This window comes from Gossypium raimondii, chromosome 10 (assembly GCF_025698545.1).
Source record: "Gossypium raimondii isolate GPD5lz chromosome 10, ASM2569854v1, whole genome shotgun sequence".
NCBI classification, from domain to species: Eukaryota; Viridiplantae; Streptophyta; class Magnoliopsida; order Malvales; family Malvaceae; genus Gossypium; species Gossypium raimondii.
In genome coordinates this window covers 4208499-4278148 of record NC_068574.1, presented here as the reverse complement: position 1 = coordinate 4278148, position 69650 = coordinate 4208499, and the positions used below count along the sequence as shown (strand labels likewise).

The 69650-nt window shown below is 32.5% G+C and overlaps 11 protein-coding genes across 14 annotated transcripts in view; 6 read left to right on the top strand and 5 right to left on the bottom strand.

The window, feature by feature from the left end:
- LOC105776277 (triacylglycerol lipase OBL1) overlaps positions 1-614 on the top strand; it is a 2672-nt gene extending 2058 nt beyond the window's left edge. Inside the window, exon 5 of the mRNA XM_012598845.2 lies at positions 82-614. Within this exon, the coding sequence (XP_012454299.1) occupies positions 82-315 (234 nt within the window). The 3' untranslated portion in view covers positions 316-614. The remainder of the gene's footprint in view (positions 1-81) is intronic.
- A 27-nt stretch (positions 615-641) lies between these two features.
- On the bottom strand, positions 642-6429 carry LOC105776275 (ATPase 10, plasma membrane-type). Its single transcript, XM_052621648.1, has 21 exons — positions 6269-6429; positions 6000-6076; positions 5762-5881; positions 5466-5564; positions 5246-5383; positions 5023-5161; positions 4563-4945; positions 4314-4433; positions 4096-4215; positions 3874-3996; positions 3518-3622; positions 3200-3344; positions 2869-3030; positions 2482-2720; positions 2361-2393; positions 2186-2267; positions 1932-2092; positions 1668-1841; positions 1398-1580; positions 1144-1313; positions 642-1067 (listed from the first exon to the last, which is right to left on the bottom strand). The coding sequence occupies exons 2-21, from the start codon at positions 6063-6065 to the stop codon at positions 971-973; spliced, it is 2859 nt and encodes a 952-aa protein (XP_052477608.1). The 5' UTR covers positions 6066-6076; positions 6269-6429; the 3' UTR covers positions 642-970.
- A 9529-nt stretch (positions 6430-15958) lies between these two features.
- On the top strand, positions 15959-17073 carry LOC105776278 (small polypeptide DEVIL 19). Its single transcript, XM_012598846.2, has one exon. The coding sequence runs from the start codon at positions 16461-16463 to the stop codon at positions 16635-16637; it is 177 nt and encodes a 58-aa protein (XP_012454300.1). The 5' UTR covers positions 15959-16460; the 3' UTR covers positions 16638-17073.
- Positions 17074-17921: 848 nt separating this feature from the next.
- LOC105776276 (4-coumarate:CoA ligase 1) lies at positions 17922-21332 on the bottom strand. Its single transcript, XM_012598844.2, has 4 exons — positions 20233-21332; positions 18721-18919; positions 18419-18632; positions 17922-18335 (listed from the first exon to the last, which is right to left on the bottom strand). Exons 1-4 carry the CDS (start codon positions 21229-21231, stop codon positions 18116-18118), a joined length of 1632 nt encoding a protein of 543 aa, XP_012454298.1. The 5' UTR covers positions 21232-21332; the 3' UTR covers positions 17922-18115.
- A 13194-nt stretch (positions 21333-34526) lies between these two features.
- Positions 34527-36225, top strand: LOC105778008 (uncharacterized). Its single transcript, XM_012601555.2, has 2 exons — positions 34527-35056; positions 35659-36225. Exons 1-2 carry the CDS (start codon positions 34975-34977, stop codon positions 35859-35861), a joined length of 285 nt encoding a protein of 94 aa, XP_012457009.1. The 5' UTR covers positions 34527-34974; the 3' UTR covers positions 35862-36225.
- A 1067-nt stretch (positions 36226-37292) lies between these two features.
- Positions 37293-40545, bottom strand: LOC105778507 (putative glucose-6-phosphate 1-epimerase). Of its 3 annotated transcripts, none has more exons than XM_052621532.1 (7): positions 40064-40545; positions 39490-39523; positions 39226-39394; positions 38933-39073; positions 38215-38317; positions 38018-38117; positions 37293-37832 (listed from the first exon to the last, which is right to left on the bottom strand). In XM_052621532.1, exons 1-7 carry the CDS (start codon positions 40172-40174, stop codon positions 37600-37602), a joined length of 891 nt encoding a protein of 296 aa, XP_052477492.1. In that variant the 5' UTR covers positions 40175-40545; the 3' UTR covers positions 37293-37599. The 3 variants fall into 3 exon arrangements, with proteins under 3 accessions (XP_052477492.1, XP_052477491.1, XP_052477493.1); XM_052621531.1 differs by having other exon boundaries at positions 39226-39386; positions 39467-39523; positions 40064-40543; XM_052621533.1 differs by having other exon boundaries at positions 39467-39523; positions 40064-40125.
- A 2899-nt stretch (positions 40546-43444) lies between these two features.
- Positions 43445-44470, bottom strand: LOC105778690 (fasciclin-like arabinogalactan protein 14). The gene has a single exon (XM_012602444.2). The coding sequence runs from the start codon at positions 44468-44470 to the stop codon at positions 43445-43447; it is 1026 nt and encodes a 341-aa protein (XP_012457898.1).
- A 735-nt stretch (positions 44471-45205) lies between these two features.
- On the bottom strand, positions 45206-51444 carry LOC105778689 (uncharacterized). Of its 2 annotated transcripts, none has more exons than XM_012602439.2 (22): positions 51314-51444; positions 50825-51000; positions 50278-50532; positions 49809-49933; positions 49511-49555; positions 49342-49423; positions 49181-49249; positions 48924-49094; positions 48757-48822; positions 48326-48394; positions 48118-48237; positions 47891-47964; positions 47485-47715; positions 47096-47205; positions 46859-46950; positions 46729-46785; positions 46282-46404; positions 46148-46196; positions 45999-46060; positions 45749-45810; positions 45596-45647; positions 45206-45516 (listed from the first exon to the last, which is right to left on the bottom strand). In XM_012602439.2, the coding sequence occupies exons 2-22, from the start codon at positions 50981-50983 to the stop codon at positions 45511-45513; spliced, it is 2079 nt and encodes a 692-aa protein (XP_012457893.1). In that variant the 5' UTR covers positions 50984-51000; positions 51314-51444; the 3' UTR covers positions 45206-45510. The 2 variants fall into 2 exon arrangements, with proteins under 2 accessions (XP_012457893.1, XP_012457897.1); XM_012602443.2 differs by having other exon boundaries at positions 46744-46785.
- A 3083-nt stretch (positions 51445-54527) lies between these two features.
- LOC105777732 (ubiquitin receptor RAD23b) lies at positions 54528-58777 on the top strand. Its single transcript, XM_012601127.2, has 11 exons — positions 54528-54859; positions 54995-55156; positions 55723-55761; positions 55857-55945; positions 56904-57081; positions 57166-57300; positions 57411-57476; positions 57566-57613; positions 57998-58107; positions 58186-58264; positions 58367-58777. The coding sequence occupies exons 1-11, from the start codon at positions 54794-54796 to the stop codon at positions 58481-58483; spliced, it is 1089 nt and encodes a 362-aa protein (XP_012456581.1). The 5' UTR covers positions 54528-54793; the 3' UTR covers positions 58484-58777.
- A 4338-nt stretch (positions 58778-63115) lies between these two features.
- LOC105777634 (uncharacterized) lies at positions 63116-64467 on the top strand. The gene is made up of 2 exons (XM_012600987.2): positions 63116-63292; positions 64074-64467. The coding sequence occupies exon 2, from the start codon at positions 64113-64115 to the stop codon at positions 64395-64397; it is 285 nt and encodes a 94-aa protein (XP_012456441.1). The 5' UTR covers positions 63116-63292; positions 64074-64112; the 3' UTR covers positions 64398-64467.
- Positions 64468-65175: 708 nt separating this feature from the next.
- Positions 65176-65739, top strand: LOC105777633 (histone H4). Its single transcript, XM_012600986.2, has one exon. The coding sequence runs from the start codon at positions 65241-65243 to the stop codon at positions 65550-65552; it is 312 nt and encodes a 103-aa protein (XP_012456440.1). The 5' UTR covers positions 65176-65240; the 3' UTR covers positions 65553-65739.
- The last annotated feature ends 3911 nt before the right edge of the window (positions 65740-69650 follow it).

The window sequence follows — 69650 nt, the reverse complement described above, 5'->3', positions numbered from 1 at the left end:
TAGCATTAAACCTAGACAATTCTTCATGTTCTTCATCATATTGAGTTGATTTTCTTCTTTTATTCGTTCTCATTTTTAAAGAAAATGGATGAGGAGCCAAATAAGAATTACTTTGGGATAACACACATGATCCCAGAACATCTCATTGCGATTTGGGAGTTGATAAGAAGCTTGACAATGGGATACACTCATGGGCCCGAGTACAAAGAAGGATGGTTCTCCATATTTCTTAGGGTACTTGGATTGTCAATGCCTGGTATAGCAGCACATTGCTCGGTAAATTATGTCAACTCTGTGAGACTCGGAAAGTCGTGAGTTATTCATATGTCCTCCCACTAAGAATCTTTTCTTGCCAATGATTTTAGTGATATGCCTGCAGCTGGTCCCGCCATTGTGTTTGCCTTGAAATTTTCTCTTGTTTGCAATTCAGTCTGTAAGCTTTTCTCCCCATGTATTACTACTAGCATTCTACTCGTCAGTTCCTATCAGTACTATCCTTGTCAACAGTGAATTTGTTGCAGAAAAGTTTTCGATGTTCTTTGTTGATGTAAAAAGGTTTAAGCCACAACTCGAATTCTCAATAATGGAAGCAGTAGTTTATGGATCATGAAGAATTCAAGAAAACTTGTCAAAGAAAGAAAAGAATCAACTGTGCCAAGTAGTTTATTATGTTGGGATTTGACCAATTATTACAAAAATTTATGCAAATGAAAAGAAGAATATTGAAATCTCAAGACAGACAGTCCTCTTCTGTGTAGAAAAAAAACTAGCAATACATACTATGAGATATGGCAGGAGTTGTTCACTTAAAGAAGACCTGTTGGATATATGCATTGCTGACCTTTGATTCCACTTTTAGTTACTCTTGGACAACAAATGATGGATATCTTTCCAGGGTTTATGTGAGCAACCGCTGCCGGATTTATCTTCACACCAGAATACCGACAAATATGATATTCACGTTTGTTGTTTAGACTGTGTGAGCTGATTTGATCGCGTTTAGGTCCAAATTCTTTAGCCTCATAACTGATTCTACATGACCTCTTAAAGTGTGTAGCTCCCCAAGTCTGCATTAAAGGATCGTTTCAGCAAAGCTCATTTCATAAATGATCATTGCTAAGTTGTTAGCTGATAACTAATTACCTGGCTATTTCAGCACGCCGCCTAGCCTGATCGGCTATCAAAGAAGTTCTCGATCTTCTTCCATTGAAATCCAAGTCTGCAGCCATCAAGCCCTGTAGGCTCCTCTGAGAAAGAATCCATTGGGCTGCCCGGTCATCTTTCCCGTAGTCTTTCTTCGAAGTAAACGCAGTCTGTTGCACAGGGATGCCATGAAAAGCCTCTTCAAGGAAAGGTTTAAACCCTATTAAGTATGAAACTAGGAAGAGTACACTGACCTTTCTGTCGAATAGGAGGTTCCAGGCTTCTCCACTCAATGCGTATCGAACTGTGAACTTGATGATATCTAGGGGAACATAGAAAACTAAACTGTATAACCATATAACACCAGCCCATCCCCATCCAATGCCACTGATATCAGCAAAGCTCATATGTGCATATACTGCAATTAAGGTAGCCACCTGTAGATTGAGAAAGGGATATAAAACTTAGCCTGATTTGCCATTGATTCTTATTCTTAAACAGAGTTTTTTATCTGAGAACCTCACCAGTTGAGCAACCACGAATGCACACATCAAGAGAACACCAGGCCTTTCAACGAATGACCAACTTCGACTCCGAGTAACAAAGATGAGAGCCTGACTAATGATGCTGACTTGCAAATATACTGCAGAGGAAATTTGCTCGGTGTTGTCGGATATAGACCTTACGTTGAAGTGAGTCTGCAGAAAAAATAATATTTAGGGAACATAATTATTTTCCCCAAATAAGCTGTTGGGGAGAGAAAGAGGTTACAAGTATTATGGAAGTACCTCAAAGAAATCAGTATCAATTACAATCCAGTAAAACAGGACAGTAACCAAAGCAAGATAGGTTCCAATGACAACGCCGGTTGCAAATATCTCATTAAGCTTCCAACTGTCTGGGGTCGGAGATGGCTTGACTCGGTCTTTGGAAATGGTCATGATAGTTCCTGATTAAGAATCCAAGGTAAACTTTTCGGCACTAATATGACTTTCTTGACTAGACATCCTAAGGAATGGTTGTCATAGATCGAAAAACTTACCATCATTAAGGATTGCAATTATCAAAACCATGAAAGGTGGGAAATCATATTCCCATATCAGAGCTAGAAGCACAAAACCAAGCTGCAATAGTATGGTTATTTATGGAAAAAAACAGATCAGTAGAAGTCCATGAAAGTGATGAAAAGTGTAGGAAATGTGAGAATTTTAACTTACAACAATACGAATGGTTATGGAAACAGCATATATCTGCAAATTTGAGCAGGCTAGTTAGTGTTACATCAATTAGCAACTACTGGCTACTGTTCTTTTTCAGGAATAAATATCGATGCTTTACCGTATAGTTTTTCATCCTTTGGAATATAGCTCTGCTTGTCAACACAGCACTGATTATCACACTTAAGCCAGGCTCAGTCAAGACTATATCTGCAGCACTCCTTGCAGCATCTGTAGCATCTGCCACTGCTATTCCAATGTCTGCTTTCTTCAAAGCAGGTGCATCGTTCACCCCATCTCCGGTCATTCCCACAACATGCTTCTTTTCTTGTAAAATCTTTACGATTTCATACTTGTGTTCTTAAAGATGTATAAAAGTGTAGGCCGAGCCAGAGAATGAAATCACAAAAATTAGGAAAGATGGAACACATACATGTCAAAACGAATTCATCCATTCTTACGCTACTAATCTATCTATTTATGAATCTGTTTCTTAAAAGATCCATACCAGGGAATACGCCAGCAAAGCCATCTGCCTTCTCAATGAGTTCATCCGCTGGAAGAGCTTCACTCTCATCCTTTTCACGACCCAACAATGATGAAGAAGGATACATGTTTGTCCCCATACCAAGTCTTCTTCCTGTCTCCTTCGCGATGGCCAACTGGTCACCTATATTATTATGTATAGTACATATCAGTATTTTTCTGCAACAATGCTGCTTCTGGGAAGCATATTGAGTTAGTCCATGAGTTCAGCCTTCGCCTAATTAATCAAGTGGCTAGTGTAAAGAGATCCTAGATATTTGATTATTTCAACCTAGCGAGTACTTCATATTTACCTGTAATCATCTTTACATCAACTCCAAGGTTTAAGGCCCTACGGATGGTCTCGGCACTATCATGTCTTGGAGGATCAAATAAAGGCAACAGCCCACAAAATGTCCAGGGACCTCCAGGGCTCTCCTTGGTTCTTTCTGGAACTTCCTGAGAAGATGATCATGCAAGTTCATGAACATGTTAGAAAGGAACTCGAATGATCAGTGGAAACTCAAATCATCATCATATTTTTCCATTTCCGTAGTCATATCATTGATGACATGTAGTTTCTGCAACCAACTTATCTTCTTAACCACAACACATCCCGAAAGATAACATACCTGAAAAGCAACTCCAAGAGACCGCAAGCCCCTCTCAGCAAATTTGTCGATTATAGCATGCACTCTTCCAGCAATCTCATCTTTCTCTAAGCAAAGGTTTAGTATCTGATATACAGAAGATGAAGAAGAATAAGAAGAGAGATTAGTTGCACCAGATAACTATAAAGACAACTCAAAGTGGTTAATGTAGCAAATAAGGGCCAAGCATTTGCACGATTGATCAGCATTCATATGTTAGATATAAGAAACAAGGATAATTTTGTTACATAGTATTTCAAAGTGATTATGATTAAGCAAATTTTAGAAACCAATTCATCATGGAATGTTGGGTCTGTTCTCTTCAAGGAGATGGATACCTGTTCGGGAGCTCCTTTGCTAGCACGGTACCAATTACCATCAGAGTCAATGTATGTAATTGCGGTACGTTTGTCGACTGGGTTGAATGGAAGAAAGTGAACCTCTTTGATGTTTGCACGAGCCTGAATATGCAATGTTTCTTTCATTATTTGACATGAACATCTAAAAGAATCAAATGAAAAAGAGAACCTTGAAATTGAACATTTTTGTTGTTGTATTACCTCCTTCGGGTCTGCAAGCATGTTAATGATGGCTGCATCAATAGCATCCTGATTTTCGAGTCTGGAGGCTCTTGCTGCTAGCAGAACAACCAAGTCTTTGTCCATATTTTTGCTAAAAACCTTAAGAAAAAGGTGAACATGGCTATTTAACCTTTATCTGAAAATTGAGTCACTGCAAGAACTAGGAGTTTCAAATTTTTGAAGTCCAGCTATTGTACCTCAACAAGGTTCCGATCAACGGTTAGACGATTCAAGGTCAGAGTTCCAGTTTTGTCACTGCATAGAACATCCATTCCAGCCATTTCTTCAATTGCAGTCATCCTTTTAGTAATGGCACCCTCAAAAAACAAACCAAACAATAGATTTGTAAATAACGTAGAATAAGTATTTCAGTTTGTCATTGTGCTGTTTTGGATGTTTTAGCTTATTTTTACTGGAAAATGATGTGCATTGAATAAGAGTTGTACCTGTTGAGACAGTCGATGAGAACCGATTGCGAGAGTAACAGATAATACAGTTGGCATAGCTATAGGAATTCCTCCAATCAAGAGAACTAAAAGGTTGTTAATTCCATCTCTGTATGAACGGAGCTGTATTGGGAACATGACGATGATTTCGAGAACCATCCCCACAGCAATGGAGCAGATGCAGAAATTCCCGATGGAAGTAAGGACCTGCTGAAAGTGTCCAACAACTTCAGTGGAGTCGACTAAGTGTGCCGCTTTTCCGAAGAAAGAGTGAACTCCAGTAGCTATAACCACAGCCTCAATCTCACCATGCTTACATGTTGAACCAGAAAACACTTCATCTCCTGTTCTCTTGGTGACCGGAAGGGATTCACCCGTAAGAGCTGACTGCAACACAAGAATTTTTACATGATATATCTTCAGTTATTTAATTGACTTTTATCACTATCAAGTAGAGCACTTGCCTGATCAATTTTAAGTGGATCGCCTTCAAGAAGGCGAGCATCTGCAGGGATGATATCTCCAAGTTTTATGCTAATTATATCTCCTGGTACTAAAATAGCAGCATCTCTCTCTTGCCACTGACCATCTCTGAGAACCTGCATAAAAGAAAAATGATTATGAAAATTTAGACATTATTGTATTTGCAAAGGCATTAAAGAAACTTGAAGAGAGTTGCAGACCTTTGTTTTAGGAGCCAGACGAGCCATGAGTGCGGCTGCAGCGTTTCCAGCATTGTTTTCCTCAATGAAACTGATTGTTGAATTGATAATCAGAAGGCATATAATCCCTACAAAGTCCTGCCAGTCAGGACCCTCACCCTGAAACAAAACAAACCGCAGAAAGCTATCAGGGTGACCATTCAAGCTTTGAAAAGTATATGGGGAAAGATATATAACTTACTCCACCATTGGCAAGGACAATGGCCATCACTGCTGCAGCTTCCATAACCCATGATAATGGGTTCCACATAAAGCTTAGAAACTTCAAAAATTTGTTTTCCTGGATTATGATAAAAAAGCTAGCATTGTCACAGTGCTTCAAACCAAACCAGATAAACTACAGCTAGCTTAGCTAATAGGCTGCAAGGTCTTACTCTATTGCAATTTTATAACTAGAACTACAGATAAATAATGATGATTTAACTGAAAATTTGAAACTATATATATATATATATATCCGAAATTACGGGTGCTTACGGGCTTCTCCTCAAGCTTATTCTGACCAAAAATATGGACTCGAACTTCAGCATCTTCAGATGTAAGTCCTGCACGGGATGTTCTCAGTTGCTCGAAAACTTCCTCTAGCGGTAAGCGTTCCTTTCGAAAACAGAGTACATAATATATATATCTGATTTAGTATCATGTAAATTCTGAATTCCAGAAATACTGGAAATCTGCATTATCTACTCTAGTAGTAAAAGAACATTAAACTCACCAAATCGATCCCCTCCCGGTTGAAATTCTCGGGATCCAGCAACGGTTTGTCGAGCTCCTCGCTCATGATGATTCCAGCTGTTTAAACAACATACACATCATGAATAATGTCACACTGCATTGATTAGGTTCTATAACTGCTAAGTATGACCGGACAGCATATCATATAGAACAGAACAGTAGGACAACCATTTGATTAGTTCTAACTGAAGGGGAAAAAAGCACAGTATGCTAAAACCAAACAGCACTGGAACCAGTTTAACAGCTTACTTTTTATGGAAAAGTGAAGAGCAGTAAAGCCTGCAAAGTGAAGCTTCCTCTCCTCTGTTTTAGTGGAGCTAGCAGAGTTTGTATAGTATGAAGAAAGCTAAGGCAAACAAGTGAAGTGAGAGATAATAAAGGGACAATAATAACCAATGTTTTGTTTTCCGTTGACCGGTTGTTGGGACCTGGCTGGTATATCACCTGGCCCTAAACCTTGGCGCCACCGTCACCATTTTTGGGCTATCAACTACCTTTCAAACCTTGCTGTTCTAGACCTAACAGTCACTATGACCCGAACCCAAAATTTTTAGGCTTTAACGTGCTTGCATGTTAATCATATGTGTGGCGGTTGCATATTTCACATACCATATTGTATTAATTAATAGTAGAGGAGGGGTAGGTGATGTGTTGGCAAGTGCTTATTTTGCGTGTTGTAATGCTACATTTTGACATTTTTATTTCCCTATCTTCCACGTTAATAATTTTTTTAAAGACTTATTTATTTTGTATAATAATAATGCTTGACATTGAGATTAGTGGCGGAGCCCGATAATTTTAGTTGGAGGCTGGAATTAAATTATATATTTTTACTGTTTTAATAGTCTATACATTTATAATATTTAAAAGATTATATTAAATTTTTATTAGTTTTGGAGGCTAAAATGTAATTTTATCGCTACTAATTTAAAATTTTATAAATTATAAAGAGCTTAAATGAAAAACTTTATCACTACTAATTTTATTATTTTCGGAGACTCTACCAACGCCTCTTAGCCCCGCCATTGATTCACAGTGTTTTGAAACTGAGATAAGATGTTAGATTTCTGTTTTTATTATGATATACTTTTTTTTTTAAGTTGTAAATTTATGACAAACTTTAAAATAACATTACGACGTATAAAAAATTTGGAAAAAGAAAAAAAAAATAAAACTACATAAATTAGGTTGGAACCAAAAAAGTAGATGTGGGCAGGTCCATATTTACACTTTTGTGTGTGTGTGTGTTTTGCTTTTATTTATTTATTGCTGGTAGGTCGAAATTTATACTGTCAAATGCATGTGAAATTAAAAAATAAAAATAGAAGGAAATAACTAAAAGGAAAGATTTAAACATGTTAAATATCCTTATTATACTCTTTTGAGTCATTAAATTCTTATATTTTTATTTAATAATTTGATTCTTGAATTCAATTTTATTGTTAATATTATTATTATCTCTATTTTTGATACAATACTTAAGATTATTTATGCTCCCCCTCAACCCTTAAATCTTCCAAGACTGACAACAATAGTAATGTCAATTGAACTAAGACTTGATCGACAATTTAATCCTTACTCTTTAAAATTACATAAAAATTAAAAAAGACGATAAAAAATTTATCAAAATTACAAATAAAAATAAAATATTATAAGATATTAAAAATATAGAAAATTGTAAAAAAAAAAGTACATTAAATTATAAAAAAAAAATTAAGACTCGTGAGCCGGGAAAAGTAGGCCTCTTCTGTTATATTTGGTTTGGAGCACCCACCTCGGGCCTCAATCTCAGCCCCATTCTTTTCTCTGGAACATTGAAGCTCAAATCTTTTCAGCTTTGAATTGATTGTTGGACTCATGTATGAAAACAAAAATTCCAACAACATTAAAAGGAATGTACACTTTTCTTTTCTGAAAATGCGTCTGTTTGATTCATGACAATACTTTTTTTTAAATAGATTAATTTTTTATGTTTAATATTTGAATTTGTGTAAAACAATTTCAATTATTTGACAAATTTTATTTTCTTTTTGAAACAAACAGAACATGATCATTTTCATACCTAAATGAAATTCTTAACATTATTTAATTTAGAAAACCAAATAAAAATAAATTCATAAAATTTTCATAATTATTAAGAAAAATTGAATTTTTGTTTTAGTTTTTGTGATAAGTAGAACATTATGAACGTGCAGGCATTTGATGTTCATAACTTTTGATCTCTCAAATGTCTTCTATGGTATTTTCTTTAGTGAAGGAAAAATAAATATTTTAGCAATATTCATTAGTAATTTCCAAAGACATTAACAACGCAATTTTATAAATATCTGTAAATTTTTAATGATTAATATCAATGTTTTTCATCTAAATAATTTATGATTAAATTATTTGAATTTATTTTAAATAAAATCATATTAACTCTCACTAACCAAACTTTTAAATGATATATATATTTTTAATTAATTTTATTTTTGATAAAATAAAATCAACATTGCGACTACATAATAAAATCGACTGAGACAACATAGAATCATTATACTCAATCAAAATTAGGGCCAGTTCTTCATTGCTTTTGAAAAGTACTTTTAAAAAGTGCGGTGGAAAAGTACTTTTGAAAAATTTTAGTGTTTGGTATTGCTGTAAAAAAGTGCTTTTAAGAAATAAAATGTCTATTTTAGACATGATATTATAAAGTAACAAATATGTATTTAAATAATGTTCAAATTAGTTAATATTATGATATTTTAACAAAATTATAAAAAATAATTTATTATAACTTATTGTTAATATTTTAATATATAATACTAATTTTAAATATTTTAAGTAATTAATATTATCTATTTATTAAATTTAATTAGAATATATAAACTACATTTAAATATTTAAATATAATAATTAAATATTTTTAATTAGATATTGACACAATTGTATTATTTTAAAATTATTTTTATTTTTAATTAATGTTTTAACACATTTTATTATTTTATTTTAAAATGTATTTGAATATATAACTCATATTAGATATTAACATAACATAGAAAATATTAACCTAACAAATTAAAATATTACATATATTTAGATTAAAGTTTTAAAAAAGGGATAATATTTATATACCAAATATAAATACTAAAAATTTTGGGAGAAGACAAAGGTTAAAAATGTAAAAATATAAAAAAAAATTTCTGAAATGATGTCTGTTCTTTATTGCTTTTCAGGAAAAATCACTTTTACATGCAAAAGCTCATCTGAAAAGCAATAAAGAACACAGCCTTAGATTTCTCGCTAAAGGTGGTGGCTCCTCAATCAATTGTAATCTCCTGAAACCTGTAGCAATACACTTGGCCAAGTGATCAACAACCTTATTATGAGTTTTTGGAATATGAGGAATACGAACCTTCCAATTCTGATTCAGCAACCGATAAATTAGGTGAAGTTCCTTCATATTACTATCGGCAGCTCCACCAGCCAAGATCGTCTCCACCAGTAGGGCATTCTCACATTCCAATTCTAACTGTCTAAACCCCTTATCCCATGATAATTAAACCTCAAGTATCACCCTTGCTTCAACCTTGAAGACAGTATTCACCCCTAGCCTCATTGGGAATCCACATAACTAAGTTTCATTCTCATCTCGAATATCTAGAGCATTCCAATGCGAAGTTGTCACCTGAGGACTATTATCACAGTTGGTAGAAATCATCCTCAAGAGTTACTCATCCAACTTATGCTTGTGACCACTATCTCCTGAACACTATTATGGCTACTAAAGAATACATACCTATTCTGATTCTTTCGTAACAACCAACAAATAATAGGAAAAAGAGTTTGCCAATCAATCCATTACTTCCATAATTCGTTAAATTTTGCATATTCCACGTAAGCTAATTTCCCAACAATAAGGAAAAGAAATTCACCTTAATCAAAATTTTTAATGATGTTAATGATTGAAACTAAAATATAACATTAATAATATTAATAATAATAAAGACCTTAAGTAAAACAGTCCATTAAACAAGGTTTTTATCCGTGAAAAGTCCTAAAATATTTTATAATAGTTTTAATGATTTTTAGAATTTCTTACTAATATTTATACTTTTTATTATTTTTAATAATTTTGTTTAAATTTTATAACTTTTATGTACTTTAATGACGAAATTAATAAAACCCTAAATTTTGAGGACTAACATAAAGAATGAATGGAGAGATCAAGATTTTAAATAAAAATTACTTGCACTCAATGTACTAAATTTGAAATATAAGGATTCAATTTTAAATTTTAAAATTACAGAGACCTCTAATATATTTAAAAAAACATGTAAAATAAAAAAAAAGGATTAATATACTATTCAGCACTTGAGTTTGGTTTCAATGTTCAATTTCGTACCTTTTTTTTTTTATCTCAATTTGATACTACTTGAGTTTGGCTTCAATATTTAATTTAGTACCTTCATTTTTTTGTTTGATGCTTGAGGTTTTTTTGTTGTCCCGATTAAGTATTTGAGTTTGGCTTCAATGATTAATTTGATATTGGAATTTTTTTTTGTCTCAATTATCTTTCTTTTCTAGAGCACACGTGTCAAAAATTCAATAGACCACAAGATGTCATTTGGTTTAGGTTTTAAATTGAACATTAAAGCCAAATTAAGCTACCAAATTATGACAAAAAAATTTAAATACTAAATTAAAGATTAAAATCAAACTCATACCAGATAATATATTAATTCAAATAAAAACCGTCCCTCACTAATTATGTATCGGCAATTGTTTTCACCTTTTGTTTTAATTTTATTTTGGGTAAACTACTTAGTTGATTATCCAACTTTTAGGGCGCTTTCATTTTGGGTGACCAAAATGAAATCCTTACAATTTCATCACTCAACTTTTAGGGCGTTTTCATTTTAGCCATTCAACCATTAAATTTTTGACGACATTTAACTTGTACACGCTGCATCATATTCACACTTTCATTCTGGTCACCCAACTTTTAGGTCGCTTTCATTTTAGTCACAAAAAAGTTATCCGTTTTTTAAGTATTAATTGGGGTAAAAAAATTAAGGATTAAAGTGAAAAAGTAGTTGAAACTAAAATAATACATTAAAAATTTCAAATTGTACTTGTTTATCACATTTCCCAAAATTTAATTTTTTTCAATATTTAAAATTTAAATTTCAAAACATAAAAATCAATTAAATAAATTATTGAAAATTTTTATCCTTAAAATTTTAAAATTTTAAACATAATGTTAATCGATTTTTCTTGTAATATTGAAATTAATTAAATTAATCTCTCTAAATTTTATTTTTTTTGTTTCCATATTATTCTTAATGAAGTCAACTTGATAGCTCATATTTCATGCACTATGGAACTTAAGTTTCTCTCGATTATATAATCTCGAATCTTTCATACTAAGTTAAAAGCAAAGAAGAATCATTGTAGTTAATTAACTTAATTGCTTGTTCTTCGTTTGGGTAAAGAAGTGATAAACTTCGGGGTTTGTTTGGCATGGAAGATAAAATTAATTGATTTAATTAATTGTAAGATTTTTCTTTACTTTTAGCTAAGATGAAATACTCGATATTATATAATTAAAAGAAAATTGAGTTTCACGTACAATTAGTAAATATGATTTATTTTAGTTAATTTTAATTTGGAAACATAAAATACAAATTTAATATTTAAAACGAGACTAAATTAATTAATTTTAATTTTATACCAATAAATCAGATGGCACGGTTAAGGGATAAAAAATTTCAATAACTTATTAAGGGATAAAATCAAGTACTTGATTTTTATGTTTTAAAATTTAAAATTTCAATATTGAAAAAATATATTTAGAACTTTGGGCAAGGGATAAGGAAGTACAATTTTAAAATTTTCAAAGCATTATTTTAGTTTATACCACTTTTTCACTTTAATCATTAATATTTTTTATTAAAAAATATATAAAATGAAAGCAACCTAAAAGTTGGGCGACCAAAATGAAAGTGTGAACATGATACGATGTGTATAAGTTAATTGCTGTTAGAGATTTAACAATTAGGTGATTAAAATGAAAGCGCCTTAAAAGTTAAGTGATAAAATTGCAAGGATTTCATTTTTAGATGATCGAACTGAAAGTACCCTAAAAATTGGGTGACCAACTAGGCAGTTCACCCTTTTATTTTTTACAAAAGAAATAGTACTACTACTGTGTATAGGCCTGATAGGTGATAAGTTAGTACACTTTGGATCTAAAGTTGGAGGCCATTGGCCCATTTTTACCAGCCAGTGGGCTCCTTATAGATCAGATGCAATAACAATTCATGATGAGTGGTGTATCCGAAATTTCAATTCTAACTCAAATTCAAAATATTCCGATATTTAAATATTAATTAGAATGTTTTGAAATTTTCAATTTAATTTTAAAAAATCAATAAAAGAATTTAATAAATTCAAATCAGAATATAATTTCAACAAAAAAATTTTCCGAATCAGAAATTATTAGAATCCTACTAGTAGGACACTTGTCAATCTCCGATTTTATTCAGTAAAGTCTACAAACTCTACTAGTAGTGTATCAAATAATGTCTCTTTGAATAATATCTACATTATATTTTATTTTATTAGTTTATTTAAATATTTAAAATAACTAATTATATAATTTATAAAAAAATAATTTTATCCAATAAAAGAAAAACAAATGAGAGTAAACGTGGGGTTCATTTGACATTTAATCCCTTGAACTTTGAATTTTTCTTGTTTCATTTGAATGCCAAATGGATATTTCCTTAGACGTCGATTTTTTTCATCAATATAAGCAAAAGTGTTATTTATTATTGATATATAAATTATATATTCAAAATAATTTAATAATATATATTTATTACAAATTTTATATAAATTAGTAATAAATAAATATATTTATGAATAATAATAATTCAAATTTATTTTTATTAATAAAATTATTATTTAACAAAAATAAAATTTAATATATATTATTTAATATTAAACATAAATTTTAAGAATTTATTGTATGCACATAATCCTTAATTGTCATCTTTTTTTTTTTTTAGAAGGAAACATAAGTCAAGATACAAGAAAATATGTTAATTACTAATTGACTCCTCAAGAATATTCGAACGAGTATCCTCTTCTAATAAAGTCTTGATTTCATGCGACAACTCCTCAAGAACCACAAAATGCTCAATATCACTACTAGTTATCTTGGCTAAATAATCTGCCACTTTATTATTTGTTCTTTGAATACTTTTGAATTTTACTCTCCAATCTTTGAGACACGAGTTATGAATCAATTAGATTTCAACAACACTGCTCACCGATGCAAGACCCGTTTGAAGAATTTCAATAAGCAAAGCATTATCACTCTCCAATTCCACTTGCCTAAACTATTTTATTCCAACCTAGCCTCAAGCCTTCAAAAACAGCTTTGGCTTCAATCTGGAAAATATTTGTGATACTTACTGACATCTTGAAATCAAACAACTAGTCATCGTTTGGTCCTCGAGCCACTCCGCCAATTGTTGCTCTTGAACCGCACCTTGATAATGAATGGTCAACATTAATTTTGGTCCATCCCATAGTTGGTTTTTGCCAATTGTTTAACAACATAGTAGTGCATGCCCATCGTCCAATTACACCTCAATTTGCAAGGATTTAGTCCAAGCGATAGCGAAAGAAATAATATCACTAGTATTTCTGTTCGCCCTGTTAAAAATGGCATCGTTCCTGCTTTTCCAAATAAATCAACAAGTAATCCCAAAAAAAACCTCCCATTGCCCACAATTAAAAGCATAATTACCCTCATTCTTTAAGTTCCACGTGATCCACTTTTCACGGGGAAGGCTGAAAAAACATCTCCAAAATTTCATAGGGAGAACTGCTTTCCAAATTGATTGAGCAGAAGAACAGTCCCTAACAGCATGCAAAGCAGATTCCAATATAGCACCGTAATGTTCACAATAGGGAAAATGACTCATACCTCTTCTAGTACGCTCCTCGTTTGTTAATAGATGACCTCTAATAAGGAACCACAAAAACATCTTGACTCGTTGAGGTGCTATAAATTTCCATTTCTAAAAGATTTTGAATCAAACTCGAAAAAAAGATACTTGCTATAATCTCACCGTTAAAATAACTAATTTTACCTCTATCGTCTGTTTTAATTTCCCTGAAGTCAATTTTTTCATCCACCCAAATAAACGCGGATGTTAGTGTATGGTTTTTTTTGTTAAATTTTGCTATTAGCCCATATACTTTGTAAAAGTCATATATAGTCCCTATATCATTTTTAGTTTTTGCACTTTTTAAATTTTAAAATTTCAATCCTCACCAAACGATGATTGTTAAATTCATTTAGTTAAATTATGTTTTTTTCAAAATTTGATGCGACAAACATATCATTATATGTGTAATGCCATGCGAGCTTGTTATTTTCACTTATTACTTACTAAAATTTCAATTGATGGAATAACGACTGTAATTTACATCAAAATTAAAATTTCAAAATTCGAAAAGTACAGTGACATAGAATGATCCAACCGGAGAATATGAGCTAGACCTACAATTGTACACATAGTATAAGACTAGTAATTGAATTTAACCAAATGGATTTAACTGCTACTGTTTGGGTTGGGACTAAAATTTCAAAATTCAAAAAGTACATGGACTAAAATTGATTAAATTAAAACATGAAGACTAAATCCACAACTTTCACAAAGCACAAGGGACTGATAGCTGAATTTAACCTTTCTTAAAAAATAGAGATGCGTGTGTTAGCAGAACATGCAAAAGCGCGTACAGTTGGTTAAGAATTTTGTGGGCAGAAATCTATGGATTTGTAACCCTATGTACTTATCCTTGTACTCGGTTTCAGCAGAGATTGGGAAATGATAGCTTTGAGTTCACTCAACGAGGGACATACATGCATCCATTGCATATAGGTCAACTTGTAATATAAGTTATTCGATAAAGTCTATTAAATCATTGCAATGCTTGCTATTATTTGTCTATATGGAAATTTTCTATACAATCTCGGCTTGCTTTTCGATGGGTCGTAACTGTGGTGCGATTGAATCTTTTACTTTATAGTTATAATAATTAATTTTATTATTATTGTTATTTTTAATTTTATCGGAAGTAAATGTACTATCCATCTAAACTAAACGTTAGGCTTCAAATCTATTAAATCTTGAGAACTTTAACAATGTCAATATGATAATCTTTTAAATAGATTTCAATTCAATTTTGGTCTGAATTAGAAAATTCAATTCCGTCAATTTGAATTCAAATCCGGCTTATTTCAATTTATCCATACAAAGTCAATAATTTCAACCTGTCCAATTAGAATTTAAAATAATCTTAACCCAAAATGGCTTGAATTTGAAGTGATTAAAACTTAAAATGATCCAAAAGTTGACTCAAAAAACTCATGCCTTAAAACCCGAATGGCATGAACCCTAAGTAATCTACACTCAAAACAACTTGAATTAACATGAATCCGAAATTGACTCAACTCAAAATCAACCTTATCCATTTAATCAATAGGTGTATTTGTAAAATACCAGTGAGAATTAAATATGTAATAATGAAATTGGGGTTTAACATGCAATCAACAAATTTTCGACAAAAAAAAAAGTTGGACAATTAATTTTTATTAAAAAATCTTATGGAAAGGAATTAATTACGAAAGTAAGGTCTCAAATAAATTATTTTAGTAAATAATTTTATTATTATTTTCATATTAATTTAATAAAAAATCTAGAAATTTCAAAATACATAAAAAAATTACCATCATAAAAGAATACACATAGTGCTATATTGTACCATAAGCAGTTGATATTTTGGTTCTTTCACCTTCAATGAAATGACACTGGGATTCTGACAGATTGCTCAAGATTTTATTCTCTCAAATAGGAAAAATCTGAATCAATTGTCTATACGCATATACAAAGCTGAGAGAGAAAAAGAAAACAGAATTGGGAGTAGGAGCCACGGTGGAGAAAAAATCCCAAGTAATCCAACCAAACCAACCTCCTGTCTCAAAATTCAGGCCATTTTCCCCCATAACCCAAATCCATTGCCTTGTCTTCATTAAACATTCCTCCCCTTTTCATGCTCCACCCTTTGCCCCTTCTCTAATCAACTTTATTATTATACTTATATATTGAATTAAGCAAATATAAACTATAAAGCCTAAAAGGCCACGTTCACTCTTCTGGTATACAAAACTATCCTGCCACCAAATATATATATATATATATATGCCTCAGTTCTTGTGCCTGACCATGTTCATTTGCTTCCTTCATATTGCAGTTAACCTTTCTTGGTTTTAGGGACTGTAATTGTATATATATACTTTGCCCTTAATCCCACACACTCCCAAGCTCCGATTTGAGCTTTTTTTTTTCTTTTTTCTTTTTTCTTTTACTTTTTTTTATTAGTCATGGCTGAGTTTCACTCCGTGCAATGCAACTGTGGAGTCAAGGCCTCTACAAAGAGAAAGCGAAATGGATTTTCCACCAAGTGTGCTTCATTGGTTAAGCAGCAACGTGCTCGACTCTACATCTTGCGCCGATGTGCCACTATGCTCCTTTGTTGGTACATACATGGCGACGATTAGCTAGCAAGCAAAACCGAACCATCAACTACAGGCTTCATCGATCAAAGCTTAACCTGTGTTTGGTTCCATGGGGGCTACAGTGTGGCACAATTTTGCTCATAGTTTCCTTTCTATTTTTTTTTCTTTTTGACCTAATGGGAGTGATCCCATTGGGGTTTTAAAAGGAACATATGAGCAAAAGTTTATGGCTGCACTCTTGCTTTTTCACCAAAGCTGACGTTAAGCATGATTTTCATGGAGTTTGGTGTATGTCATAAAATAGTTGTTTGCTTGTTGACAACTTGACATCATAAGGTTAAATGGCAAACTTTGTATTTGGGTTTTTCTTTTTTTTTTTTCCCTTCACTTACCTAACCATCAAATGCCTTTTTGGGTAATCGTCGAAGTGCTATGAAGCAAATAAAAATCCTTGGAGGAATCACTTCTTACAGTTGTAATGGTTGAGCTCAGTAATGTTATAGTTCATATCTTTGAACGGTCACTTAAGAAGTATATTATGAATTCTATCCCTCTAATTTGCAAAAGCTAACAAGTTAGTGCCTTTTTGTTAATAAACACTTTTGGTTTCTCAATATATCTACCGGAACGAACCCAATAACTAATCTTCCGCATTCTGTAGGCCCATTAAGGGGTAGATGCTGGCCACAAGTTTTAAAGTTATTCTATACCTAAGGTGAGGATCAAATCCTCAACCATTGGTTAAGGTAGGAGAGACTCTTGTCATTTCACTAACTTCTGTGGTTAGATTGTAGTTTAATAGTAAAATTCAAAGTATAGTGAATAATTTTTTTTCTTAAAGCCAAGCAATGGCATACAAAATTAGACCTATAAATATAAGAACCGGATCTGGTACTTACAAAGGAAGAGCTTGTTCGATTTGCCAGCTTTTTCAGCACATGGAATTGAATGCTAATTGTCTATCCTCAAAACAAGGATGGCAACCAAACATGAGCAAGATAACTCAATGCTAGATTTGGGATTGAAAACTTCTCTTTTTTCTCCGATAGGGGGACCGCATGCCATAAACCTCAGTAGATCGTGCTGTTTCTAGGGCATAGTTAATGCATCAGAATAAGCCTGTCTCTTACGTTTTAATATACAGTGCTAACCTCTGTCTCTATCCATTGATATGGCCTGTAGGAGAAAGCCACCAAACAACATAACGTGTAATTTGTAATTTGTAAATTATAGTCTTTGTGGTCTCAATTTTCAGTCATAAAACTTACATTAATGGCTAAATTTTTCTGAAAATGAAAAACAAAGGATATTAATCATTACATCCTCTTTCAGCAAATTGAATCTTTTCATCTCATAAATTTACAATCTTCCCAAACTCACTTTGTGTATATATATATATCCAGATTTTAAGGAACATATATAAACAGTTCCTATTTTTAACCGATACACTCTTTGTATATTATTTCAAACAGTTTTTTCATGGAAAAGTTGGGGAAGATTTCAGAAAACAAATATAATAATCAATAGTTTCCAGTAGCCAGTTTAGCTCTCAATTCTTTTCTCAAGATCTTCCCTGATGGTGCCTTTGGAATGGCTTCAATGAAGAACACACGGCTTATTCTCTTATAGAACACCACCTGTTTCGAAATATATTGCTTGATTTCATCTTCACTGATCTGAGATTTATCTGATCTCACCACAAATGCAACAGGTACTTCCCCAGCTGCTTCATCCTTCATTCTGAAATCAAAGTAAGCTTTGATGTTAAAACAATTTTTTTCCTGTTCATAGAGACTAATACTTTCGGGGTTATTAAAACTTACGCGACGACAGCAGCATCGATGATTTCAGGGTGAGCAATGAGCATTGCTTCGAGCTCGGCAGGGGCAACTTGAAACCCTTTGTATTTGATCAATTCTTTCAGTCGATCAACGATGAAGAGTTCATCGTCGTCGTCAATGTAACCAATGTCTCCGGTATGTAACCAGCCATCTTTGTCAATGGTCCTAGCAGTGGCCTCAGGGTCATTAAGGTATCCTGGGGGGGGGGGGGAACCAAACATTCAGCTAATGTTGTTCATGTTTTATTCTCAATTTCAAAGAAACATGAGAAATTACAAATGTACCTTTCATGATCTGATCTCCTCGAATGCAAATCTCGCCGGCCTGGTTCCGCGGCAAGGACAAACCGGTGTCGGGGTCGACGATTTTCATCTCCGCGTTCCTTACAACAGTCCCACAAGCTCCGGATTTCATTTCAAAGGGTTCCTTGGCAAATCCCAAACACATTGCTAGAACTGGTCCAGCTTCTGTCATTCCATAACCCTATAAAAACAAAACAACAATGTGCTACATCATGTCGACCTCATCAAAGTTGGTGTAATTTCAAGGTTGTTGAAAAAAAATTCTCATTCCATTTCTACGTGGGCCTAAAAGAAGAAGCCTGAGGTATCAAAGCAAACGATGTCACATAGGAGGTTGGTCAGCCACCTCCACCAAAATTATAGTGGAAGAAAAAGGTAAAAGATTCGGGTTAATGGTCGAACCCATAGACATGGCCAAATATTATTTAATTAAAATGTGTTGGGAAAGAGGATTCGGTGAGTGATGATTGGGGGTATATCCACTATCATTTTTAGTGGAAGTACATCATAGCTTGACCGCTGCAGTAATGAGCCTTACTAGTAGAAAAGCCGGTGTCGTCTTCCAATTCTTTTACATATATATACATTAAGCGATAATTGCTACAAATATCTCTAAATTATGACTTTCACTTTAAATTAGTCCCTAAACTTTAAATCATTTTAATTTTAATCTTAAAATATCGATGTTATGTTAATTAATTTTTCTGTTACTAAATATATTTTCATATTTAGCTATTTTATTCTCTTTATTTTTTTATTTATAATAACTAATTTTTCACTCAAAAAATAGTGCTATACACTATATATTATGACATGTACCCACTATGAGGATGAAATTAATTATCTAAATATGCCTTTAGTTGATCAGATGGTAAAATTGAGAGAGTAGATTTCATGTGTTTGAATAATTTATATGTATTTTTTAAATTTTATATAAAAGATAAAAAATACTCTTAAAATAATATTTAACTATTTGTAAAAATAAGTCACTTTTAGTAAATTTACACTAAGTTAAAACTCAATTGAGGGTGATACTAATTCAATCTTTAAGTATAGAAATACAGAGATATACATTTTCCTTGGCGGGAGCACTTATCTTATAAGATCGCATCATGCACCGTATATTTAAAAATACGAGGTTAAAATGTGTGTTTAATTTGATTTCTAATAAAAATTTCCAATTTCTTTTCAAAAATAAAATCGACACCAACCGATTTGAATAATATATCAATATACATTATCAAATAAGGACACGCTATCTAACATGAAATTAAATAAATATATTCTTAAAAAGATTATAAGATTTATCCAAAATGAAATTATTGATAATATATAACGTTTTATGTTGTTAATGAAATAAATGATGGCACATTAACACATGATTCAAAATAAATTAAATTTAAAAAATACTGCCCAAAAGAAAAAAATATTAGTTGTACCGACTATAACTAACACAAATAAATAAGACAAGTAAAAATATTAAAACGACCATACCTGTCCAAATTTGGCACCAGGAAACTTGACTTTTACAGCATCCTCAAGCTCTTGACCCAACGGAGCGGCACCGGACTTCAGCATCCTCACCGATGACAAGTCGTATTTTTCAGTTTCCGATGACTTAGCGATGGCCAAAACTATCGGTGGCACAATCGGAGCAATGGTTACTTTGTATTTCTGTATTAGCTCCAACAGTAGCCCGATGTCGAACTTCTGCATGATCAAAATCGCAGCCCCAACACGTATCCCACAGAGCATGATCGAGTTCAGGGCATAAATATGGAACATGGGCAAAGTACATAAGATCACATCTTCGCTATGGAAATACAAATTTGGGTTTTCTCCGTCAACCTGTTGCGCCACGCTCGTGACCAAACCTTTGTGCGTTAACATCACCCCTTTGGGGAGCCCCGTGGTTCCCGACGAATAAGGAAGCGCTACGACGTCGTCGGGGACGATATCGACTTCAGGCAGATCGTTCTCGTCGGCTTGGGTTAACTCGGAGAAGTGTAAACAGCCCTCCGGGACTGAGTCAATGCATACGATCTTGACATCGTTGTCTTGTGCGAATTCCTTTACTTTGTCAACGTAGCTGGCTAGCGTGATGATAAGCCTAGCGTTCGAGGCTTTCGCCTGCTTCGATATCTCCGCCGGGGTGAAGAAAGGATTAGCCGCCGTCGCAATGGCGCCACGGAACGAAGCGCCAAGGAAAGAGAGGACGAACTCCGGAGTGTTGGGTAACAAAAGCATGATCACTTGGCGTTGTTGGATGCCGAGCTTGTTAAGCCCCGAAGCGACTCGGCGAGCAGTGAGTTCAACTTCTTCGTAAGTGTAGACTTTGCCCGTGGTTCCATTGATCAAACAGGGCTTGGAGGCAACGTTGGACAGATTCTGGAAACAATATGAATGTAAAGGAAGGTGCTTAGGGATATAGATATCGGGAAGCTTTGATCGGTAAATGATTTCTTGTTGTTGCACTTCAGCTTGGGGTGCCATTTGGGAACTTGGTGGGGAGTTGAGCTACAAAGACAAATCTATGCAGAAACTTGAAAAAAAAAAATCAGGCTTTGTATGTTAATTGGAGCCTGAAAGGAAATGGCAGCTAATAATGATATTGATATAGTAATTAGATTAAAGTTGGTGGGGAGGTTGGTGAAAGGGTAGGATAGGAATTTCATGGGTTATTGGAGGGAAAGATTAGGAAAGAGGATGGGGATTCCATATCATATTAAAACCTTAAAATAGTTCTATTCTTGCTCAAATAAGATTAGATTACTTTCGTATTGTAAAACATATTAATGGTCCTTCAAAGTTATTTTGATTTTTAATATTCAAATTCAATCCAAATCAGACCCAAAAATAAAATAAAAATCAATTCAGTCCTTTCATAAATAGAGAAACTATAAATTAATGTATAGTAAAATTACACTTTGGCTCCCTAAAATAAAATATTCAATTCAGACCTCTTATAAATAAATAAATTACAAATTAATATATAGTAAAATTGCAATTTAAATCTCCTTAAAATGAAAATTTTATGTTTAATTCTTTCAAAAATTATAAAATTATAATTAAATTCCGACCCTATTAAAAAATTTCTAATTTCACTCCTAATCCAAATTATTAGGAACTACTTATGCGTATTGATTCATAATGAGAGAAGGATAATTAATATGATTATAGTGTTTGTATTACATAAACAAATATAACCAAATATGAGTATATTATAACTAAAATCTATGGACACTAAAAGGAGGGGCAAAGGGTTGGTGAGAGAGTGGGTTTTCGGTTGGATGGGGTCCATGTTTGGTTTAGAAAGGTGGCAAGCTGACTCAAAAAGGATGTGACCATTTTCATGACGGCTTTTTACCTACCACTTCCCGCAATACATCGGTCATTGTTGGACCATCCATTTCCACCTTCACCAACCGCTATTTAGCGATTGTCGTCAAGCAACTACCCCAAGCCCATTCCCATCCAAGCCCACCTCTAATCTTTTACCATCACTCCAATTTAAAACCCAAATTTCGGTCTAATTCTAGTTTCAGTTCCTCTATAATGATATAATTTAGAATTTAATCCTTGTATTTTAGTTTCGCATGCTTTGATCTCGTTATTTTTATAATATCATTAGTAAGTCTACGTTAATAACATCCTTAGTTGTTGGCATTAAAGTGAAGACATTATTTTTTTAAATTATTATTCAATTACATAATTGAAGTTATGTGAAAATTCAATCGATAATATATTTGCATATCAATTATGCTTAAATTGGTTTAAAAAAAATCAAAGTCATGGCTTTAATCGATGGTAGCAGCTGATAGTGTTATAAAATTAAAGAAATGAAATTATGCTAAATTGAGATAGAAAGATTAAATCCTAATTAGGGTATACCAGATACAGTTAAATGATTGTATAAAGTTGTAATTTTGATAATAAATTAAAACTCATAAAAATATCACAATTAATATTTCTAAAGTCAAACTTTTAAAATTTGACTTTAATTATTTTAAATATTTTAATTAATTGAATTTTATAAAATTTACATTTAGTATAATAATGTTGAATTCACACGTAAATCAAACGTGGTTGCCAACTAACGAATATGTATATTTTTTATTATTAAAAAAATTAGGACATAAATAAAATAATAGTATAAGCCCAGGAAATAATTGAACTGAAAAATTCAAGTCAAGGAGAAAAGACAACAACTTAGAAACTACAATGAAGCATCACAGCAAGAAAAATGGCCTTCTCACCTCACTCTCTATTCTGTTGTTAGATTGGGATTGCATTTGCATTTTGCACCCATCGGTTGAAATTACATTGTTTTTGTTATGGAGAGTGACATTTTAGTTGAAATGAATACAATTTGTGATCAATTCGAGGAAGATAGATTAAACTTAGTGCAAATCATCAGATAACAGCTAACAAGAGATTGGCGCATAAATGTATCATACACTCCGCAATCAGCAAATATGATTGTAGATTCTTTGACAGAGTTAAGCAAGGATGATCCTGTTTGTCTGAAAATTTATGAGTATCCTCCTAATCAGATTGTTAGGAGTGTGTTACAAGAAAACATTGATAACTACTATAAGTTTAATCATGGCTAGTTGTAATGAGCTTCTTTATTTACCAAGAAAAATATAATTTTTTCTAAATTTTTAAATATTTTAAATTATTATTCACCAATTCATTAAAATAAATGAAAAAAAGTCAACCACCTAATCAATTTTTTAGACAAAAAAACCTAATAAAATACCTAATGAATTGTACTTCCAATCCAATTGTTACAACATTGATGTCACCCCATTTCGTTTCTATTCACTTTTTCAGTATCGCTTTTAATGTTGCCTTGTCAGAGGTGTTCGGACCTAGCAAAAATTTAATCCTGTTTGATTGGTTTGGTTTTATCTGGCTCGAAAAATAGGCTTAAAATTTTACTTAAATTCAACTCGAATGAAATATTAAAATTCGAACTCGATCCGGCTTGTTCATATTAACTTTTTTATACAAAAAATTAAAACTATAATATATCAAAAATACTAAAAATATTAAAATAGATGTTCCCAATAAATTGAAAATAAATTTAAAAAAGTCTTTATACTTAAATAACACTAAGATAGGTGTAACTTAACAAACAAATAGTAATTTTAACAATAAAACAAATTATACAATATATAAACAAATAACAACAAAATAGTAGTAACATAATAGTGAAATGGCAACAAAACAATAGAAAAACAATAGATTTTTTTTTTTTGCAAATTCAAGTTGGGCTAAACCCGAGCCAAAAATCTTACTCAAGGCTAGGCCCGTTTTTATTTTTTTTATTAAAGCACATTTTTATTTAAACCCTCCCACTTTTCAAACAAAGTCTAGCCTTATACTACTATTTTTTTTCTTTATTTGATCTGGCCCATGGACAGATCTAGCCTTGTATTACAATTTTTGTTTCTTTTTAAAAAGTTTTGGGTACAATTATTTGTTAGGCCGAAGGCTGAAGACAAAAATGGGCCCTGAAGGCCCATAATGGTATAGGGATGCCACAACAAGATCAACGTACATGACGGGAGAAGAAAAAAGTTTTTGAGTTTCATATGATGGTATAGGGATGTCACTGAAGATTGGAGGACTTAGAAAAACTTGGACACAAGCTAAGTTGTAAGGGTGTGATAAATGATGGTCCACTTTATATTGTTATACCAACAAGTATGACCAAGATTTTAATCTAATATTAAGATGGGTCATAATTCAAATAAAGCTCAAATTTATAGGAGTTCAAATACCATCACAATCATCTATTAATCAAAGAATAAATCGCTTGATATAACAAGTAGCTATTAAAAATTAGTTGCATTAATAAAAAGGCTTTAAAAAAATCGAAATTGCAAGGTATATAAACTAATCGCTAAATACATTAGCATGTCAACATGACCAATGAAACAACTAATGAGTCACACCAAGATGACATATAAATATCATTAGTATAACTTTCTTTATCTCTCTAAACTCTTAGCTTCTACACTTGTTTTATCTTTTCTTTCCTTCTCTATTTCATGATACCTCTTGCAAATTTAAGTACTGAAAATCATCTTAAAACACACGCTCTGACACATCTACCTGGACTTTCAAAAATTTAGAGCAATCAAGCCCAACTCACTTTCCCCCAATAATATCATCAAGCCAAGTCACAACCAAAATAGGCATCTAACATATATGATCATGCTGAAGTTTGATTCATTAAAATCGCCAAAGGAGGAGATTAGGGTTAAAAAATTAAGATAAAGACCACACTTGAAACAGAGCGATGGTGTGACTTTAAATAGCTGAAGGTAGATAGTGAAAAAGAGTGAAACAGAAAACATGCTTCCAAGATTTTGGGCTAAAGAGCAAAAAAACACTAAATACGACACAATAACCCCTGTAACCACAACATCAAAATCTGGGCTGAACAACCCAACAACTGTACAACATCAACATGTTCCAAGTACATTATTTGGAAGCATTTGATGTTTATGTTATCAAATTTTGAACTACAAAAATTGCACTCTTTCAATTTTGTTTAGTGAGTTGGACATTCCAACATGATTCTATTGGTTGGGACTGCTTAAAGAAGAAAGTAAAAAGAGCACTAACATTGGTTCTTATTGCTCATCTTATCTAATAAGTTTTAAACCAAAAGTAAGAATTTTGATCATCTTTTTTATATTTGATCTTACCTGATTTTATTCTAAAGCTTTACTATTTTAAAATTTAAGGTTTTAAAGTTTAGGGTTTAAATTAAAATTTTTGAATTAAAGTTTTAGACTAAAATAAGAATTATTTTCCTTTCTATTTGATGGTATATGTTTATATTGGATTTTCTTTTTAAATTTTGTCTTTTTATCTAAAAACAAGGATAAAGATTCAGAATAAACTTTGATGATTTAACATTCACAAAAATAAAATCACTGATTAAGCAATTACTGCAAGGAACATGGCAAAGTTTAATGGTTGGCGTGATGTGGCGCTGGGCCCGTGATACGTGGCCTTTGATTCCGTGATGCCTGAGAATAAGCATATGCTTCGGCCCCTCCTTCTCACCACTCTTATTCCATTTTTATATAACCTTATCTTGAATTCCATTTTATTTAGAAATTTAATATTTAAAACATAAAATAGTTTCAACTCACTGGATTCGAAATATTGAATATTTTACATTATTTTAATTTTAACAACAGTAAATAAAAATACATTATAATATCTTATAAAAACATTAATAAAATAAAATTTAAACCATACATCATAAGAGCCAATGCGATAACGACCTCCAGTAGAACTTTTTATTCACATAAATTTCAATCCGCACTTTTACAAAGATCTGGTTATTATAAGGAACATGATAGACTTATCATCATAGCAGCTTATTTATGGACCCCTCATTACATGATGCTTTAACAGTAGAAGCCTTAGATAATAGCTAACCAATTAGATTTGCTCAATCGATTCTTCATTAGTGATAAAGAAGTTTGAGGCGACATACATTGATAGATTAGTGATTAGTAATATTAGTTTGGGACGTGAAACAATTCTGTGGGTTTTGAAAGAATCAAATTCCAGCATATCAAGAGGGGGGGGGGGGGGAATTGAGTAGCTCACCTGCTCGCCAAGAAAGGGGATGTCTGATGGATTGAAGAAGCCCCGACAGAGATTCATGAAATGGCGGAGGCAGAGCGGCAATACCTTCATTGTCTCAAATGAGTTTCAAGTTACTAGCGTTTCGAGAAGCTAGAAAGTCTTCTTTTTCTCTAGCAGAAGTTTAATTTTTAATCAATTATTATAAGCCATTTTGCCCGGGGCCTCAATAACAATTGATTAAAATGTCCACAGTTCATTACAGCAGACCTAATAGGGCCCAAATCAGGAAATAAAAAAATCCCCAAGCCCAAACCTAACCCTAATAGCCCAAAGCCCAATAGGAACTACAACTCTCAGCAAACCCTAAGTCCCCTGGCGCCGCAAGCTTCCATGCGTGGCCTCCTCGTCTGCCACACCTCCAACGCACGCCTCCGTACACTCCAGCTGGACTCCTCCATACCTGCCGTGTCACAAACAAATAACAGAGGACTAGGAGAAAACTTACCTTCGCGAAGCACCAATGAAACCCTCTTTTCCTCTGTACAAAACGGAGTTGAATGAGCGGAGGTCTTGAAGATGAAACGGCAGAGAGTTTAGGTTTAGGTTTTTTTTTTAGGTTTTAAAATGTTTTCAAAACGGCACCGTTTAATGGCCTGCGACCCGCGCGGTGACCCGACCCGAGGGTAGGATCCGCGCACTTTCGTTCGTTGGTCTTTTTGCACAATCGGTCCCTCTATGTTTGGTGTAATTGTAATTTGATTTTCTTCAATTTTCTTAAATTGTGATGTACATTTGATTTAGTTTTCATTTTAATCCTCTATAAACGGTATCGTTTTCTAGATTTTGAATGTTCAGATTTTGCGGTTAATTGCAATTTTAGTCCCTCATTTTTCAAGTCAATTACCAATTTAGTTTATCTTTATTTTTTCTTTTTCTTTTTATTTGTAATGTTTTATTTTTATTTGAATTCCAAATCATTTTAATCCTATTATTATTATTATTATTATATTTTAAATCGCATCTTAACTTTAACTTGATTTTTAATAGTATAGTTTTAAATCGCATTAGTACTTATTTTAATATATTTATTTACAGCCTATTTTAATACTTAGTTTGACGCTATTTTTAAACCTATTATAAATATAATTTTAAGATGTAGTATGCTGTTATTTTTCAAATCATCATTAACTTGTTTTAAATTTATCATGCATTATTTTTAAGTCCATTACATACTCTTATTTTCAAACTTAACATGTTATTATTTGATTCATTATTTATTAATATATATATTTCTATAAGAATTTGATATAATTTGTATATTTTAATGTTTTGTTTTAAGTTATATCTTAAAGTTCATTTTGTATATCTATATGGTAAATGCTTGTATAATAATTTTTCTTTTTTAAATACTATTATTCAATGTTGTTATTTTTCATCTTAAGTCTATTTGGAAGTCATGTATATAATTTATTGTAAATTTTATATAGAATATATTAATTATATTGTTTTTGTCTTAGTGTACCTTTCAAAATAGATGATTGGTTTATTTAAATTTCGAGTTTTGATATTGTTATTTGTATAATGTGATTAAAATCATTGTTGCTATTCTTATTTGCATTTATCTATTGCTCTTGTACATCATATTTCAACATTCAATCATATTACATTTGTTTTAAAATGGTGTTTCACTGAAGCATTCAAATTATTTTATTTTCATAAATTTTTAAAAGTGCTTGTTTTCACGATTCTCGAGAGGATTGCGCCCTAACTTACTGGGCTTCAATTCTTTATCACGAATTTAGATAGCCAAGTATTTATTTTGTAATAAAACCATACAAATTTCATAAATAAAAGCTCATTCTCGGGAATTCGATACGTTGTGTCCTAATGCATTGGATATGACATGTTATTTTCTCGAGATGAGGATTCTTCTAAAAGTAAATGCAATATTCGATATTTAGGAATTTTGTGAAATCGAGCCCTAACTTATTGGGTCTTGATTTTCTCATTTAACCCAAATAATCAGATATCCTTCTTAAAATGCATAGGTTTTAAAAGTCAAGAGATAAACTTAATTTTAAGGATTTAAAATGTTGCACTCTAACTTACTGAGTGTGACGATTTATTTCTTCGAAATAAATGAATCTCATCGTTCAAGTCATCTTACTCAAGTTTTCTTTTCAAAGGATCGTATTTTAAAATCTTTTCAAAATTGCAACATTAAGACATTAAACAATCGATTCGGTACCAATTTTGGGCGTTACGAGGGTGCTAACCCTTCCTCGTGCGTAACCGACTCCCGAACCTGTTTTCTCAAATTTCGCAATCCTAAAATTTATTTTTAAGGGTGAACCGATCACACCTTAATAAAAGATCGGTGGCGACTCCCATTTTCATTTTTAAGTCGATAACTAATTTTTTTTTTGTTTTTTAAAAAATGGTTTCGACACTAGCGTTTCGAGAAGCTAGAAAGTCTTCTTTTTCTCTAGCAGAAATTTAATTTTCTCAGACTTGAACCTGGTCATTGTTTCCCTTACATAACCGCATCTCAAATCTCAAATTAATTTATTTTAATTTATATATTAAGAATTATTATTTACTTTAACTATAACCAATATTAATGTTTTAAACTTTTTTTTAAAATATAATTGGGAGCAATGGAAAGGAAAAGGGATGCTAGAAATTCAACCCTAACTTTTATGTAATATAATATAAGCATTTTGATTGCTGGCTATGTGTCGGTTTAATCATAAAATAGATTTTTTTTTAAATGCCCCACACATTTGTTTTTCGAAGGAAAGCCCAGACACATTTAATTTAAAGTTGAATAATGTTATGTTGAAAGAATCGTTGTGCCATGACCTTTACATAATCAGTACTTTTGCCTCTATTTTCCTCCATTTATTCATGTACCCTCAAGGCTCAAACCAACCACACAGCAGTCTAATTTGACTAACATTTTTTATTTTTCAAAACAGATACAGGTTTGTTTTCAAAGACTTTTTTTGGGTGGTGGGTGTTGCCAATGTAACAGCCTTTTTTCCAATAATGATTCTCCCTCTTCAATCACATGAATTACGAGATTAAAATATGGTTGTGTTTAGTTATTGTTTAACAAAAATAATATATTTTCCTAGATTTAATAAATCCTCCAAATCATTGTAAACAAGATATGTTGAAGAACATTACGTCTAACTTTAATATTTATTTATTTATTTATTTTTCCTTTGACCCACGTCGTATCCTAAGTCCTAAACAATGATTATGTCTATCTTATTTTATAATATAAAAAATAATCCTATATATTCTACCTCATCAATTATAGTAAAGTCCAAAATCGAAAATTTTCATATTCTGTGTATCTCGTTAAAGGGAACTTGACCTTATTATTCATAAGACTGACCTTCTGAGTGGGTCTCGGGCATGTTGAACATGTGTACCGTTCTGGATTGCCTGCTAGATCTCACTGCCCCCTATATACGAACTCTCCTTGACTCGTGTGAGCTGATATCATGAGCTCCTCTGACTGTCCTTCTGCTATATGTACGAACCTCGTACATACCTATTTGGTGATATCTTATCCGAATTTCGAGTTAGTGATCATTGATATATAACACATAGAAATATGAATTGTATTACAGTTACAACGGTTCCAAGATTGGATATTTTCATTTTAGTCCCACCCAATACCCACCAGATTTATTGAAATGAACAAGTAATGAATATTAAAACAACAACAAAGGGTGATGGGTTACAAAGAAGAGCCAGCCTTCATTCAACAGTTTGAAAATGTTAGTAAAAGGTGACATTACCCCACCATTTATTTATATTTTCTTTTAAATTTTTCCCCTCCCTGGTGGTTGAAGTTCACGACACCAGCTACAGAGCTTTTGGTTTTAGCTCACCGTCCCATTTTTAGTCTATAATCTTCATTCCTTCCTTAAATATATGTTAAAAAAGAGAAATTATTAAAATAGTCACTTTTATTTATCTCATTTTATATTTTAGTTATTTATGTTTAAAATGTTACATTTTAATCACGTTAACGTATTGTAACATTTTAGTCATTGAGCCGTTAATTACCATTAACGGTCTAACGGTAAGCTAACGTGATACGTTAAATTATCATTTAAAACAAAAATTTTAGGTTAAATTATATAATTGGACCACATATTTTCTTTTCATTTTGAGTAATTTTTTTCTTTTATGTTCTTTTAACTTACTTCTTTTTCTTTATTTTTCATCATCTTCTGCTTCTCCCTCTATGTTCCTCTCTTCTCCATCTCTTTTTACATAAAAGAAAAAAAATTTGCTTAAAACGAAAAAATATATAGGATCAATTGTATAATTTAACCTAAATTTTCGCTTAAAATGATGATTTAACGTGTCACATCACTTACCGTTATACCGTTAACGACAATTAATGCTCAATGACTAAAATGTTATAATACGATAACGTAAGTGACTAAAATATAACATTTCAAATATAAGTGACTAAAATGTAACCCGAGAAAATAAAAGTGACTATTTTGATAGTTTATCATTTAAAAATTAACACAAATACCGAAATAAATTGGTCAATTTTGTATTAATGAGGGCATTTTATTTCTATACAAACCGTGTTATCATGCAATGAAAGATCATTAATGCTTTTTTTTTGGTAAACCATTATTTTTCAATATATTTTGGTATTGGAGTTAGCAACAAATTAAGGAAATTATTTATTTATTTGAAGAGTTCTTTTTATATATATTTCATATTCACTGAGGTATATTCCTATTTTTCTTAATGATATCGTCTATAAGAACCAAATTCATATTTTTTCTTTGAGAGTACAATATATCTTATCATTACACCCAACATTTATTGGTTGAAGAGATCCATTTGAAGTAGAATTTTACTCGTATGTTTTGAATTTCAATTTGTACCAAAACCTATGTAGTAATTAAACTTTTCTCTATATTAATATACCAAATGACATAAGTGAAATGGGCGAATCTAGGGGGCTTCGGGCCCCTTAAAATGAAAAATTTTCTATTTAAGTTCTTTAAAATTTTTAAAATTTTAAATTAATAAATGTAAAATTATACTTTGGCCCTTCTAAAAATGGTAAATTTTAATTTAATCCTTCAAAATTACGTTTTACTATTGTAAAATATGTTATCCAATTTAGAGTCAAGGTATACCATTGATTTCATTAAAAGAGTTAGAAAATAATATTTATAAATTATTTATGAAATGTGATTATTGACAAAAAATCGAATTTTAATTATTAAAATATTAATAAATAGTCAATAAATTAAATCAACCCACCGTATATTTCTAAACCAGTAGTAGAGATGTTTGGAATCGATATTCTAGTTTAGACATGCAAACATCAAGTATAAGGGAAATTATAAGCTTTAGCGTCGCATTCAGTTAGTGTTGGAGAAAAGGGGTAGCATTTAAAACAGCCAAAAGTGAGTCACTCATCAGCACCAGACCTGCTAAATGATTGTCCGTAGAGACAAAGATTCTCATTATCTATTCTTCGAATGTAATTTGTAAGATTAATCTCTGATTAGACAATGTTGGATTGGGAATTAGAAATGCCTCCCTTAATTATTTTTCAAAATTCGCAAAAATTATATAATTTTTTAAGTAAAAATAAAAAAATAAAATCATGAAATAAATATAATTAGAGGTGTTTCCAAAGAAAGAAATAACGTAATGCCTATTAAAAAGGACTTTCCAGGAAAAGAAAAAAGAAAATAGTTTAGTGGGTGTATAAATTAGAAAGGGCAATTTACCATTAAAAGCCTATTTTTTTTAATTTACCAAAATGGGCCCGGTATTTTATTATTTACCGGAATGAGCCCTTTCCCCTAAAGCGCGTCCACGTCAGCGCGATGTCAGGGGACGTATCAGCAAATCGCGTCCACGTAAGAGCGATTTGTGTCCACGTCAACAAATCGCGCTGACATGGACGCGATTTGATGCCACGTAGCGTGCCCTTGGGGACACAATTTCCCCGCGCATGAACAGTGCAACGGTAATTTTTTTGACCGTTGCCCCCCGACGGTCAAAAAAAAAATCTATAAATACCCACACCTTTTTTTTTCACAAACACATTTTTTTTTCACAAACTAATCCTCTCTCAATTATTTTCTCAATTTCCTCTCAAATTCCTTCCAAATTTCTCTCAAACCCATATTTAATCTCAATTTGCTCTCAATTTGCTCTGAATTTCCTCTTAAATTTCTCTTAAATCCCTATTTTTAAATAATTTTAAAAAATTATTTTTTTAAATCGTAAAAATTTGTACGATTTTAGCAATGGCCGGAGAATTGACTCGTCTTGATAAGCAGCACATATCCGTCGAACAAATTCTTCTCATAAAGCATCCTGCTTGAAGCGTTTTTTTATACTATTTGCTCAGAAACGTCAACTCGAAATTATTTTTTCCAGGACCTACTGTAGCAAAAGCGCATCCACGATGGCGCGACTTCACAAATTCTTCTCATAAAACATTCTGCTTTGATTTTATCTTAGAAACTCATAAACACGAAACGTAATCCAATTTTGAATAAATTATAATTAATTTACTTTTTTCTCCAAAATCCTAAAAACCCTAAAAACCCTAAACCCTAAACCTAATGTGAGAAAAACGAGGAAAACGCGTCCCCAGGGGTGCTCTATGTGGCAGCAAATCGCGTCCACGTCAGCGCGCTTTGATGACGTGGCAACAAATCGCGTCCCGTCGTGCGATTTACAGGCATCGCCAAGAAAGCGCTACCGACATAGACTCGTTTTGCTAACACGTCCCCTAACTTCGCGCTGACGTGGACTTAGGGGAAAGGGCCCATTCTGATAAATAATAAAATATTAGGCCCATTTCGATAAATTTTAAAAAAAAATGGTTTTTTTAGTATTTTCCCCAATTAGAAAAATGAAAGAAGCATAGTGCAAATGGGCAAAAAACACAAAGGAATCCTAAGACAATACATGTCAAAATATGATTGGCCCAAAGTCTTTATCAAAAACGAGCAAAGGCACGTTTGATAACCAATCTTTTTCATGCCATATCCGTTGCCCTTATTAGCTACGTGGCCAAGGCCACTGCCGACACTAATTTTTGGTAGCCAATAGGTTAAAAAAGTAAATCTAAATTATATCCTTTAATTTATCATCTACCAATTTAATTCAAACAGCTAAACCGCCCCCGACTTAATTAAATCAATTTTATCTTTCAATTTAGTCCTTAAAATTTACTACTTTTTCTTTTATTCTAAATTATACCTTTATTTGCTTTTAAAAAGTTTTTCTTTTATAATTTAATGATAATGATCTTTTGACAGTATATTTTTTATTAATAAAAGGTTTTACGATATTTTTGAATGAATTGATATTTAGTATATTAATAATATATTTTTTATTATATCATACATCATTTTGTCAGCAGTCAATCATATGGAGTTTACTTCATACGACGCTCCAAATATATTTTAAAAATTTTTTGAATAATATTATTTGTAGTAATAATGTTGAATCTAACTTTTTAGTTAGATATATAACTGAAAAATATATATTTGTAATTAATATATGCATATTGTTTTATGATTTGATGGGTGGTATAGTGAGAACCAAAATTGGAAGCCGACATCCCATAGTAATAATGATAAGGGTGTAATGTATCTATTATTAATTATTTAATGTTATTTTAATATTTTTCATAATTTTCACCCTCATTTTAGTAATTTTTTTTTATCTTGAACTCGAATTCTGAATATTAAATCCTATATTCTGAAACTTTGGACCTTAGACTCATGGATCTTAGACCTTAGGTCATAGATTTTAAACCCTGAACTTTAAACCCTAGAAACTAGAGGGGCCCAACCCCCTAAAATAAAAACTTTTTATTTAGGCCATTTATAATTTTTAATAAAGATATATGTTATTAAAATGATGAAATTACATTTTTATTATAGTAAACATTACAATTTAATTTTTGCTTCTTAAATTTTTTTTTTTAGTTTCGTCTCTGGCTTTAGGTTTAAGATTTGGATTCTAAATTTAAGATTTAGGGTTTAAAATTGAAGTTAAAAGAAATAGTGAAATGATGGATTAATATGATAAAAGAAATTATGGTCTGGTATGAAATAATTAGGTGTTAGATACCATCCTCTCGATCTCGCCAAACATTTTGTAAAGTGTGAAAATACGTTGAAACCAAAACCAAAACCAAAATAAAGTAGCTTTTGGTTTCTCTCTCTGTGATTCTGTCATCAACTCCATATATAATAGTCACGTGTCGTTCTTCGCTTTGTAAAAATGATGAAGTGACCTCTTCCTTGTATTTAAAACCCCTCACACTTCTCCTTCTTTTTCTTTCGTATGTAGTCTGTATTTATTGATTGGGGATTCGTTCTCCTGTGATTTAACCCCCATACCTCTCTTCTTCTTCTTCCTTCCGGACCTTGGTAAAAGCTGCATATATAAAGCTTCCTCTTATTGATAAAAGGTGGAGGTCTGGCAGGGTTCAAAACGATAGCGTTTAGAGTGCTGGGTGGAGGCGGAGGAGGAGGGAAGAGGAAGATCAAAAACAGCAAGAGAAAGATAAGAGTGAAAGGGAAATTCATGGATTTTTGGCATAAGATGATTTTCCCTGTTCGTAGATTTTGGTTTACTGTTTCTTCTCCTCTCAAAGCTCGCAAAAACGGTGCGTTTCATCCACCCCTCTTCCCTTTTTCCACTAAATACGGCTTTCCTTTTGGACCCCCTTTTTTTTGGTATATTATACAAATTATTTACATGTATATGTTTATATAATGCAAATTTACTCTTAATTCTTAAACCTATTTCAAATCCCTATGTATTTAGTTCATTAGGAAAGGTATATTACATATGTGTCAAATCTTCTAAGAATCTATTGGGTCGGATATATACACATATATATATATACACCAAAAGCATGTTTTGAGATATTCATTGATGGGTGTCATCAATATGCTTAAAAATCCAAGCTGACAAAGTCCACTATGAAACCCATACTAACCAATGGCTTCATGTTCCATTTGCAATACAAAGGCTATAGGATCAACTTCTTTTTTAGTGCAACTTTTTTTTTTTGCCAAAGTTAGCAATGGCGTGAAAACAACTTACATCACCCTTTTCTTTAGTGCTCAATTTTGGCCCAATCACTGCCAGGACCACTCATCTAAGCACCATCACAATTAATACTAAAACAATTAAATAGAAGAAGAAAACCCATAATTTAGTTTGGTTTTTACTGATATAAATGATGGTGATGGGATATGGCAGGTGCAGGGCTATTGAAACTACGTGATGATATACAAACATGTGGGTACCAAGATGTGCAGGTGATGTGGGAGATGCTGAGAAGATCCGAAACTGAGCATCATCATCCTCATCCCAAGCGCAAGCAACGACCCTTTTGGCGAGTTTTTGTATGGTCTTCTTCTAACAACACTTCATCCACATCCTTGTCGGCCGATCATGCTTGATTTTGTTGATAACCATTTGGATTTGGGGTACTTGATGATGATATTATAGTATACTCTACGTAATAAAATTTTGTTCCTACTGTCCCCTGCAATGCTTTTTACATAGGCATCGTTGTTTTAGAACCCCGATGGACGGCCTGCTGGCCGGTATGCGTTGCAGTGGCATGGTACATATAGGTGTTTTGCCAACCTTGTTCAAATGGAAATATTAAGTTGGTGTATCACTATTAAAAGGAAATGCTTTCGTATGAAGACATTTTGTATATATGTGATACTTTTATCAAATCCAAACCTTGTTGAACTCAATGGTGTGCTGAGCTTTAAGCTCAAAGTTTATTCAAAGAATGGAAGTATTGTTTGAATCTTTTAGGCCCCATCTCTCTTTATCAAAAGAGCTTTGGCATTGTCCACCATTAAACTAAAATTCCGTAGCCTAATTATTTGTCACAAAAATATAGACGCAATTACGAATTGTCGAGTGGCGCGTTAGGTTTGGATAAAAGATTTTTAATTTCGACTTAGATTCAATTTAAGTTAATTATAAAAATATAAAAATTAAATTAAAATGTAAAATATATATTTATAAATATTAAAGTAAAATTTTTTTATACAATTAATATAATTGTATTTATGTAAATCTTGAATAAATTCGATATCTTTATCATATCGCTCTAAAATAATGTTTTTATTAATATATATTTAATTATTTACATAAATAGCTAAAAAATTAATTTACTCTAGATTTGTCATGGACGGATGGAATATAAATTACAATAGTTGGATTGTTAAATTATTGATTATACAAAAATTATACTTGAATTTTATATTTTTTAATATATGAATATTATAATAATTTATCGAGTTAAATCAAATTTAAAATTGTTTTTAAAATTAAATTATGACTTGATCTGATCTATGAATAGACTTGATTATGAATATCCGTACTCTTTACAATGATGTATGTTATGGAATCTCATGAAGTATGCTTTTTCATCCTGTTCCTAAAGTTGTTAGATGTGGTGATCGGTTGGTTTAATCAGCCTAACTCACTGATTGAATGAATTTACTCTAATAACCACATCATTATCCATTTACATCCCACACTTCAATGAAACTCAAACAACAAATAATTTTATTTACTCAATTTTCAAAAACTCACTTTCCATGACCCGATGTTCCACTTACACCAGATCGAATGACCCAAAAGTTGAAGCGATAAGATTCAAATCAGAATTGCCCACCCACATATGGATCTGCATCATTTTTTATCAACGAAATTTGCATCTACATACTACTAAATTGTTGTATATTAACATCAAGAAAAAAAAAAAGGAATTTATTTTTTCAAATACACGCCTCAGTGCTCACGATACTATACATACATACATCATCAGGGAAGCAAAGCAAGGGTAACAGTTATTGCAAATAATCTCACGAATAGAAGCAAAGGATTTTATTACCAAACTGACACACTATTAAATCGCTTGGACAATTCTCAGAAAGTTAATACTATAAGATGAAAAAAAAAATGAAAGAATAAGAATGGAGAGGTAATCAATCAATACACCCAAAGAAACAGATATGCAAAATTACCATGCCCTTCATATGAAAACTTTAGGCACAGGGACAATTTGTAAATTAAATGCTTGGCTGGTGACTGGCACCAATTGTGGAGGCTGAATCGGCAGTGTTTTTGCGATTTAAACTGTACAAAGGATGTTGAAGCAAAAGCCAGTGTTTAACAACCAAAGGTTACCCTACGCAGGTCGAGTTGTCCACGCGGGTCGAGTTGTCCGCTGCAGTAACTTGATGGAACAATTGAGATCTCCTGTCTTCCTTTCCACTCTTCACCAGGTTTCAAGGTGATGGGCTTCTCCACACAAGCAGCCTCTACGCAAAGCATATGTTTATACTCCTCATCACCGAAATCAGCCATTGCTTTCGCTTTCTTGTCCCAGGGATTCCACACGACTGAAATAAGGACATAGGAACCAAGCTGTAATCGACAATTTACATGCTTATCCAATAAAGCTTGGGTTGTAAAAGATGTTACGGTTCGTCGAGCTTAAAATGGAATTTTGACTGTCAACTAATTCATATCTCCTACCCATTGTGCTCTAAATTAGGATGGAAGCTTATAAAGACAATAAACTCACCAGCATCCGGAAGTCCATCCTTTCGCAACTCAAATGTTCGCTTCCTTTCGTGGTCTAGGATGGCAATTTTTGTTGGTGTACTAAGATATATCTTATCCACCTTTTCACCAACAAGAACGGTAAACATAAAACAATGTATACAAATTAGAATTGAAAAGACAGAAAACATAAGCCTGCTTTAAAAATTTTAGACTAACTTCTGATTCAAATGTTATTGCATCCCCTTGTTCAGTGAACCGCTCTCTGTTCTGCAGGTTATCCAAATAATCCAGTGTCTCTAGTCCTTCTACTCGCACTTCACTAAATAAAAGTAAATACAAATTGAATCGTACAGAACAAAGAATAAGTCCAAGCAATATAGCATAACAACAACACCTAGATACAGAACTTTTTCTTTACTCTTAAAATAATAACAAAAAATAAGAACAGAGCTTTTACTTTCCATGTATGATATAAATGTGGTGAAACAAATAAAAATTGCTTCTAATCATAACTTAACTTCAATTCAAGATAAAAATTTCATGTGTTGCAAGATGTTTATTTTATCTATGCAAAATAGCAAATTCACTTACCTGGCATGTAGAAGATAAGAAAGCAAGAATATATAAATCAATTGCGTTAAGAAACTACTTATGTTCAGTGACTAAGTACGACTTTGATCTCATATTTATACTCCTGCTTTTGACAGTCTAGTTCCCCCCTTACGTAAGGAATAAGGGCCAAGGCTATAGGGCGATTTAATCAAATATTCACCATATCATACTGTTTCCACGGCTTAAGAAAACACTAGCATTGTTAACTGAAAAGGGGAAAAAATACTGCAACTGCTAAAATTAGAGATGCATGATACTGTGTTTAAATGCAGAGATTCTCATTGCTAAAAACCACTAGATTGCTAGATAAATATATTTATACCTGATATCAGTGACGAAAAAATAGGTGTGATAGGCAAATGTAAATGTAAACGACTTGCCATCAGTGTTTGTATTTCGAATGCGGGAAGTCAGCATCAAATCACCTGCAGGTCCTAGAGCTACCCTTAACCGAAGCTCATACCTGCACACAATTGCACATCCCTTAGTCCACTTGATAGGACTTTAGTATCCATCTCACTTGCAGATGACAAAAACTGGAATAGAGGATATAAAATCAGGATGCCAATTCAGGGACTGTGTTAAATAAATCAAAATTCATATAGAGCAATGCACCTGTGAGACCAGATCTTCGCCTCTTCTTCAGAATGCCTAAGAATTAAGTCGATGAAAGCCCTGCTATTAGTATGTGATGAACATGGTGGGGGATCAGGATCAACACTCCAAAGTCGATTTCTTGCAAATCCATGTTGCTCAAGAGAGTCGAGATTTCCGAACTGCATGGCTAGAATGATTAAATTTGAATCAAAGATATAAAAATTGTAAAAAGGAAAAGATAAAGCTTTGGAGCACATACTTGAGGGAAACAGATTGGTATACCTCCACGAATAGGCTTAGGTGGCTGAAAAAGTGCCTGCAGAAAGAACACACGATTTATTGAAAAGCCAACCACAAATAGTTGGTAGATCCATTCAAATTGCTAGTTCTCTTCCTACATAAAAATCAATGTGCATCAATTATTTCAATTAGAAATTCTTTCGTTTTTTAAGAAAAATTAAAAACCTTGTCTATATTTAAAGGTAAGTATACAAATGTGGCGGGCATTTTGACACTCCCCTCAAAGAACTCATTCCCCCCCACCCCCCATAAAAAAACAGCTTTTTGAACCCTAACCTCTTCACAACGTAGCATTAGGTTTTAATCAGACACTTGGAAAATACTATAAGTAGAAGTAATTAATCATCAAACTGCACAATCAATGGTAACTTTTAGTAGCATGTATTTGCAACGCCGTAAATTTTATTTCATGAACCATTGCGTGCGCATTCTAGGACTATCACGAATGGTGAAGTTTAGAACTTTAGATCGTTAGTAGCAGGAGAGGAGGTAACTGAAATTAATTTAAATTCTTAAGCTAAATGGTTTCTAACAAGGATAATTCTAAAACAGATACCTTACTACTAAGGAAGAGCAACTCCTCCCGACGTTCATTCTTCCAAGAAGTGACTTGACCCCCATAGAGATACACCTGTTTAAGAAAAATAGAATCAATACAAGAAATCATAAAGTTTTTCAGGTTAAAAGGAAGGAAAAGAGGAGGGGGGGAGGGGGAGGGGAAGCACTACGTAAGAAGCATCCATGACTTCCTAAGGTCAACACTAGTTCTAACAAAATTGTCCATATTCACACAAAACAAATGATTTTAAGACTTAATGCTATCATTAGAAGGGGGAAAACTGGAAAGGTTTCATTTTTTGCGGGATACTAAAGTGGGTTTTATCTATACACAGGTGGTAGAGATCAAAATCTCCACAAGCAGGTTTAATTGATCATGACGTGCTAATTTAACTACATAAGAGAACTTAATAATTTGGCGTTGACTTGATTATTTATGATCCAAGAGAAACATGTTTTAACTCAGTTGAGGATGTTTGAAACTCCCTCTTCGGAGCATTAAATAACAGTTTTACTAATATTGTCACTATGACTTTTTGATTAAAGAAATCGCACTTGCACAAGTGCACTCCAGCCAGTATACAGCAACAAGGAAGAACAAAGGAGTTCTAAAGCATCTTATACACATGGCAGAAACTCTTGCAATTTTAAAACATAAAAAAAAGTTTTAATGTGCCAAAGAACCGTATTAAGTTATTGTCCTGTAAACATTCTAGATTATCCTCACAAGTAAATAGTTTCTCCCGATGGAAAGTTCTCGTAAATCAAAACATGCACAAATAGTAAACCTGTGCTTAATACGGTTTCAAGAAGCATTCCTACTATTTCGTTCATTTGATTCATACGTTCTCGTTTTGGTTCAGTGCAAAACACGATCAGCCTGTTTCCCACTATCTACAACAACAGAATGAATCATTCTTGATCTAAATTCAATGCACGAATATATATATATATATATATATATAAGTTTTATCAAGCAAAACAATTACAAGATTAAACCATCAGGGTTTATTTCCATTGTACGGACAGCTAAGTTAACCGCGGGATCCAAATCTATAAATAGAATAATTAACTAAACAAATCACGTAAATCTCTTCAAAAGAAAAGGTGATTCTTGCAATGCGGTTGACATTTCAACAAAGATTTGAAGATTCCGATCTCAAGTCACTAACGAACCGTTTCTTTCCAAAAAAAACATAGACAAGAATGATCGCGTAACAAAATGCAAAGGAATGATCGTAGAAAATGAGAGAAATAGATAAGGAAAGGGAAAACCTCAGCAGACCAACCGCGAATCTCCCTTAAGATGACCTTATCGAGACCATTGACGCCTTTAACATGCTCGACGTAAATATTCTCTGAAGCTGAAGCCATTTAGCGGTTCTTAAAATTTCTTCTTTTAGATTGATATCGTTCTTTCGAAGAAACAAAAAAGGAAGGGGAAAAGAGAGAGAAAGAGAGCGAGAAGTGGAGTTTTTTGGTGGATTTTCGGAGGCTCTACTAATTTAAGCAATATCAGATCATTAGGACAATTCTTTTATCTAATTAAAATTAAAATTAAAATAGACACTAGTGTTTAAAATTTGCATGAATAGTTAAAATATTTCGTTTAAAACAATAGTTATTATTGGTTTTCTTTTAAAAGTAATTTTAAAAAATTAATTAATTACGAGAATGATTTGAGAAAAATTATATACGAAAATGATATACCGACGGCATCAGCCTACTTTTCCCTCGATCATGCTTTTATCATTACAAGAAAATAAAAATAAAAAATTTTTAGTGGTGCCACCTGGCACATTAGTGGCATTGGACTTAAGTGTGATTATATAAAATGTTCAGGGATTTGATGAAGCAATTATCCTTTTTAGATTGGTTGAATAAAGGTGCGGCGGCACCAAATTAAATGCTTTTCAACTTTTGGTCTATTTACATATTGGGTTTGTCCAATTTTTAAATTGGTTGAGAAGGATTTATTTTTGTTATTTTTATAAATTTTAAGGGCTATTTAAATTTAATTTTAAAAGGGAACAGACCTAACATGCAGATAGAACGATAGAACAAAAGTTGGAAAATGTCTAGCAACCATTTCTTTAGCTAATCTAGAAAGGGTAATTACTTCATCAGGTCCTTAAATGTTTTATATATTCACACTTCAGTCCAATGTCGTCAATATATCAAGAGGTACCACTTTTTTTTTATAATGATTAAAACATGACTGAGAGAAAAGTAGGCTAATGTCATCAGTGTGTCAAACGGTACCGACGATAATTGTAGCAAACGAATCATTTTTGTATATAATTTTTCCCCAAATCATTTTCGTAATTAATTAAGTTTTTAGATTATTTTTTAAAGAAAACGCCATTATTATTATATTCATTAGAAATTTTTTTAAATATTATGGTATCTCATTGTCAAAAAATATATCTTTTAATTTTCACTATACTTTATAAAATATATAAATCAAGTAACATTAAAACTTTCCACCAATGTTTGTATAAAATAACCTTTCCATTGATGTTTAAATAATGGATATATTACATTACTAGTCTCCCAATTATGATTTCTTTCTTTTTAACCATTTAGCTATGAAAATTATAAAATATCATTTAATTATTCAATTTTATCTTTTTCGTCACCATCTAGCTGGTGTAAAATGAAAACACCTAAAAATTAAATAGTCGAATAATCATTTTACGACAAAAAGCCATAATTGGATAATTTCTAACCTAATTTACCCTTAAATAAATAAATAAAAATTATTGAAAAGGGCGTTTATTAAACAGAATAGTTTATTTTATGATAAAAGGATCAAATTTTCTATTCAAGTTAATATCAATAAAATATGGGACTTATTTTAAATGACAGTTTATAACTTCTTCTTCTTTTTAATTATAAAAGTTATTATAATCATGTATATTTATTTTTAAATTAAGTAAATACATTGTTCACTTATTATTTAAAATTGATTAAAATTATTGAACGAGTCTTAACTCAATTGAAAATGTAGATTTTTACATTTGGCATGCATGCAAAAGATTTTTGAAGCTTATGTTTATTAAACGTCTCGTATCATTTGATTTGCCGTTGTGTAGGAACTTATTATTAATCTATCATATTATCAATTATGATTTTTGTCATTGATGCAGATATAGCTCTTTTTCTCTGACCTGAATTGAGATTTTTTTCTATGAACCGAAGAAAATTAAATTGAGATATGTGGAGTGGAATAATGATGATTACCCGGCATTATTTTTCTTCAGTTGGGACTCAAAGAAATAGGAACAAAAAAGATGGGTCTCAGATCATAAATCTGAAAGCTTGGAACATTGGATCATGGTATATGAGTCACAATACCAAAAAGAGGCCAAAATATCCATCAAATCATGGGAAAAAATAACCAAGCCGCAGTCGAAATCATAAGGATGGAGGCAAGATAATTCCCGGAAGCCATAGGTGTAGCAGAACTCTTTTGATCAGGAGCTGGAGCAGGAACATCAGCAGCTGGTGATGGTGATGGTGTACTACTGCTTGGTTTAGGCGGGGATGCAACCGGAGACTCGTCTTCGTCACTAGGAGCCGGTGCGAGGGCCTTCCTTGGTGACAAAGCCTTTGGTGGTGGAGTAGTTGGGTTCTCTTCCGGCGGGGGTCCAGATGATACGGAGTTGGGTTTAGTCTTTGATGCAGCTGGTGCAGTGTTATTGCTTTCTTTAGTGGGGGGTGAAGTTGTTGCAATATTGCTTGATTTATTGGGGGATGAAGTTGGGGTTGGGGATTTCTTCTCTTGACTGGTCGGAGGTGGTGCTAAGGCTTTCCTCGGAGGGGAAGCAGTGGTGGGAAGCGACGTTGGTGATTGTTGTGGTGGTGGTGGTGGTGGTGGTGGTGGTGGTGATGGTGGAGTGGAAGGTAGGTCGCCTGATGTTTTTATATAAGGGGAGACTTGCAATACTGCAATGCTACGGGGTTGAAGTTCAACGGTGCGAACAAATGTGGCATCCAATTTAGAACTTGAAGTAGTCGATCTAAACGTGACTTCACCATTGCTCTCGCGGTTCGCGGTCAAGGTAGCCCCTGAGTAAAGTGTGGTGAGGGTTATTCTGGATCGCAAGCTTTTGAGCCTGGTTGGATCATAGTAACCAAATATCACATGGAACCCCAAGATTCTCCTAACATCATCGCCCGGCAAGTGTCTAAATGCGAACAAATCATAATCGGCAACAACAAGGACGGTCACGATTTGTAGGTTGTTGATTTCACTTGCCAATCCTGTTGAACTCAATTGGTAATTGTACAAATTGAAGTCCTTGTAAGGTTTGAGGATTTCTGTGATGTTAAAAGCATATGTTGGTGATAGTAATACAAAGAAAAGGGAGAACAATAAAGTAATTACTGGTGAAGTCGACATTATTGTTTTTTACTTTTTTTATAATGATATGATGAACTGTTTGTCGTTGGATAACAAGGGCCAAGACGATGGGTTTTTATACTAAAAGCGTGTGGATTAAAATTCAATGTCTATTTTTGTAAGGTTGAGTCTAATTCGGCCAAACAAGCGCAGATAGTGGAGGTTTCTTTTCAATTCTAAATCTAGCACCTTATGACAAGACTATGAGATGGTTCAATACCGTGACTCAAGCCCTTAAACTTTGGTTCTTCGTTCTACATCATACATATACAATACACATGCATGGTCAATGGCTTGCGACTCTGAATCTGTATAAAATATATTAATATTTAATAATCGAAATTTCTATTATCGTCTCTAGTATCGTTTCATCATTTTCCACATGAACCATTCCCAGTTGAAGATATTGTTAACAATAAACAAATGGGTATTTTTTTGTGTTATGATGGAGTTGTTGTGAGGAACTTTAACTCTGTTTATGGGCAAAGTTTTACTTTGATAACCTTTGCAAAGTGACTGGTAAATGCTCTACCACCACTATGAAATGAAATTACGACTATACTAAAAAGTGATACCCACTTGTTAAATATAATAATAAGATACATTACATTCTTAAGGGAAGACTCAGATTCGAATTTTACGGACATGAAAATATAAAATTATTTCATTATTCCAAGTTGATCCATGAAACTTCAATCATGATCATTTTTTAAGAAAAGAAATTTCAAGCTTGAATTTATTTTATCAACATTTGGAAATTTTACCAAATGGGGAGTACATAAATATCACTAAACTTAAGATTAAAACTATGTTTAGTATTTACAACTTATATGCTGATCTAGAGAAGAAAATATAATAAGAGTAGTTTACAAAAATTTAAGGGCGTATGACACAAACAATAACATCCAGCTCCATATAATTACATCATATATATCTCTTGCTCATATTTGTTTCTAAATCTTTCTCCTTTTAGCTTTCTTTAGAATCACATGGTTGGAGAAAAGGTTCTACTTGCATCGCAGCTCCAATTCGAGATAAAATTACACCTGCAATTCCATGGTTGGAATCGGCAGCTATGGTTTAAGAAAATTGAGAACAAATGAGCTAACTGTTTCAGAAACTAACCTGGGCATTCTCTGTTTTGTATTTTTGCAATTCTTCTTGAGCACAGATGAGCCTGCATATATAACAAAAACAAGGTTTAGAGGCCTTTTTTTGGTACTTGGATGGTAAAGTAACTGATGGAAAAAGAAATCACACTTCACGACATTGAAATACCTCCACTGTAACTCGGTTATCTCATGAAGTAACTCCTTTTCCCTATCATGAGCTAGTTCCAGCTGCAATTCAAGAAAACTGTTTAATCAATAAAATCTTTTGGTGTAAGGTTGAAGTCATGTAGTTTCATAGGTGGCTTAAAAATGGTGTAGGATAAAGTTGAATGTATTCTAGCACAATAATGACGGCAGGCAGCCAACCCACCAACTATGATCGAACGGAAAATGTTAATTAAAGAGAAAAAAATTACCAAAGATTTCTCTGTGACTGCCCCATTAGCCGGTGCACATACTCCCTCAAGTGCACGACTAGCTAAGCAATGGAGATAAAACAAATTTAAGATAATATAATTTGAATTTATAAAAAAGAGGAATATAGGACTATTTTAAGTAGTTGCACCTATAGGTTCACTGGCACAAACGTGCTTCATTAAATTGAGAATATACTCCTGTTGACAAAAACACGCCAAGTAGAACAATATCAGCCAATAGATAAAGTAGAAATGTCAAAAAAAACATTTGGCTAACATATACCCTTTGAAGAATGTTTGTCTGCAAAACAGACTGCAACAGTGGAAAAAGATGATTGGCAGCAGGGATTGATAATGAAGGGTCAGATGTTGCTGCTAGTGAAACCATAGGATTTGTATTTAAAACCTGCATAACCCATAATTATGACAATATAAAAATTATAAGCTACAAAATAAGAGTATAGATATGTTCTTATTTCCAGACAATATGCTTGAATAAGGCACAACAACATATACATCGATTCAATATGGGCCGTAAGCTTTTCTGCTTGTAACTATATCTCTTCTTTTACGAATACTTGTTAGAACTAACTATTGTGCTACAAAAGCTTGCAAGGATTGCTAGTTAATTATAAATCAAATCAAAAACCTAATTGCGCATTTACCAGAGAACTATAAAATGGGATTCTAGAATTGGTTCTAATAGGCAATTTGGCACACATGTGCTGACCTCCGAAGTACCAACCTGCATGCTGCGACTCTTTGGCAGTATAGGAGATGGGGCAACCTGAAAAGAGAAGGTTAATTCATCTCCTATATGACAATAGAAGCTACAGTCGGACCATAAAGATATAGGTCACCTTTTCCAAATCAACGTTCTCGGATGTAACTTTAAAACGTCCCTTTTGCTGAACGACAGGTGGCTTTGCTTTCTCATCATCACTGTTCACTCCTGCAATGACACTTTATTTATTGGGGGAAGTAAATCAACTTAAAATGGGAAGAGAGAAAATTAACCAATCATCAACCAAATCATAAGACCTGGAGACTCCTTTTGCAGGACAAACAAAGTTAGAGTATGAAAAGTTAACACTTGCCTTGTGATTTAGATGTCTTAGAAGGAAGTTCAGAAATAGTATCTTCTCCTCCAGTAGAAACTGCTGCTCCATTGCCACCAGAAATGTTCTGCTGCTGGTTTTGCTTATCACTAAAACCTTGATAAAATGAGTGCTAGAGAAATATAACATGATAAACTCTATACATGGATGAAGATGAAAATATTTAAAAATATTATGATAATTAATGTGTGTAAATATGGTAGGTGGGATGATAGTTTAATACCAGTTTAGATATATGAATGGAGTTTGTAAAACAAATCCTTGGTAAAGGAAACTTACAAAATGGCATTAAGTTGACCTACTAGCGGTGTAACTTAGGATTAAGCATTATAACCAAGAAAAGGAATTATGTAAGCAAAGTATCACACCTTTCTCCTTTAATTGGGAGAACACTGGTTTCTGGTATACTGGTGCTCCCTGAAAATGGTGTTGTCCTTTGATGAGAAGGTTTGATCAGGTTATCAGAAGATTTTCCATTGGTCTCCAGGACAGGCTTCTCAGCCAGATTACTTTCAACATGATCATTATCAGAAAGTGAAGTCACATTCAGCTCATGAGAGGCACTAGCACTGCTTGAGTCATCATCAGATCTTTCAAATCTAATGTTGGATTAAAAAAAATGAATGTAATTGGCGTTACTTCCACGAAAATAAGCATGACTACTGACTACTGCTATGTTCTCAAAAAACTAGACTTAAACAAAAGTGATTAAAAATGACATAGAGGTAAAAATGTAATATAGCAAGACTGTCAAATACTATCTCAATAACATACTTGGCAATACTTCTTGTTGGATCAACTGCTAGAGAAGGAGCTGCAGGTTGATTGTGGACCAGATCATTATCTTCCTGTGAAAGCTAGAGCATCAAGAACCACCCAAAAGAAATCTAGGAAAAATAAGAAGAAAAGACGAACCACGACGTAAAATGATAAAACTAATAAAGCCTATATTCCTACAACAAACCTGCCAAAAATAAAAGACACAGTATATCTTGAAATACCTTGCCTGTAGCTTGAGAAGAGGTCTGACATTCAGATTGCTTATCTCGTCCATCATGTGATGGCAAATAATTTGAGCACCCTCCTTGGTTGGTATAATTGATAAGGTCCTCATCTTGGATCTGACAAGCATTTACAAATTCTAAAAAGCTTTAAAAACCCCTAAAAAGTTTTTCGCCAAAAGGAACAGGAAAGTAACCATTACTATACCAGGGAAGCTTGAGCTTTCACATCTTCAAGATTGAAATCCCATCCGCTTATCCCACGTTTATATTCATTCTGCTCATGATTACAAAAGCACCAAAAAGTCATGAACTCGGATCTTTCAAATCCCAGCCTACAAGATATTACACTGATGAGCAAAAAAATAGAACACCCTCAATCTAGTAAAATAAATATAGGCAAAATAATAATTCACAGATTAAATATAAACCTTCTCATTGCCAACCACATATGACTAGTACAATATTTTGGTTTAAATGCAACACCATAGTTTGACTTCATGTATTATGAATCTAACCAAAATTTTGAATTCTAGAATCATGACTTGATGATAGCCACAATAAAAACACAGATGTCTGCGACTGCACAAGAGCATTGAAACATCCACTTGTTATAATTAAAATTTTGAAAGTTCTAACCTGTGATAGCTCTTCTTTTTCACCATCTGGCATTTTCTTTTGTGCGAGCATATCTTCTTCCTTTTTCTATTTTTAAAAACGATAAAGTTGTAAGTATAAGATAGTAACAGAAACATAATGTAAGGCTATACAAATAAGGGCCATATGATTAAAAATAGCATGCTAACCTTCAATGCCTTGATACGATCACCAAGAACAGGCAATCCATCTAGAAGTGTCCTTGCTATATAATCATTTGACCTCGCTTGCTTAAAAAATGAATGTTTTAATAATTTCATGGCTGAAGGTCTCTTTGAAGGATCTTTCACCAAGCAACTAGCAATCATTTGCTTGAAAGACTGAAAAGAGAAGAGAAACACAAGATGAACGCATAACATTATGTAATTTAATCCAACTATTAAAAATGTTGGATTGGTTAGCCTACCTTAGAAAACTTCTTATCTCTTTCATAATCCAGGCCTGGGGGTGCATTTTGCAAGGTCATAAGTAACACCTAAGAACAACAGATATGCTTTAAATAAACATAAATTTGGTGTCCAGTAAAGGATTTTAATTGTGCTAAGGGGGGTCACAGAATCTATCTACCTTCATTGGGGGATATTTCGAGAATGGAGCGTGGCCATGAGCAAGCTCTAGTGCAGTTATACCAAACGACCAGATATCTGCCCTGCAAGGATTTTGCCAAATAAACATCAACATAATGTCACCTAAGGAGCATGAACGAGACACTTTTCTGAGAAAACAATAGACTGACTTGAAATCATAACCATGCAGTTGCTCCATAACCTCGGGTGCCATCCTACAAACAACGAAGAGGAAATTAGATTACAGATGATAAGAAGCACTGAGCCTTTGACATTTTTACTCGATGAAAAAGTCCAGTGGGACATTAGTTCAAAATTAAGATGCTATCTGAATAGGATTTGGTTGATTATTCTATGATCTATATTTCTATGGATTTATAAAAAATATAGTTGGCCTGAGTTAACCACAAAAGTATTTGGCATTCAGGATTCTTATCTAAGGATATAAATGCGGAAGTGTAAGCATACCAGCATGGTGTCCCCACAAATGTATTCCTCATGCGTTGCCTATCACCCGAATCAAAAATGCAAGCCGAAACACCAAAGTCTCCCAGCTTGATTGCACCGCGTGAATCAATGAGAATATTCCCAGCCTATTGGAAAAGACCATTGAGGAGCTAAGAACCAAAGTGTTTCATTCACACACGAGAAAAAACTGCTTTAGAGATATTATGAAATTAATGGAGTTCACAATCTGGTAATCATGATAATCAAATGGTTCCCATTGCAATACTAAATAACCGACTCAAATAAATACTGTAGAAATAAGAATTGCCTTTTTCTGAGCAAAAATAATATATTCACTTACTGAGTTTGAGAATATGTAACTCTTAACTTGTAAGCTAAAACTGTAACCCAACCATTAAGAGCTTGGTTTTAAAAACCAAGGATTAAGCGTATTGAACTCAAATTATGCGAATGAAGACCAAGTACTTACTTTAACATCCCGATGTATGTGCCCGTGATGGTGAAGATACTCTAAACCTTTCAACACTTCACGAAGTATTGTGGCTATAACTACCTCCTCAAAACCATCAGGATATGCAGCCTTCAGTATATGAAGACAAGATCCCCCGGACATGTATGGCATGACAACCCATAGGTTATGATCATTGACAAAGGAGCAGTGTGATTTAAGAACATTTGGATGATCAACTAAGACCATTGTTTGCGCCTCACGACAAATGTTATTCTGAGAAAGTGGATTAGAGAAAAATGCCAAAGCAACAAGTGTTGATAGATCTCAATAGAATATATGCAGCATCTACAGAAATCTAGTATCATTCTTCAATAATCACAAAAAAGCAAGAAAAAGGCGTACTTTCTAAGTTCTTCAAAGTAGTTCATCCTACTGTAGCTAAAGAGATAATGTTTCATCCAATTTGACATAACATATAACCCCAACCAGATAACAAAACGACAACCTTAAACACACACACACACCCACAAAAAAAAAAACTGCAGAATTGGAAAGAAGGGATTACCAGATCACAATTTTCACGTTCAAAATCAAGAATTTTGATTGCAACAACTTCATTAAAGGATATACAGACAGCACGGTACACGGAAGCACTAACACCTTGCCCCACCTCCTCGTACAATGTATAATGCTCCGGCCCAATTGGATACTTCTTCTTCTCCATTATAGTTTACACCTTTCCTAACAATGTCACAAAACCACACATTGAAAAAGGTTTTCAATCTCCTCAAAAGAGCATAAAATCCAATGCAAATCCATAGCAATGATGAAGTAAAACAGTTTGCATTGCAGCAGGTTACAAGGTAGCATTAATAATGACAAACCAATCAATGGAATGGGACTACTGGAATCACATACAAGTTAACCTCGTTTCCCTTAAATACTAAGCAAAAGCGCTCAATTATGAAGGAATTAGTCCCAAAAAGAGAGCAATTTCAATAACAAAATATCATAATAGAGACAAAAAAAATTCTTTCAACATCAATAAACCAACCCGATGTGAAGTCTATTGAAACCCTCAAAAATGTAGCAGCTGATTTAGAATCCACATCCCATGATTAAAAATAAAATTCCTCTGCATGCAATGAGCAAACAAAGTTGTCACCATGGTATGGAAACATAGAAAAGAAAACCCAAAGCAAAAAAAAAAAAAAAGGTTTTAAAAAAGACAATTACAGGAAGAAAAAATTTGATATTCATGAAACCAAAAAGTTTGAAAGGTATATAATTGATTAATGTGAAAGGTAATTGGCATTCATTGATAGGTGAGAGAAGTGAACAAGAAAATAATGGTGGAAAAGAGAAAGAGACATTGAGGACAGAGGGGTTATTGTCGTCTTCGCTATGTCGTGAGAGAGAGAGAGAGCGAGGGTATCGGGTCGCCGCTCAACCTGAGAAATAAATAACATTTGCATGCAAGAATCCCGCCACTTGTGTTTGGTTCCTCCGTTTCTTTCCCTTTTTTTTTCCCTATCTCTCCATTTAAACCTATGTTATTCGACATCACTACTCATTTTCTCCCAAATAAATTATATTTACCTGAAATATAACAAATAGATTTATAAAAATAGATTTTTTTATAAAGGTATTTTTTATTTTTATATTAAAAAATAAAATTACAATTTATTTTATAAAATAGTGATATTTTACTTCTTATCTAACTAAATTAATATCTATATTTATAAATTAATTATGCATGGAATAATCAGCCCGATCCGATCTTGGAGTGCCTAACGCCCAGGGGTTCAAAAAAAATATTTTTTCTAATTTATAATGTGGAAAAAAATTTTAAACTAAAATTAATTAATTAAATTTTTAAGACTTTCAATTTTTCACCATAAATACTTCATTTCTTAAGCAGTGGCGAGGGGCCCGACCCCCTAAAATAGAAAATTTTCCGTTTAAACTATTTATAATTAATAAAATTTTAAATTAGTAATGATAAAATTAAACTTTGGCCCCAAAATAATAAAAATTTGATTCAATCCTTTAAAATTATAAAGATATAGACTATTAAAATAGTAAAATTGTATTTTACTATCATAAAAGAGCCACTACTCTTAAGGCCTCAAATTTTTTCAATTTTATTATATTATATTTTATAATTTTTTAAAAAATGTCCAATTTATTATTTCACCTAGAGTCCCAAAGACGTCAAAAACGGACCTATGTGTAATCGCAACAATGATATATAATCAAGTAATTATACAATTAAATTTACTTAAAATTATTTCTAATGATAATGCATTAAATAATTTAACACACTCTATATGATAAAAGTATTCTACGGGTTTTTATGATATAGTGCAAAGTGGATTTCATTCTTTACACTTTCAAATTAACTAGTTTTTAACGTTACATGCAACTAAATTTACGTGTTTAAACTCATCGCTTTTTATCTATATTATTATATAAATAAAATTTTATTTTATAAAACAAGTAAAATAATTATTTTATAAATAAAAAATTATTTTTTATCAAACGGGTTTAATTAATTTTTAAGATGTTGGTTTAAAATATAATTTGACTCGTTATCATTTAAATTCATAGAGTTATATATTTAACTTAATTCAATTTCATACACGGTTTATAAGTTAAACAATGGATTTTAAAAGAAAATTCATATCCGTTTTACGGTATATATTTAGTGTTTGTGACTACCCTTATCAATAATGTTGTCTTTAAAGTTCGAATTTGTGTGATTTCAATAAAATACAATATGTCACTGCATCCAACACTTACTAATTAAAACGATGAATTGTGCGAACATGATATATCACTTAAAAGTATCATGTCATATTTTAAAGTCTTAACTATAAAATTCATACTTAAGTTTTTTTAGAGGAATTAAATTTGCTTTCTTTTTTTTTTGAAAATTAAGTTTGATTCTTAAATTATCAAATTTGGTTGGTTATATTAAAAATTATTTGACATCCAATAAAGTTTATCACATTGTTATAAATTGATAGCATATTTTAAGATAAAATAAAATGGAATTGATAATTTATTTATGGATTTTAACAAAAGAAATTAGATAATTAGGTGAAGAAAACCATATAATTTAAAAACTACTTTTACATTTAAGCATATTTTAAACTAATAGTATATCACTAACTTTATTTTTTTTATAAAATTAACATATTTTTTAGTGCTAAAAAGTTGTGCTAATTAAAAACTTGTTTTTTTTTCCAAGCCGTTACTTATCTTTTGTTTTGTCTAGTGGCGGTGTAAGTCTTCGGGTTGGTCATCGCCCGTCTTTTTTTCCCTTCCACCAACCATTTCTTTTTTTCTTCTTGTCATTCACTCTACATGTTTTCTCTATTTTCAATTTGCAAATTTATTTTGTGGGTATCTTTGTTATATTCACAAGTTGTGATAGACAGATGATAAAGCTTGTTGTTCACTAAAACTTCATTAGCCACCAGTAGTTTTTCTTGAAAAGTGGGTGGCTCTTTATCAGCTTCTTAATCTGTTTCTATTTCGAGAGTATTTCAAAATAATAAATGATTTCACGAGTCAAATTGGACTCGTGCTATCTTAAGTTTTATATTTTTTTTGTTTTTTTTTCCATTGTTTAATATGTTTTCAATTTTAAAAGTTTTTTTTCTATTATTGTAGCACGTTTTTTAGTCTTGTCCATGCATGTAACCTTAGTTTTACAAGTGATTTTAGGGATAGTTTTATTGTCGTCCTCTCTAGTTTGGTGAATGCTCGACTCTTTTGTCCATTTTTGCTCGCCGCTTTGTACCATCCGAGGTTGATTTCCTTATCGTATTAAGTGCTTGTAATCACTCCAGGTATGTCGTGCTTGAGTTGTGACAAAGTCAATCATCAACATGTCATGATGTTCTATTGATTCCAAAGCTAAAACCTTTGTTGTGTTAATGAAATTAATTTTTTACCATCGACAACGAATATTTATTATTTTCTCCTCTGAATTATATGGTTCCATTGGTTAAATGAATTAATGTAATTATTTTTCAAGAAAAACAATCATTTTGCTGGATTTCTAACAAAGAAAAATCTTTGTGCTCATATCAAAATTAGAATAATTAAACTATAATTCAATTACATGTGTAGTACTGTTACCTATTTGATTTACGGAATATATATTTATCATAAATAAAAGCAAGATTTTTAGTCACGTGCAAAGCACGAGGTAGGGGATTCCCAAAACAGCGAAGGCAAATTCTAGGAGCTACCGCCCTCACTCATTCATTCTCTGCAACAAAAAAAGCTCTCTCATTTTCCTTGGATAATTTAAGTAAATTATAATTTCAAAAAAAGAAATAAGTAAAATTAATCTATTAAAAAAAATTAAGCAAGTATTTTAGAAAAAGGCAGCCTACAACCCTTTATTCTGATTATTTTAGGATCACTATAAAAACCCCGTTCTAGGGTTCCTTCTCTTCCTTTCTGTGATTCAAATCCCCAATTTGAAGCCACCTGCCTGCCCCTTTCTCAATTCGCCGGAATGAAGCTCATCGTCAAAACCCTAAAAGGCAGTCACTTTGAAATTAGGGTTCAGCCCAATGATACCGTAATCCCCCCCATCTCTCTACTTCTCACTACACCCTCCCACTTTTGTGTCGCTGTTTAATTATGGTACTATTAGGGTTTAAAATTTTGGCTGAAAGGTTCATTTCTTGTTTATTTTCTATTTTTATTAAACCAGATTATGGCTGTGAAGAAAAACATAGAAGATATACAAGGGAAAGACAATTATCCATGTGGGCAACAGCTGTTGATTCATAATGGGAAGGTTTTGAAAGATGAAACTACTTTAGCTGAAAATAAAGTATCTGAAGATGGTTTTCTGGTTGTCATGCTTAGCAAGGTATATATTAAAAAAAAAACCTTTTAATTAGTGTATTTTTTTTACTTTTATTCTCTTTTTCCTAGTGTGTTTTTTTTCTTTACTTTGATAGCTACTTGCATATGTGATATGATATCCATGATGGGAATTTGATGAAAAGGTGTTTTAAGTAATTTAATTTCTGAGTAGCTTAATGGATTCATTATCCTTACGGAGGGTTAATTTTGGCAATTGAATTGATTTTAGCAAGGAGTTTACCTAAAGGAAGACTCAGATTGGATCCTGAGGATACTTGTTAGTTATGTGCCTGCAATTCCTGTTAACAAGCTGCCCTGGTTGTTTGAAAGTGATGTTTATGGTATACTAGAGAGCTTTCATTGGAAGTTTTAGGCTTTATTCTGCAAAAATCAATGTGACATATTTCATGATTGCATTTTATTATCTTCTTCTATGGAGTGGAGTAGTCTGTCTAATATCTCTGAATAATTTTTTTAAAAATTATTCTGGTTTACCCGGACCTCTTTGTATGCACTTGAAGTTTCTATTATTTACTTATATATTTTCAATTCATTGGTTTTTTTTGGCAGAGCAAGTCTTTGGGTTCAACTGGAGCCTCTTCTGCTCAGGTTTCCGTATTCGTGTTAATCATTCTTATTATTAGGTTGAGCATTATGTTCCAGTTTATGTATATAACCAACCTTTTGATTGTCTTCCCCAACAGCCTGCTTCATCAACTCCATCTACCACTGTTCCTGCTTCGGCACCTTCTTCAAATTCTACACCTGCCACAGGAGCTCCTGCACAAGCATCGTAAGTTCATTCAGATATTTTTCTTCCTCCTGCATATCCTCCTTCCTGATGCTCAGATTTAAGTGAGTGTCGGATCTGGAAATTCATTCAACATAGATATGTTCAATATTTTTTCCTAAGTTTCTCCATGTATTTGGAGGGTTCTTTTTTTTTTTGGGGGGGGGGGCGTTCAATCCTCGTATCCTTGTCCTTTTTATTTGTTGTATGAACATACCTCAATTATATGAAGATCTTAAATATGGGAGTTCTTAGGTAGTTCCTTGATTTCCATTTGGTTGGTATTTTCAACTTTTCAAGAACGTCATTATGGTCTCATTTAGGGGGCCAAAAAAAAGACTCACATTGCTGGTAATGCAGCTAAGACTGCACTTATTACTTACATTCTCATCCTTTTTGTTTGTTGTATACCTAACAACTATATGAAGAATCAGTTATTTCATTACTTCTCGACTAGATTAGGAATATTCTTCCCAGAAAGTTGACATATTATTTATTCCATGTCTCAGTACTGAAGTTGACAATTGCTATTCCCCTTATTGAAACCCGAAAAAGTAAAAGATGTGAAGGTCATATTTTTTTCCTCCTAGGTTGGCTTCGTAAGAGCAGCTTTGATCTTGCATAATTCTGATCTGTTAACTATTTTTCCTGATCTCAGCAGTACAACTGTTAATTGAAAAATAATGCACCGATTTTTAGTTTGCTTGGTACTCTTATTATGAGCTTTGTTATTGTAATAATAGCTGTCTGTTTTATTTTGATTGTCTATTGACCAACAATTCTAGAAGTATTCTCCATTCTAGAAGTTGTAAGAAACTGCCAGGTGTTATCTGATTGTTTGTCCTTCTTTATTCCTTAAAAGAATGTATATCAAAGCTCCCTCTACCTCTCTACCACATCTCCTTTCTGGTATTTTCTGAAGATTTTTTTAATTGGAAAATCTTGTCTTAACTTGTTGCAGTCAACAAACCGATACCTATAGTCAAGCTGCTTCGAATTTAGTTGCTGGTAATAATCTTGAGCAGACTATCCAACAATTGATGGATATGGGTGGAGGCAATTGGGACAAAGAAACTGTAACTCGTGCACTTCGAGCTGCTTATAACAACCCAGAGCGAGCAGTGGATTATCTATATTCTGTATGTCTAAAAACTTTATGAATGCATCTAAGGCTATATTCTAACATTACTTTTTATGTGATTATGGTGCTGTTTTATCTTCAGGGGATTCCTGAATCAGCAGAAGTGGCAGTGCCAGTGGCTCGTTTTTCTACAAGTCAGACTACTGAAACTGGTGCTGCCCCTGCTGCTCCTGTTTCAGGGGCTCCTAATTCTTCTCCTTTGAATATGTTTCCTCAGGTAAAACGTTATATTGTTGATGTCCTTCAATTACACATTAAATTTTATTGGTTCTTGGGTGATTTTTGTTGGTTATTATTTTTATTCCTAACTTGCTGAGCTAATACTAGGAAACACTTTCTGGGGCTGCTGCTGGTGGAGATGGATCCCTGGATTTCCTCCGGAACAACCAACAGGTTTCATTTTTTTTTTTTTGCTTTCTCCTCAACTGTGAAGACTTTTAACTTATTTTACAAATACTAACTGCATCTTTGCTTGCATTTAGTTCCAAGCGTTGCGAACAATGGTGCAATCGAACCCACAAATTCTGCAGGTTCGTATCTCTATGTTTTAACTAGTATTAAGCATTGAACCTAGAACCTATTTGCAATAAGGGGAGGAGCTCAATTTGAAGATAAGATCAGACGAAACCAAGTTTAATAGATCTGAGATAATATCATTTAACGCCCACCTTTAGCTCAATAAAGGCATATACATGGACAACTGTATGTGGATTAGTCAAGTACACAGGAAGAGCAACTAGGCTATATGATACAAGCATCCACCCTAACACAAATTGATGAAATATAGAAGGTTCAACATGATTATAGAACCATATGGAAGTTTATATTCAGTAGATGCATGATAACACCACTTAATAACAGGCAAAACATCAATGACTTCTATTGTTCTGGATTTGATCTGCTTATATTTGCAGCCTATGCTACAAGAGCTTGGAAAGCAGAACCCCCAGCTTTTAAGACTAATTCAAGAGCATCATGCAGAATTTCTTCAGCTAATAAATGAGCCTCTTGAAGGTTCGGAAGGGTGAGTATTTACTAGATATCGTCATGCCATCTATGCATCAACTTAGCATTGTTAAAAACTTAAAACTGGTGCTTTCAGGGATATATTTGATCAGGCTGAACAAGAAATGCCTCATGCTATCAATGTTACCCCGGCAGAACAGGAGGCCATTGAGCGAGTACGCTAACCAGTTGCTATTCCTTTTTTTTTTTTTTGGTAATCTATTTTATTTGGATCAACTTGAACGTTTAATGATTAGTATTTCGTTTTTTGTTTGTAGCTTGAAGCAATGGGATTTGATAGAGCCCTTGTGATTGAAGCCTTTTTGGCTTGTGACCGAAACGAGGAATTGGCAGCAAACTATTTGTTGGAAAATGGTGGAGATTTTGAGGACTGAAGGTGGAATCTTAACTTGGTTTGATTCATAGTTTTGATCGAAGTAGATGGATATGAGTTAATATAATTTGGCATGTTTGAATGGGCACTGTTAGGGATTAAGCATTGATAAACTAATGAGTGTTTGATCAAAATTGTTTCTAATATATAGGCTTATCAAAAATTCGTTTTATTTCGTCAAAACATGTTCTGTAGAGTAACCTATTGTTGTTTCTGATGTTGATCGTTCAGAGTTCTTGGAGGGATCAACATAATTATATGAATGAATTTCAGGGGGCAAATTTTAAATTTCCAATTTTTTTAGCGTGAGATTTTATTTAATTATGGATTAAAAAGAAATCCACTTAAAGGTAACTTGGGATTGAGTTGAATTTTTGGATTTGGATTTGGTAAATACAACAGTAAGAACTTGAAATTCCATTTGAAACCAAGATTTTACTAGTTAAAGAGTCAATTTTAACTTAGTTGGATAAATATCATATTGTCAATGCAGTTTTCCATAACAAAATATAATAGTGTAAGATGGATATATTTGAATATGTCTTATTTGGTTGATTTTGTTTTTGTTATTTGGTAAATTTATTTAAAAATATATTTTATTATATTGATTTTAATAATATACAAACTGTTAAAATTTCAATTAATAAATAGTTAATATTAACTAAACATGATTAATTGAAAATCACATGATATAATTGGAAAAAATAAATAAAGCAACAAATGTTATTTGTATTTGTGTTATCCATTAATCGAGTCTCAATTCAAGGATTATAAAACAAAAATCTGTTTTATTTACAAAGTATTTTATATGATTTTGATGAAGTTTCTCTTTTCATGCTTTTATAAATTAATAACAATTTGTTCATAATTTTGAACTAAAGATGACATCATCATGTGTATAATTTTTTTTACTTTTTTTATTGGTGTAAATTTCATGATTAAATATCCCTAAAAATAGACTATTGCTACTTTGAAAATTTGATACTTCTCTTAACGTTACTATCGAATCTAAATTACATTCTCTAGATGGGTCTCACATTTGAGTGTTGCTTTGCACAATTAACCGATATTTTAATGGTTCCCATACAACTCCATAGAATTCCTTGGGAAATGAATAAATTCCTATTTTTCCACAAGTGCCATGCTATCAAGCCAAAGAGAGTGGCCCAAGGGACCTCAACTCTTGGCACCCATTTCCGATTTCCTAAATTTCGCTCAACCCATTCCAAGAGACTGCCTGAGAAAAAGTGTGATTGACGATCTTTGGGCACCATGCTCAGCCAAATTTCTTTAACAATCTAACAGCCCTAAGGACATGCAAGATATCTTCTATATTATGGTGGCACACTAGATAAGAAGCATTCTAGACAATTTCCCTTTGAAAGCGCTCAAGGTTAGTAAATAATAGTCGAGTGTTGACTATAAACATATTTATTGTATAACTTTCACTCACTTGTGCCATAAATTTAGTAGTAGTTAAAGGTTGTTATTATATGAAATTTGGTTATAAAAAATTATTTATATATTAAATATAGTTAAATTCTAACTTTGCCTTAATTTTATCTCTATTATATAATTTATATCGATAAAGAGATGTCAATCAAATTTGTATCTTATGATTAAAGCAAAATATTTAATAAAAATTTAAATAGATGAGATAAAAACTTAGCTTAATAATACACAAAACTTCTTTTTATCATTAACCTAGTTCTGTTAATTTATAAGATTTAGTACCTCAATTTTTTTAAATCAAAACTTGATCTTGGTGACCACACTAGAATCTAAGGTAGTTATCGACAGTGACTTTAAAAAAAAAAAATTTCTTTTTAAGCTTTTAGTTTTTGTCCGCTTTATTTTTCCCGAAAACAATGTTGATTCTAGGGTCTGTTTGATTGACAGAATTGATTTTCCGGAAAATCATTTCCAACTTTTCCAGCGTTTGATTGGCGGAAAATATTTTTCATTTGGAAAATGAACTCCAAAACAAGGGAAAATGGGTTACATTTTAGGGAAAATGTCTTACCCTTTCAATTTCCGTAAGACATTTTCCGTGCTCTCCTCTCTATCGCCTCCTTCATTCCTTCATTCATTTCCGGTAGAAAAATGCTTCTGTTTATCGATTTTCCAAGAACTTGTTTTTTAATTATTCAATACTTGTTTTTTAAAACAATTACAAATAATTTATTTGATATTAGTTTTTTCAATTTATAACGATTAATATTGTAGCTTAATAATTGAGTATTATTATAAATAAATCATTGCAATATATGTAAAAATAATTGAAAATATAAAATTTATTAATATATATTAATATATGTAAAAGAAATTTTCCGAAAAATATTTTCAAAAATCATGCAAGCAATAGAAAATATTTTACACAGATTCAATCAAACACCAGAAAATATTTTCCAGTAAATCATTTTATAGAAAAGTAAAACATTTTACGGAAAATATTTTACTGACAATCAAACAGACCCCTAGTTTCACTTCACTCTCTATTATTTAAACATTATGGTCGTTGTTGCTCACCATGTTTTCTGTAAAAGTGGTTGGAAGGTTATTTGTAAAATTAGACTTCAAAATGCAAACGACCATAGGTCATTTAATATTCAGCTTTTTATGCATATGATGTAGCAAGTCTTTGGGGCTTTTGACAATAGTTTATTGATTGACCTATGTTCATCGTCAAATTAATTTGATGATGACGAGATTAAGATGCAAATATGAAAAAATTGATGAAAATGATCTTTTTAATGTTATTATTACTCTATTTGTTTTTTACTTTTTGGATATTTTTGACAAACAATGATATTTGGGTTATTTAACTTAAGAAAATAAAACAAAAATCATAAAAATGAGATGAAAACGCCAAATGGGGGAGAAATGTGGACCGCACTTTCCATGTTCCCACACTCCTCGGGTTTTTGTTTGTTGTGATTAAACCACCTTTGGACTTTTCCAAAATGTTCAAAACGGTCCTCCGAATTTTGGCCCAATTAAAACGCTTTTCACTTTTTTTTCCTTTTGTAAAAAAATATATATATAATTTTTACACATTTAACATTTAATCTCTTTATTTTTAGTCCTTGCACATTAAATTGGATTATGTATATTTTCTAAATAAAAATTTATTTGTGTAATCAATTAATATGGAACACTTTTATTTCCTTCTCTGAATTTCCATGCATGTAATATTAATTATATAAGCAAATTTCCATGCTTGTAATATTAAGTATATAAGCAAATTTTTTATTTTAAAAAGGCATAATAATTTTTGACCCTCAAACTATATAAAATGTCATTTTAATCCTTTTCTTTTTCGGCTTTGTTTAGTCTTTTTTACTTTTGGTTTTTGTCAAATTGCCCAAAATTGATGCTGACATGGCATCCAATATTGCAATCCACATGTAAATTTCAAATTAAAAAAAATATTAACATTTAAAAAAATATTTTTTTAAAATTTTAAAAATAATAAAAATTATAATTTAAAAAATAATAGGTTAAATTTTCAAATTAAAAAATATATAAAAATTATAACAATTAGGAAAAAAAAAAAAACTCAAGCCATCTTCGCCCCTGCTTCTTTAGAAAAAACAAAAAAATCAAAAGAAGAAAAAATTCAAAAAACATATTCCCCCCTGCTTCTTTATCATCACCAGCCAAGCCCCACAAGCCCCTTTACCCCCTAAATTGGAACTTTTTATGATAAAAGAAAAATAAAATTTGTTAGTTGAATCATCAATCAGGTTTTGTTTCCCATTGTTTTCACCATCGTTGCCAACAACGCAACACCCCATTGTCAAACCTCCATACCAGAAGTGTAGAACATAAGTCCCACAGTCAGTAAAACCTCCATTTTTTCTTTCCATCTCTCCTCCCTCATTGATCGCCTAAATCAGCAAAAAAAAAAATGGTTTAAGACAAGAAGCAAAACTTTTCAGTAATCTTTTTGAGCAATCAATAATTTTCGCCCAAATCCAATTTATACGCTTCGAGTATTTTTTTTTTTAATGATCTGAGAGGTCAAAGGAAAGTCTTGGTGGAGAGAAGGCTATGTCTAGAATCAAAAGAAAATCCGAAGGTGGGTTCAAGAGATCGAACTTCCATTTTTCGAGGCTAGAGAGGAGATGTGGTAAGGTTCCAAGAAAGATTTCAGAAAACCAAAATGAAGAAGCAAAAGAAAAGACGACGAGATTTAGTTTGATGCTAACATTGGATTGAATGGAGGACAATGAGAGATGGTGTTGACTATTTGAGCAGCAGCGGCAATCTTAAGCAAGTTCCAGCAATGGTGCTAAAACGATAAAACGTTTAGTTTAGTTTTTTTTAATATTTTTATTTTTAAAATATAATTAATTAATGATGTGGCTGGTTGTCACATAGATGCCAACCATCTATTTTATCAAAGTTAATTCACTGTTAATTTTTCCGACAAAAATAAAAAAATTAAAAAGACTAGATGAAGCGAAAAAAAGAAGAAGAAAGAACTAAAATGATATTAAATCAAAAGAGTAGGACTAAATTATTAGAATAAAAAGTTATGGATTAAATTTTAAATATGAGAAGAATACAGGGACTGAGAGCATAATTAGACAAAGAAACAAACTTTATTCATTTCGTATTTGGTGGAGGTATTTGCCCATAAAGCACCAGTGTTGTTGTTTTGTTCTCGTTTCTATGGTAACGTCCCTCTTCCACTGAGAAATAAAGGAGAAGACAAATGGAGAAGAGGAGTTAAAAAGATCGATTAAATCTATATACTCATTGTTTGCTTCTTCCCTTTGATCTTCCTGCCTTGATTTTCTCATCTGTAAGTATTATCTATTCTTTTTTTTGACTGTTTTACAGATCTGGGATTTGTTTATTTTGTCGATGGTAGAGATGAGTTTTTGAATTTGACGTTCGTTTGACAGAAATATCCATTGATCATCAAGTTTTTGTTTTGGTTAATTGTTTGTGGTGGGATTTGTTTTTTTTCCCTTTTTCGGCTTTTAAGGATCTGAGTTTATAACATGATGATTTCACTATTGGGAATTTGGGATCAAGAAATAGAAAGGATCTGTTACGATCTGTCACAATTAGGGACGTTTTAGGGTTCTACGTCCATCTTTTAGAAACAATTGAAGCATACAAGGGTTTTCAGGTGAAGGGGGAAATTAAAAGTTTATAATTCTTTGTTGATATCACAATTCAACATTGTCAAAACTAAATTCTTTACATATATGCACACACACACACACACACACACACACACATACATGTATATATTTGTTTGACAGTTATGGTTTCCTGCCTTTTTGACACATTTGAAGGTTATATCAGGCTTCAAGCTCGGATTCGAGTTAGACTGGTCTAAATATGTTTCGTAATCTGTTAAGAGTCTGTTAATCTTTTATATATTCTGATGTATGCCTCAGTAGATATGATAGATTCAAAGAGTGAAAATTGTTTGTATATATATATATACATAAACACTTGGTTGATGTAAGTTCTTTATAATTGCATCTTGTTGGTAGGTTCATACTTGATCATGAGGATCTTGTGGTCTTTCGAGCCTTTTTCTTTTTAACACTGGTGTTGCATGATTGCAGACCACATTGGTTGAGGACTTTTAATCGTCTCTCTAAGAAATGGTTCTGGACGGAATTGTATCATCTCCCCTTCGAAGGTCAGCATCAACGAGGAGGCAATCCTCGAGAGATGAATTCGGTAGCTGGTCAACACTTGTTGAGAGGCATAGGTTCCTCTTAACAGCATTGGGATTGTTGGCATTCCTCTGTACTATCTACCTTTATTTTGCTGTTACTTTAGGAGCCACGGATACATGTTCTGGGTTGAAAGGAACAGAGAAAGCAACATGCAATCTGCAGCATGTAAGCTCCACTCTCTCCCATGGGAAACTCAAATTCCTGTGACATTCTTCATGCTATGTATGTTACAAGTTGCTTTTATTAATTAAACTTATAATCTGAGCATCTTAATATATATACTTAAAGCATTGTAAATGGCAGCAGAAAAATCGACCTTTCTTTTTCCATATTATTATACACAAACAAGTAGAACCCTAAGCTAAGGAACTTGTGAAAATTGACTTCTCAACTCTTAAATTAAAATTGATTAGTGCATTCTATCATCTAAGAAAATCAAGGCTCAATTCACTAGGAACAAAAAGTTCTCAAATTTAATATACCAACAAAGTACACCTTAACAAGCTGAAACAACTAGAAGCAAAATTCAGTGAGCATATATTCAATTTGACCTAATAATTAATTATTTAAGGCCGAAAGAGATAGAGAAGATACCATGGCTGAAAATTGATGGCAGAGAAATCGAAGCTCTGCACTGATCTGTTACAGGAAAGAAATTAAGAAACCCTTTCGGAGAAGTTGGGGTTTAGGGGTTTTAATTTTCATAAGTAGAGGTCGATGTAAGGGTCCGACTCCATCTACATGGGTCAAGAGGCCCGGGCTTTTGCACTTGCAGTTCAAATCACGCTTATGCTTATCTCACGTGTTTGGCGCGCGGTTTTGGAAAATTTTCCAAATCCATAATCACAAACCTTCTACTTCTAGCTTATCCCGCGGCAATAGGCGCCAGATCGCACGGATCAATGCTCTAAGCCGTCCGATTAAAAGAACCATCCAACGGTTATAAACCAATGAATCTTGCTATATAAATAAGCCTGGGTTCCTGCGTTAAAATTCAAGTCCAAGTCAAAATTTCGCCTTGGGAGGGAGAAGAAAAAAGAGGGAACGATAATGTCAGGTCGTGGGAAGGGAGGCAAAGGATTGGGAAAGGGAGGTGCGAAGAGACACAGGAAAGTACTAAGAGACAACATTCAAGGGATCACGAAGCCGGCCATTCGGAGGTTGGCTCGAAGAGGTGGAGTGAAGAGGATTAGCGGTCTCATTTACGAGGAAACGCGTGGCGTTCTCAAGATTTTCCTTGAAAATGTGATCCGCGATGCCGTCACTTACACTGAGCACGCTAGGAGGAAGACGGTTACTGCAATGGATGTAGTTTATGCTCTGAAAAGACAGGGCCGAACTCTTTACGGCTTTGGAGGCTAACTTTTCTTTTACAAAAGCAGCTGGATTTAGATCTCGTTCCTTTTTTTGAAGGGGGGGGGGGGATCAAGTAGCATAAGTTGATTTTTGATTGAAATCATTGGCGTTTGTATTGTCGGTTTCCTTGTTTGGCTTCTAAGAAAATATAGTAAGAAAGTAAATTTGAAAATGGAACTTTTTCTTGCATTAATCGGTCGTTGTTTTCTTATTTCCAAGATTATTTTTAACGCAATGTCATACTAACGAATCTCGATTAACAAAGAGGAAGTGTATGGTTGATTTGTGAATTATTATTTCGCTTGTATGCCTTTGGTTTTTGCTTATAAGTGCGGTTAGCAAACATTGCAAAGAGTGTATAATATGCATAAATCTGAGGTAAGTGGGAGATTACTGAACTTCGAACATATGATAGCTCAGACGACTCTGGTATTAGAAATGGTTACTTCCATCTTCACTTTGCTGAAATCTTCATATTTGAAAAAATAGAAGTGAATATGTTCATCAAACTGGTTAAAGATGGGCCGAAATGATTACGGGCTACCTGATTTAGGCCTTGTAAGAAACAGACACCAATGGGCTTCTAAATGTAAAGTTTGGGTTGGGGTTGAGGTTGAAGTCCATACCACGAAGAAATTATTGGCTTTCGATCATTTTACAAACTCAGCTAAAATACATTTAATTTAATTCGAAATAAGATGTGCTTAATTGCTTTTAGCTTTTAACTTTTATCAAAATATACAAAAATTAGATTAATTTATATTTTATGTATTATTATATTAAATTATTTAAATATCATATAATTTCATTAATTTTAACTTTCCACTATCATGTCTAGAAAAGATATTTTAACCTTCAATTATAATTCTTGACAATAGTAACAAATACTAAATATTAATAAATTACACTTCTTTCACCATATTTTTTTACTACACTTTTCAAAAATATATATTTTTTAAAAAAGCACATTTTATTGGGACAGCAATGAAATTTAGCCCTTAATTTAATCTATTAGGGTTTGATGCTCCCTGTAAAATGGCTAATAATAATGAAAGAAATATTCTGAATTTCAGCTAACCATTTAATACCTAAAAGCACACGTACATGTAGCTTCCATAACAAGAATTCGCATGTTTCCTTCTTTGACCCATGATTTAGCAGCTATTGAAGAACCTAATTCATCTCTTATTGCGGCACCTAATCCTATCTTCCTGCCTTATCTACCCCAAACAGTTTCATATTCAATTTCATAAAACCAGCCCATTGAACCACAATAATGCTGTATGTTCAAAAAATATAATGATTTTTAAATCATTAATCTATTGATTATGTGCTTGTGACTTGACTTAATCCATTTATTGTTGCGGGTGAAAGCATTCTGAATGTCTATGTACTAAGAGTCAGATTATATTTTGTTCTATTTACTCAACAATTGGGTAAATTAATCCGTATGCGTTAAATCAAAGAGTAAATTGGTCCCTTTTATTAAAAATTTCATCCATTTATACTATTATAAACTGGTGTGGAGACAATGACACATGGCGTGCCACGTATACTGCATGCTGGCATACAAAGACTAGTTTTTAACAGTAGAAATGTATGAAATTTTTAACAAAATAATCATTTTGCCCTTAGATTTAACGTATAAGGACTTTTTTTTGAGTAAAGAAAGCAAAACGCAATCTAGCTCTTGATACAAGATCCTACATAATACTTTTACCAGTGTTTCATGAAAACTCTAAATATTTAAACTTACATCCTCAAACACAAAAAAAGTGCATTATATTTATATTTGCAACTTAGATGCCAATTGATGTAAAAGAAAACAATTATGGATTATATATTTAGGGAACAATCCGCAATTTCATTTATTACCTCAGGAATATGTTGTATGACTCAATGTCCAATATTCGCTAAAAATTCTTTTAAAGAGGCTAGAGTTTGAAACTATCAAGAAGGAATCTTGAATAGCTTTGGCAACCTCTAAGCTCTCTGCTTGAATCATCAAGCTCTCAAATAGTTTATTTTGGATAAGGGTCTGCCGATCAAGAATGCCCCACAGTTCGACTGAACATTTACTAAAAAAACATGTTATATCCCATGATCCAATTTCCATTTCCAAACATTTAAGACTCCCCCAACCGCAGCTATACCAGACACAACTTGTACCGCACCATCAATATATAATCTAATCAAACTCCAGCATCAATATGAAATTTAAACTTTAAACTTTTAATAAAAGGTTTGGATGATGAGCAGTCAATGCATGCATTAATTAAGCGATAGTCAATTATTATATCATCAATAAAATATTGTTACAAAATAATACCATAAACAATCATATTAAAAGCTAACATTTGGACCCTCAAAAACACAAGAAGAAAAGAGCTAACAGTTGGTACGAACATGGAAAAGGTTAAATAATTGAGGACACGATAGGATAGGGCCAAAATTCACGTAACCCTAAACGTAGGTTACAAAAAATAAAAATAAAAATCAACAAAGGCCAATCTGATTAGAAAATGAGAAACAAAGAGCATAATTAAATTAGTAGGACCAAATTGTAAGGAATCGAAATGTGACGATTCAAGCACGCGCTTTCATTCCGGATGAATCCAAGTGGAGAAAAGGATGGGGGTAGAAGTGGGACAACATTTAACACTATTTTACAGGGAAAAACGATTTTCATAAATGGCTGCACTGTGTGTACCTACATCCGAAAACGACTGTAGTGGAATGCAATCTCTTACGACTTTTCTATCCGACATTTTAAACATATAAAAAGTCTCTCGGGTAGGCCACCTATTCTTTCTACGTTATCAATGGAGGTGGATCGGATTGAATCACATCAGGTGGATGTTGTTAAATTTATTATCGTTTCACCATTAATATGTATGATCAATGTAATACTAAAAGCCACTATTCCCTTTATAAAGGCATAGGGAAAAAAAATTCATGGGTTGAAATTAAGTTTTATATTTTTACGAGGAATGAATATAATTTACCATATACAAATTATAAATTTATGTTTTAGGGAGCATGTATTTTGCCTCGCCCTATTCCTCTTTAATTTAATTTTTATTAGTTATTTGCAATATTTTTAATTATTCTAAAGATGAGTAAATATTTACACATAATTATTAAAACATATATTTAAATTTGAAATATATAAATATTTTAAACACATTTACCACTCCAGTAGTCATATATAATAGGGAAAAATAGTAAATTTATATAGCGGATTGAGGTAGCAGGAGGTGGGGTACTATTTAAAAAGTCATTAAAAATTTGTATTATATCATTTCTAAATTTTTCCTTCTTTATCCCATTAATATTTGGAAAATTATTTAGAGTTTAAACTTTATAAGCAATATTATTTAGTGGGTGAGAGTGACATACTCTTTTTTGGGAATTTTTTTAAAGGATATAGTAAAAATATATTTAAAAAGTTCTTGAAGCTTTTATTTCATCGGTTAAAAGAAATCATACAATTCGGAGAGAAAAAATTAGCAAACACTCGTTGTGGATGGTGAAGGACAAGCTCCATCAACACAACAAAGGTTTTAGCCTCAGCATTAATAAAACATAAATGACACGTTGACAATTGGCTTTGTCGCAACTCAAGCACTTAATGCGATAATGAAATCAACCCCGGATGGTCCAAAGCAACGAGCAAAATTGATACAAGAATCACGCATTCACCAAACTAGAGAAGACAACAACAAAATCATCCCTAAAATTACTTATAAAACTAAAATTAAAACTTTCAAAACTGAAGACTTATTAAACAATTGAAAAACAAACAGAAAAACATATAAAACTTAAGATAACACGAGTCCAAATCAACAAGTGAAATCATTTATTATTCTGAAATTCTCTCAAACTAGAAACAAATTAAGAAGTTGACGAAAACCCACCCACTTTCTAAGAAAAAACTACTAGTAGCCAGTAGAGTTTTAGCTAACAACAGACACTATCACCTGTCAATCACAACTTGTGAAGATACTTACAAGATAAATCTGCAAACTAAAAAGAGAGAAGACGTGTGTAGTAAATGAGAAGAAGAAAGAAAAAAAGAGTTGATGGAAAATAAAAAAGACGGAC

Bases quoted from the DNA above. Each gene is read 5' to 3' on its own strand.
- LOC105776275 (XM_052621648.1), bottom strand. From the start codon at position 6,065: ATGAGCGAGGAGCTCGACAAACCGTTGCTGGATCCCGAGAATTTCAAC. The intron at 3,031-3,199 runs GTAAATATGAAG...ATAATAATATAG, and splicing joins TGATGTAAAGATGATTACAG to GTGACCAGTTGGCCATCGCG. The intron at 1,068-1,143 runs GTAATTAGTTAT...CCTTTAATGCAG, and splicing joins CGGCGTGCTGAAATAGCCAG to ACTTGGGGAGCTACACACTT.
- LOC105776278 (XM_012598846.2), top strand. From the start codon at position 16,461: ATGGCTGAGTTTCACTCCGTGCAATGCAACTGTGGAGTCAAGGCCTCT.
- LOC105776276 (XM_012598844.2), bottom strand. From the start codon at position 21,231: ATGGCACCCCAAGCTGAAGTGCAACAACAAGAAATCATTTACCGATCA. The intron at 18,920-20,232 runs GTATGGTCGTTT...TTGTTTTTATAG, and splicing joins CTGGTGCCAAATTTGGACAG to GGTTATGGAATGACAGAAGC. The intron at 18,633-18,720 runs GTACATTTGTAA...CCCCCCCCCCAG, and splicing joins AGGAGATCAGATCATGAAAG to GATACCTTAATGACCCTGAG.
- LOC105778008 (XM_012601555.2), top strand. From the start codon at position 34,975: ATGGATTTTTGGCATAAGATGATTTTCCCTGTTCGTAGATTTTGGTTT. The intron at 35,057-35,658 runs GTGCGTTTCATC...GGGATATGGCAG, and splicing joins TCTCAAAGCTCGCAAAAACG to GTGCAGGGCTATTGAAACTA.
- LOC105778507 (XM_052621531.1), bottom strand. From the start codon at position 40,174: ATGATTTCTTGTATTGATTCTATTTTTCTTAAACAGGTGTATCTCTAT. The intron at 39,074-39,225 runs GTGCATTGCTCT...AATTGTGTGCAG, and splicing joins GCGAAGATCTGGTCTCACAG to GTATGAGCTTCGGTTAAGGG. The intron at 38,318-38,932 runs GTATAAATATAT...ACTTTTATTTAG, and splicing joins TTTTTCGTCACTGATATCAG to TGAAGTGCGAGTAGAAGGAC.
- LOC105778690 (XM_012602444.2), bottom strand. From the start codon at position 44,470: ATGTCGACTTCACCAGTAATTACTTTATTGTTCTCCCTTTTCTTTGTA.
- LOC105778689 (XM_012602439.2), bottom strand. From the start codon at position 50,983: ATGGAGAAGAAGAAGTATCCAATTGGGCCGGAGCATTATACATTGTAC. The intron at 47,206-47,484 runs GTGTGATACTTT...TCAAGGTTTTAG, and splicing joins CTCCCAATTAAAGGAGAAAG to TGATAAGCAAAACCAGCAGC. The intron at 45,648-45,748 runs GTATTTCAATGT...TTATATATGCAG, and splicing joins ATAACCGAGTTACAGTGGAG to GCTCATCTGTGCTCAAGAAG.
- LOC105777732 (XM_012601127.2), top strand. From the start codon at position 54,794: ATGAAGCTCATCGTCAAAACCCTAAAAGGCAGTCACTTTGAAATTAGG. The intron at 55,762-55,856 runs GTTTCCGTATTC...CTTCCCCAACAG, and splicing joins CTGGAGCCTCTTCTGCTCAG to CCTGCTTCATCAACTCCATC. The intron at 58,108-58,185 runs GTGAGTATTTAC...TGGTGCTTTCAG, and splicing joins CCTCTTGAAGGTTCGGAAGG to GGATATATTTGATCAGGCTG.
- LOC105777634 (XM_012600987.2), top strand. From the start codon at position 64,113: ATGGTTCTGGACGGAATTGTATCATCTCCCCTTCGAAGGTCAGCATCA.
- LOC105777633 (XM_012600986.2), top strand. From the start codon at position 65,241: ATGTCAGGTCGTGGGAAGGGAGGCAAAGGATTGGGAAAGGGAGGTGCG.